Source organism: Vigna unguiculata, chromosome 3 (assembly GCF_037176805.1).
Source record: "Vigna unguiculata cultivar grain cowpea cultivar isolate G323 ecotype 2 chromosome 3, ASM3717680v1, whole genome shotgun sequence".
Taxonomy (NCBI): domain Eukaryota; kingdom Viridiplantae; phylum Streptophyta; class Magnoliopsida; order Fabales; family Fabaceae; genus Vigna; species Vigna unguiculata.
Window position 1 is genome coordinate 53,120,248 of NC_140794.1, and position 60,710 is coordinate 53,180,957.

General features: G+C 31.3%; 2 protein-coding genes across 7 annotated transcripts; one reads left to right on the forward strand and one right to left on the reverse strand.

Annotated features, from left to right (window-relative positions):
- Positions 1-2,991: 2,991 nt before the first annotated feature.
- On the forward strand, positions 2,992-43,225 carry LOC114178088 (tRNA/rRNA methyltransferase (SpoU) family protein). 5 transcript variants are annotated; one of them, XR_014993435.1, is made up of 35 exons: positions 2,992-3,227; positions 3,318-3,414; positions 3,619-3,713; positions 3,829-4,346; positions 4,424-4,640; positions 4,728-5,030; positions 5,954-6,101; positions 8,395-8,532; positions 8,754-8,835; positions 12,436-12,710; positions 12,819-12,932; positions 14,319-14,581; positions 14,816-15,058; positions 15,140-15,295; positions 22,106-22,243; positions 22,352-22,591; positions 22,866-22,993; positions 23,226-23,358; positions 24,703-24,864; positions 24,956-25,103; positions 25,208-25,308; positions 25,498-25,659; positions 27,177-27,224; positions 28,846-28,953; positions 29,432-29,506; positions 30,735-30,785; positions 32,200-32,343; positions 32,472-32,602; positions 33,034-33,121; positions 35,034-35,093; positions 35,177-35,417; positions 35,590-35,741; positions 35,841-35,911; positions 39,096-39,184; positions 40,434-40,574. XR_014993435.1 is itself a non-coding variant. In XM_028063788.2 (35 exons), the coding sequence occupies exons 1-35, from the start codon at positions 3,039-3,041 to the stop codon at positions 42,976-42,978; spliced, it is 5,541 nt and encodes a 1,846-aa protein (XP_027919589.1). In that variant the 5' UTR covers positions 2,994-3,038; the 3' UTR covers positions 42,979-43,225. The 5 variants fall into 5 exon arrangements, 3 of the variants coding, with proteins under 3 accessions (XP_027919589.1, XP_027919590.1, XP_027919591.1); XR_014993434.1 differs by having other exon boundaries at positions 39,096-39,180; positions 40,434-40,573; XM_028063788.2 differs by lacking the exon at positions 39,096-39,184 and adding an exon at positions 42,814-43,225 and having other exon boundaries at positions 2,994-3,227; positions 40,434-40,590.
- Positions 43,226-43,977: 752 nt separating this feature from the next.
- On the reverse strand, positions 43,978-45,500 carry LOC114179508 (uncharacterized). Of its 2 annotated transcripts, none has more exons than XM_028065867.2 (3): positions 45,364-45,500; positions 45,044-45,286; positions 43,978-44,574 (listed from the first exon to the last, which is right to left on the reverse strand). In XM_028065867.2, exons 1-3 carry the CDS (start codon positions 45,376-45,378, stop codon positions 44,398-44,400), a joined length of 435 nt encoding a protein of 144 aa, XP_027921668.1. In that variant the 5' UTR covers positions 45,379-45,500; the 3' UTR covers positions 43,978-44,397. The 2 variants fall into 2 exon arrangements, with proteins under 2 accessions (XP_027921668.1, XP_027921667.1); XM_028065866.2 differs by having other exon boundaries at positions 43,978-44,595.
- Between the last annotated feature and the right edge of the window lie 15,210 nt (positions 45,501-60,710).

Genomic DNA, 60,710 nt, shown 5'->3' on the forward strand with positions numbered 1-60,710 from the left:
CCTTGAAAATAAATTAATTAGTAGGAGTGATTTAATTCAGAATAATCATAATGAAATACAACCCTCTAAATCAAATGATAAACTGGTAGTCATTCACACTCCTTTGGTTCAAGAGCGTATTAAATAACTAGTTATTCAAGTTCCACAAATTGTTGGAGAAAGATCAAGTTTCTAAAGAACAAAATGAACAATAAGTTTCTCATGAAGGTAGTAAAGCAACACTAAAAAGATCTACAAAGATCAAAAGATCAAATAACATTTTTTAGTGATTATGAAGTGTATTTACAAGAAACATATTATAACATTGGAGCCGAAAATTATCTTGAATGGGAACAAATGAAGAATGTTTCATATGCTTCAGTTGTTGGAAGTCTGATGTATGCTCAATTTTGCACCATATTTCACATTTGACGGTTGGAGTTTTAGGAAGATATCAAAGTAATATAGGTGTTGACCACTAGAAAACTACAAAGAAGGTAATCAAGTCTTTTCAAGGATTAAAGGATTTCATTCTCATGCACAAACAAACTAATAGTTTGGAGGCGATAACCTACTTTTATTTCTATTTTGCTGGTTGCATTAACACCAGAAAATCAACATTTGATTATTTTTTTATGCTATCTAGTGGAGCTATATTTTGAAGCAGCAAAAACTAGACCTTGACTGCTACTCTAGTATCTAATATGGAGGTTGAGTTTGTTTCTTATTTTAAGGTTACCTCATATGATGTATAGTTTAAGAGTTTTATATGTGTTTAAAGTTGTGGATTCAATTGCTAGGTCATTTAAGTTATATTGTGATAACTTGCGTTATTTAATATAGAAGCGAAAGTCAAATAATCTCATTGACATTAAATATCTAGCTATAAGAAAACATGTTAAGTGGTCATTGAGCACATTAACACAAAATTAATGATTGTCGATCTTTTAACTAAAAGCACGCATTAAAGAAATTTAAGGATCACTTAGTGCAAATGAGAATTGGTTTCATGTTGTGACAATCATTATTTTTAATTTGATAAAACTCTTATTTAATTTTTTCTCATTTTGTTGTGCACATATTTATTTATTTTGAGAAATTTCGTTTGACCCAAAATAAACATATTGTTTATCATTTTAGTTAAAAGTCTTTGATGACATAGTTGATATATTGTGATACATGGGAGACAATACTCACTTTCGGATACCTGTCACCACGATCCTTGTATGTAGTTTAATGTTGGAAAATTTCCAAATATTTGATATGTGGAATAATATGAGATACTCACATGGTCAATTATTTCTATAGATGTGGTCCATTTGTTAGTCAATTTACAATTGTTGCATAATTTTTGATATTGTAATTCCATATAATTGGCAACAATTTATCATGACAATAATTCTCTGATGGTACTCTCTGTATATGGTCATCAAATCTACTTTCTTCTACGATATATAGTATACCATCAAAGTTCATATAATAGTGATTTAAAACAGGAAAAACACATTAAATAATTTCCACAGCAATAACCATGGCAAAAAGTTAGTCCTAATTCATTTTTCCACAATAATTTTATAAAGTAAAAGCATTAGTAATTATTAAGGATGGCAATTAAAATCTCCTATAATAATTATAGGATGAATTGAAGCTAATCTATAATTTATCCCGCATAATTCACATTCATAGATAAAGTTGGACAAATTGACTCTCACAAATCAATATGAAAAAAACTCTATAAATTAGTTGGTCTGAAAAAGAACAACTATATAATTATTTTTTTGTCTAAATAAGTGGAAACGCATGTGTTATCTTTATTTATTTCTATAGACAACTTTTTTTATTATAAATAGACATTTTAGTTTAAAAAAGTGATTAATTTTTAAACAATGATAAAATAAAAAACAATTTAATTAAAAATATCACGTAGAGGATAAATTTAGTAAGATAATTATTTTAATTTAAAAATTATTATTTAAAATTTAAAAAAAAAATGTATAAAAAAATATAAATTCGCATAGATGAAATTTGCGATTTTAGGTAAAAAATATATTATTATGTAATTATAATTTAAAATAATTAAATTCTTATTAAATTTGTTTACACTTTTATTTATTTTGAAAAGTTGCAGTGTTTTTTTTCTTATTTATGAAATGTTTTATTATAACGATTATTAATCAAATTGAATCTTTATTTATTTTTGTAAATTAGTTTATTTTTATTTATCAAATTAAACTTCTATTACATTGAGTAGTTTTTTTTTATCATTTTTATGATGTGTAATTTTTATATAACATCATCAAATGAAACATTAGTTATTTCAATTTATAAATGATTAGTTTTATTTAAACTATAAACAATTAAAAAAGTAAGTTAATAAACAGTAAAATAATATAATAATTAATTATTTATATAATACTGAAATAAATAATAGTATTAAAAATAAATAAAATATATTAATATACATTGAAAAATTACATACATTACAAAAAATAACTTTAATGAAGTAATTTATAGTTTATAAACTTGAAATTTCTAAAATGAACGACTTTAAAGTATTCATCAAATATTTGTATATTGATCACACTAATTTATAAGTTAGTAGTTAGTTTACAAATTTTATCGAACACATTCTCTCTCTATATATATTAACATCACTAATCATATATGCATGTTCACTTCTCACACATCCAATGACATGACAACAATATTAATTTACTAGTTTCATATTTATTGAAGGACCTTTTAATTTAGTTGACAGATAACAAATATGCCAACTTAATGTTTAATATATAATTTAGCAAAATTCCTTAAAAAAGAGAGAAAAAGACTAACCTACCAATGAAATAAATATTTAGGAGTCATTTCTTACTAATATGCTTATTACTCATATATTTCACCTTTTACTAAATGTTTATTGCTTTACTCCTTTTAATTTAATTTAATTTAATTTAATTTAATGAACTGTCAGGGCGCCAAAAATTGCAAACCATGACGTTTTTAGGGTTTAGCAACAGATAATTAGGGTTTTACCGCCCATCCCATTCAAGAAGAGTGTTACAATGTCTGAAGCAGAAGCAGAAGCAGAGACAGGTTCCATGGCTTCTGTGGTTGCTTCCCTATCAAAAAGCTTCTATCAGGTGCCTCCGCCTGCGGTTCCTCCAATGCTGGATTGCATTCTGGTGTCTACTGGGTTGTCTCCCCTGTCACTCTTCGCTTCCCTTCTCAATGATTTCCCTCGAACTCTTAAGGTACCACTAATTCTTCTCCTTTATTTAACCTCCATTTCTCTCACTTATTTTGTTGTTCACATTTTTGTTTTATTTGATGATTTTTAACAGGATGTTATCAACGAAGGTGATGATGATCTGGACGCTGATAAACGCCCCTATCTTGTGTCGCTGGTAGGCGCGTTTTGCCATCTCATGAAGAAAACAGGTGAGTTATCAATTAACCATTTTGTCTAATGCCTTCTTTTGTTTATTCTTTTTACCTCGAACGTTCAGATTATGTTTTCAAATTTTGTATGGCTTTTACTCTGTTTTTGGTCTGTAAGTCGTAAGTAGGATGCTGTACTGAATGAAGCATTTGCGGCTGTCACATTACCCTTCATATTCTTCTATCTAATATATTTCTTTACAGGGACTGGTTGTGAAGCTGTAGGATTGTTTGTGCAGAGATGTTTTCTTCCTTTAGCTAAGGTTTTAAGACCCTTGCAGCATGATTTACTTAATCAGGTATTATTAGAGAAGTAGGCAAACAATTTTGTTTTATTGGTAATCATTGGAGAACTTTTAACTAATTTTGTTTTACCTCTATCGTTGTTGGATGTGTGCATTATTTTGATGACAGATCACAGAATCGTTAATCGGTGTAGTTATTGAAACTTGCACGTGGGAAATTCTTGAAGAAAATTTGGTGCCAATTTTCTTAAAATCTGTTGGTCTTTCCATGGGTATGCTTCATAATGATGATTTGGACTTTTATGAATGGAGTACCGATTCATGTCACCAACACTTGAATGATGTCATGATTGATCCACCGATGGACAAGGAGCTGTTGCTGTCTCGGTCAAATAGTTTTGAATTGTCAACATCATGCAATGTTCTGTCTGTAATTCTGGAAGCTGCCCTTCAGTATATGCTAACAGATACAATCTCTAAATCAGTGGAAAGAAAAGGGTGCATTGCGGATAAATTTATTAAAGTTTTGATTTGGGAACTTTGCAATTTGATTGAACGGATGCTTTTACATAGTCCCGAGCACAGGTCTTGTGCAGTAGGCCTGCTTCTTCCTATCATTGTTAAAGCATTACCTGCCATTTACTCATTTGAAATCTCAATTCGTGGGCAGAGACATGAGTTTTCTCGGTAATGTTCATCTGATTTGTATGCATTTCTCATATGTTTATATATGTATCTTGTATATTGATATTATTGGTTTTCAGGGACTATTTCTTCATCAAAATATGGAGCTGCTGCAAAACACTGTTTTCAATTGGACCTTTAGAGAGAAGAGAGGCATATAATATTCTATCATTGTATTTCTCTTTTTCCTGGTCCATAGAAGAATGTGAACATGATGACCATGATACAGTCGTTATAACTGAAGAATTTGACATAAGAGCAGAAAAAGAGTTCTGGAAGGAAATAAAAATAGGGCTGGTACTCAAGCACTGTTTCATGATTTTCTGTGTGTTTACTTAACTTGTCATTGTTTGCTTACTTAGGAATGAAACTAAATCTGATCAGGTTGACAAAGAGAGTATAGTGAGGAAACAGAGCTTACATGTATTGAAGATGGCTCTCAATATACAAGGAGGAACCAATTCCGTGCCTAGCATTTCAAAAAAGAATACAAATGAAAAGCATCATGGTGTGACAAAGAGGGAAAAATGGGCTTACAAGGAAGCCACGTCACTTGGTGTTGGTAACCTTTTGATGATAGATGACCTGATTATTAACAACAAGCAGTATTGGGACGCATTTGTGCTTTTGTATGAAATGCTCGAAGAATATGGTACTCATTTAGTTGAAGCAGCCTGGAATCATCAGGTGTTTAATCATGTGTTCATTTTTTTTTTATCATGTTTATCTTTATTGAAATTATATAGATTAGGGTAGAGATGGGGTGAATGAGAGAACAAATTAATATGAAACAACAGAATATTGATATCTGGTGTGAAACAATTTCTTATAGCTTATAACACAGTTCACTTCTGTTTATACTAATACACAACTTCTAATCTTAATTGAATATCAAAATGAATCATGATGTATGGTGAAATATGAAAGAGATCATCCAATATACTACATTAGATGATATTTTAAAATTCAATCTTAACGATATAATGTGTTACATTATTTTTATTCTATCAAATATCAACATCCTACTATAAATGTGTGGTTTTGGATTGATGAAGATTGTGTGCGTGGGAGGGCGTAATGCTTTGATGTTTTGGAATAATTTGGATAATCGGAAATGAATGAGAGGAATAAATAGACAAGCTGTAATGCATCCTTACTAGATTTGTTGTTTGCCATTTTTGCATAATACTTGCAAAAGTTTTCTTAGTATTAAAAAATAGAGGTGAACATGCAAAAGTTGGGTTCCATTTTTTTTGGTTATTGATATACAATATGCATGTCATGCATTTGTTCCTCAGAGTCATGTTTTGTACATTAATTTATTAACAATTCTTTTTATATGGTTGTGGAGGCCCAAAAACCCTTGGTAGTTAAAGTGAATTTAGTATAGTTTGGAATAGAAATCTGTGAGGACATTGTTGTTTGCAAGGCATTATGTTCATCAAACAATCTTAGCACACATTTTTATTTGGTCTGTTTCCAAATGTATACTTTGTCGCACACCTTTTTGACCAAATGGTTCTCTTAGTGCATATCACTGATATTTTGGTTTCGGATTATAGTGCTTGTACAATCAATGGATGATATGCTAAATTAATTGTTTCATACAGGTGTCTTTGTTGCTTCAGTTCTCGGGATCATACCTCAATGTTGGAAGCAATTTCAGTAAAATTCAACATCAATTTGAGACGTATGGCGAGCCTTTTGATTGGCTATCTATTTTATGGGAACGAGGCCTTCATCATGACAATCCTCAAGGTTAGTGTGTTCATGATTATGTTCTAGTGTTGAATAAACTTATATTTTTAATTTTATTACTATTAGAAAACTTTGTGAGTATACTCTTAGTGGATGGATAACGGTATGAGTTTGTTCTCCGTTTATCTTTGGGCTTGACACAAGGAGAATGAATAGAAGAAGGAAGAAGACTAGACTTAGTAAATGGTGAAGCATTAGACTCAATAGATGGTGGAGTATTAATGGGACTTAATTTTGGGAGAATGAGGTTTTCTTGTTAAGAATGAATTAGCATGAGCTTTACCTTTGAGTTTAGGTTGAAAGCATTGTGTATTTTCATCAAGGGTGACATCATGAGATACAAGGAATCGTTTTGTTGGAGGTTGTTAAATTTGTATCCCTTTTAGGTAGGTTTGTCACTCACAAATATGCATTTAATAGCCTGAGGATCAAGTTTACCCTTATGATTAGAATGAACATGGAAAAATGATAAGCAACCATAAACTTAAGGTACAAGATGATTTGTTGTCCTAAAGTCCAATAAAAATTTGGAGGGTAGTTGAATGAGACTATTATTGTATAGTGTTTTAGATGATAGACGATTGACCAAATATGTACCGGAAGGACAACTTCTCTCCAATACTGTTTCGGAAGATTCTTTTTGAGAAGAGAGGCTCACGTTATTTATAAGATGCCTAATTTTTTTTTTCTGCCAACCTCATTTTTGTTGTGGGTGTTCACACAACAAGATTCATGAATTATCCCTTGTTAATTGGAGATGGAGGACAATGTTTTGTTGAAAAAGTCTTCGACATTAGTTGAACAAATTCTTTTAATGCCTGTCTCAAATTGGTTTTAATCATTTGGATGAAGTTTTGAAAACTTGGCTCACTTCACTTTTTTGTTTCAAGAGAAATACCCATGACACTCAAGTGCAGTCATCAATGAATATGACAAACCAATGAGCCCATATAAGTTGGGAATTCTAGAGGGTCCTCATGCGTTACTTTGTATTAATGCAAAGAGAACAATCATTTTTTAATTTCTAGAGGGAAAGTCAACAAGCCCGTGCTTTGCAAATTCAAAAGTATCACAAGAAGTATTTGTTTATAAACTTTTTGGAATAAATTAGGAAACATAATTTCTAGGGTACTGAATGATGGATAACCTAAATGAAAGTGGTATAACTGGATTTTTTCTATATTGGAGAGAGTTTTTTCTTATATCAAAGACAAAGGAATTTGACTCTTAGTACTGTGCATCCTATTTGGGTCCACTAGAAGGTAGAGTCCATTGTGTTCCTTAGGAAGTCCAATCGCCTTCTTCATTCCCTGATCCCGGAATTGGTAGGTTGTAGGATTAAAAAGCACCAAATAGTGTAAATCTGTTGTAAGCTTGTGACAAGAAATCAATTTGGCAGATAATTTGGTCACATGCAAAACGTCATTCATAATCAGAAATTAGTTTGGGTTTATCATAATATCTTCTTTTCCAGCAACTGTAATGAAAGTTCCATCTGCAAGTGAAATTCTTTTGTTGCTTGGACAGGGTCTATGAGATATAAACCCAGTACATGATTGAGTCGTTTGGTGTTTGGCTCCAACCAACTACCCATACACTTTCTTTAGAGGAATTTAATCCATTAAGTGCACAGGCGTAATGAATATTACCTGCGAATGTTAAGGTGCAATTACCTGAGTCTGTAGGTTTTGTTAATGTCTAGCAGCCCCCTTAATTTAAAATCTCCTCTGTGCTGAACTTTTGTGGGTTGAGTTTTTTGAGTATCATACATTTTTGAGGTTTGAAGTATGACAATGAGGACCCGGAAGGAATACATGGAAGAAAGGATGGGTTGTGGTGTTGCAGCAATGCAGGATGCACAAATGAATACAACAAAAGAAAGAAAGGGGGTGTGGTTTTGCTGCAATGCAGGTTGCAATGATGGGTTGTGCTAATACCATGTCATCAGAACTGTTGATGATATTATTCATTGAGGAGAAATTGCACGTAAATTGAACATCCCTACAATTCACGTTCAATGATCCCGTGCAATAAGTATAAATTATACTGTCAGCCCATTAATCCTTGTAATTATCCTCCTAATTATAAATGTAGCTAAATCTCCTAATTATGTTATTAAAACTGTACAAGGAAATATTGATTGCAACATAAATTAAGGGATTCTGACAATTAATACGACATTAAAGTCAGGATACAACTCTCACTAGCTAATTCTATACTGTTTTATGTATTAAATTAGTTATTCTTTTTTGATTACCATTTTTTATTTTATGTTGTTTTTTAATAAATGCAGTGAGGTGCCTGATCATGCAGTCTTTTCTTGACATCAATTGGGAGAATTATGGGAAATACATAAAATCAGTGCCTGAAAATTTTGTTCTTGGTCCATTTATGCAAGGGCTAAATGACCCAATACACCACAAAGAGTTTGGTTAGTGCTTTACTCCTTGGGACCTTTTCAAATGGTTCCTTTTTATTCTTTTTTGAATCTATGTTAAGCTTTTTCTTTTTGAACTACTTAGGCAACTATTTAATTTCTCTTAAAATAATTACTTTATTCAAATCCGTGTTCCATTTGTTGCTTGATAAAGTGAGTCCCCATAATCTTTATCGAAATATTATATTCTGCTTGTTTGGCTTTGGATTTTTTAGGTGTAAAAGGAGTTTATATGTCAAGGGTGATTGAAGGTGCAGCCAAATTTCTCCGCCATTATGTTAGTTTTCTAGCTCCAAGGTATGCTTAGAAATTGTGTAAGTGGACTGTATGTGTGTCTGGGTGTGAAATGATTCATATGAAAGAAATGTTTTAAAAATTACGAGAATTTGGAATCCTTTTGTTTTTACTACGAAACTTTAGCACTGAAAAAAGGTTGCTTATAGCTGGCCTGAGGCAGGTTAGAGAGAAAAAAAAAACGTGGGTTCAATAGAACAATGTAATTGCTTTGGTTCAAACTTGAGAATCCTGTAAATTTCTTGAGTAGAAATTTTCAGGAATCTTAGAAAAAAACCCTGTTCCATAGTTGGAGAAGTTGAAGCAATTTATGGAAAAGTTTAGTTATGCTCCACTTGAATATACTGATTCCTGCTAAAGTTGCAGAATCAAAGCAGCTTATTTTATACTCTTTACACCCCAGACCTTCATGCCAATCAGCAAAGAGACTTCCAGGTTAGGTGGATATATCCTGCAGTCTCTAAAACAACTCATAAATTGTACTCCATGCTTGTAAACTATCAGTTTTAATTTATTTTATATGACAGGTATCCATCTCTCTAAGAGCTACACATTATGTTTGTATGAGTTGACTGGACGTGAATGGTTTTGTTTTAGCTGTTCTTTATGTAAAAGAGTATTTGAGGAATAATACTGGAGGTCTGGAATAGGTGAAAAAGAGTCAACATGTATTATCCATTTGAATTAAAAGTTCTCATTGATGATGTAGTTTTGGAAGAAGCAGAGAATATGACCCATCATCATTGAATATATATACACTTAGGTGTAAATATTTATTAATTGCAGTTGATCATTTTACATGATGTGTTTGTCCTTGTAACCTTGCTTCCTTTACTAAGGAGCTCTTCTTATTGTCATGCAGAGAGGGATTACAAAATCTTACTGTATTAATAGCTTTGTTTGTTTGAAGTTTTATTTTCTCCCCTTATTATGGAAGATATCAGTGGAAAGCGCATCAGAATACTGAAAGAAAAATAATGTTTTCATGTCAGAAAAATCTATCTCTTGGTTTGTATCAATAGGATATGCTCATAGATAAGTAGCCTTGCTATTGCAGGTGTTAGAGAGACCTGGACTTTGGCCTAGTTTCATCGCTCTAACAATTGATGTTCTGACTAAATCCTCATCTCCCTTCTTTTATTTCTAATTAGATAAGTGACACGTAACTTTTTACCAAATAGACTTGGCTTCCAGTTCCTGTTGTTCCTCCTTAGTACAAGTCTGCTAGGTGATAACAAAAATCTTGCCTTCCACCAATTTTCCGGTCCTTTTTTTAGTACCTTATGTTCTTTACTTTATATTTGAGTATAACATCAATGCCAATACATGTACTTCTTTTGGTTTGTTGCATTTTGATTGTTTGAATTGACTGAAATAATGATTTTGGATATCCTCGTGTTTGTACTGATTGCTTTGGGTTATACCTTAGTTCTATTGTAATCATTGCCTTTTCAATTGCTTTTAAATTATGAAACCTCCCTTGCATATTTTGATTGGGGGAACGCAGCTCAAGTATTACAGTTCTGTTATGGTATTCACTTCAGCATAATTTTAAGGAGATGCATTAGGACTTTGATTATGTGTATGTGTCCTTTATTTATTTTAATCTAGGGCTATATTTGTTTGGGAAAAAAATTATTTGGATTTTAGGTCTATAGTTGTTTGTGAATGCTATGCTTTTGTAATCATATTGACCTAATCCCTATGATGATAAGATGAATGCACACTGCTTGCCTAACTAAGTGGAATAGTCTTTCTATTTTAAGGTTTTGTAAGTGAAAATATTGTTACTGAATTCTGTTGCATTTTGGTTGAGTGCAAAGTCATAGTATTTGACCCAAGTTCCTTACTTTACATGCACAGGACATGGGTGTTTTAGGGGGTTGCTTTATCATACATGTAAAGGTACCGAATAGAATATATTGAGCTGATGCGTGTGTATACATATTTATGAATAAAATATGAAAACATTGTAGTGTTTTGACGATTGTGGTTTCAAAAATTTCAATTCTAATTGTGCTAGCATTGGAATTAGTTTAGCATTACAAATTCTAGGTTTGTGCTGTTAAAAGGTTTAGAATTTAGTTCCAATTTGTTCAAAATCATATTGATTTGATAGAATGTGAATTGTTGAGATGAGAACAAATGGGAAATTTTCAGATTGCAGTGTAATTGAACAAGTAGGAATTGTAATTAAAATAATTATAGAGCAAACAGGAACAATGAAAACGATAGAAAAATAAAAAAAAAGTGTGCTTTCATCTATATAGATATGAAAGTGTTGTGATTCTAATTCTCAAAAGCCTTTTCAATATAAAAAGTTAGAACAGACATACTTGAATTTGGATGAGGTAAAAATCTGCTATTTACATGGTCACTGATATATATAAGAAATAGGGAAGAGTACATTATGAGGAAACGTTCTATTCTATAACAGTCAACCCTTAGGCTAGGTACATACACTAAAAAATAACCCTATGAAAGCTGTACAATACAATAGATATCATATTTTTAACATTCTCCCTCAAGTTGGAGCATATAAATTATATGCACAAAGCTTAGAACATATAAATTAAATTCTAGGTCTTATCAAGGACTTGGTGTGAATGTCTGGAGGTTGGTCGTTGGAGTTGATAAATCCAATACAGAGTTCCTTGGACAACAACTTCCTTTCCAATGGTCATGTTATCCTTGACCAAGAAATCATAACTTCACAAAGGCGGACCAAGATAAGTAGTTATTCTAGTTGAGTTTTTGCTATGGTAATAGTAGAAAAGGAAGGAGCAGAAATAGTCAATGTCATTCCAGAGATAGACCCACAACTAGATTTGAGGAGAGAGGGAAGAAAACCCTAAGCTATGTGCAGAGAGCCTTGACCAACTATCTAACTTATCAAACTAGGAAGAGAAAGCAGAAACACGTCCACAAGATGTTGACAAGATGAATGGTGGTGGTTTGTGTGATTATGACATCAGGAAGACAACGTGTTGTGAAGCTTTTTATCATGCGACTACGAGTCTTGTCTGATTGGTAAAAGGGGTCTTTATACCAACTTGGTTTTAGATGTGATAAAAAATTAGTGAGTTACATGCTCAACTGATGTATATGCACACATGCATATATATATATATATATATATATATAAATATGAAAACGAGAAGAGTGCTTTACAAAGAAAAGTTATATTGTATGACACTCAACCCTTTGGTTAGGTACATACACCCAAAAAGCAGTTTTGTGAAAGCTGTACAACACTACAATAACAATCAAAATTTTTTCAAAGTCATAGTATGGTTGCAAGAGCCCTAATCTAGCAGTTGATGATTTTGTATTAAAACTCTGCATTGTCCTTATTTTTTGCTGGTTTTTACATTTGATATGCTTTAGGAGGACTTTGATGATTCTTTTTTTCTTTCTTTTCTCCATACCTTCACAAATTCATCTTGTATAGATGATGACATGCATACACGATTGCTTGTCTGTCTATAGTTTAGTGGTTACTTTTATCCATACTGCTATTACTTACCTCTTTGTTAATGTAAATATGTGATGCAATGCAATGCTTTGGCTTTACTTTTCTTATTATCTAAAAGTTTATTGCAGGAAACGTATTGAATTTTTGTACAATTTGGCTTCTACTGCTAAACATCAATCTTTTGGACGAGCTGGACTTATGGGCCTTGCTGACTGCATTGCTTCAGTTGCTTCTGGCATTGGAATACTTAATCATGTCAGCACAGAATCATTTAAAGGAACATTTTCTGTTGAGTTTGTTTCTGAAATAGAAAATCAATACGGTAAAAAAGAATTACTGGATATCTTTAGATATGTTGTTGAGAGCAGCAAACAACATTTCAATCCCAGTTACCGTCTTCAAGGTTTTTAATTTACTTTGCTTGAATTATGTGATTTATATTATTCATTTGGTAACCATAAATTTTAGGGGGCACAATGTAGGTCAACTTATGTCTTGATGATGTTTACAGTTTGTGGCAAAATTCTGGAGGCTGCTGTTTGTGTGGTGTGCGCATTTGATATTCCACTTGAAATTCTTTTGCTTTTCATTTCAGCATTGCCAAAGGAATTTACGGATTATGGTGGTAAGAGAAATATATTATGTCAATGGCTTTCTACACTCTGTAGTCATGAAAGTATTTGAAAGCTGAGGAAAGAAAATACCAAACACTCCATTTTCCCTTCAGTTGTTTGCTTAATGAGAAATCAAATACTATCATCATTGTTTTCAAAGCAAGATTTGAATTTTGAATAGCAAGATCTATTTTCTGAAGTGAGTGAATTAAATCTTATCCCAAACTGTAAGCTAAATGAAATAATTAAATCACAAAATCTATTTATGCAAAGAAATATTTAACATAGTTTTTTAAAACATGTTAATTTTTTTGGGTCATATACATATAACTTGTTGTATAATCAATGGCTGAATATAAACATAACCAACAATATGTGAAGCACCCTTGGGAGAAATAGAATGTTTTTATTGCTAAAAATACATCAGACATATATACAAGATTGGAGGACTAATATATGAAATACATTAACAATACAAATGTAATCAGATTCCTAAGGTTCAGGGATATAATTGGATGCCTATGATTCAGGGATGTTTCTGTTATACAATTTAATATAATCTCCTAAATATGGAAGGATAAAATGTGATTGTTAACATTATGAGGCAACACTTGCCCAAACTTTGTTACTGAAAGCCTTTTGTGATGCTTATTGGGCATCTATTATTGATGGTAGGTATTCTACTTCAGGAGCAGCCATCTTTCTGAGTTCCAATTTAATATCTTGGTGGCCCCACAAGCCAGCAAGTTATTCGCTGTTCTAGCATAAAGGCTGAGTACAGTAGTTTTGCTAAAACATCTACGGAACTAACGTGGCTTTCTATTTTGCTCACTGAATTGCAGGTTTCATTTTAGTACTCCTGTTCTCAGTGAGTTTTGGGAGGGTTGTTAGAGGGAATAGCTAGTTATATTTTATAGTAGGTTACAGTTGTTAGCTTTTACTGTTACAGCTGTTATCTATATATATGTCAGCTAATACTGACAATAGCTTTTTGTTCTAAGCGGTTGCCTATAAATAATCTTGTATGGTTTTTATTTCATATGAGTGGAAATAATAAACAGTTCAATTTGTTAACAAAGTTTCTATCATTCGTTTTCTTCAGGATTGGATATAAACTAAATAAAATCCTTTTTTATTTTGTTCTTGCTTTCTTATATACACATCACAATTTGTTGGTTTGGACTTAAGAGTGTTACTTGTTACAGTATTTGTTGGAATTATGATCTGAGTATATGGTCTAAAAATATGAATTAAGATTAAGTTTTCATCACATTTGGATGTTCAATAACAAAAACCTCCATGCTTGTCTTTCCAAACCATATTTTGTTCATGAATTTGAAAAAAATGTATGATTTTTAGTTCATTAAATTTTGACTACTCTTCCCGTTCCTCCCCAGGTCAGTTAAGGGTGGCTGTGCAAAGATGGCTTTCTGGTTGTGGTTACAAGGATAGGTGTGCCAATTGCTGTAATAATGAGATAAAGCTGTGGAAGAGTCTTTATGACTTCCCACAGAGGTTTGTCAGCAATAATCTTCCATTTGATGTTTCTCTTACTTATGATGATGAGGACTTGAGTGCATGGGAGTCTGAAGCAAATAGATGGGCAAAAATGCTTTTCCTTTCTACTGAGCAGGGCCATCTCCTGGAACCTATTTTAGTGGTTTGCCTTTGCCTTTGTCCTTTTTAATTTCTACAATGTTTATTAAATCTTGGGGGAAATTAATCATTTATAGGAAAAAAAAATCATCAGTGTCTTGGGTTATATATTTGTTTTGTTATAAGAGTGCAATAAGATCGTTTTATGACCTGCCATTGATACTGCTCGTGGCAGGGGTATCCCTGTACCAATTTTATGTTTTAAAATCTAACAGGGAAATGGCAACTGTTATTGCAGTTTATTCGACACAACGGTACTAATATCTTGAAACAAAACCATGATACAAGGTACATAGTAGTCAAATTCATGATTCTTGTCTTGAGCTTAGTTATGGAGCTCCGCAGAGCAAAGGAAAGAGCAGTTGAATATAGTGCCAAAGCCAGAGCAAATGTAGGGAACGCCTTTGCTGGTGTAGTTGATGATCTGGGTTTCATTGATGACATCTCTGAGAAGCTTTCTGATGAATTTGTATATTTATTGGTACCATATTTTATACCCTTTTATATTATGATGTGTTTATCCATCTATTTTTTATATTCTTAAATGTTTATTGGAATGCAGGATGATCTGGTTCCGTTTGCCAAACAATCTTGTTCTGTTTTCTGGTCTGGTGTTGTTACAGAGGACACTGCACTTCCTGGTGCCGTGAAAGGAAAACTTGGAGGCCCTAGTCAACGAAGGTTGTCAGTTTCTGCTACCACTGTTGTGTTGCAGGCAGTAAGTACATTCTCCAACTTTTTTATGGTTGACTGTTTATTTCATTATGAATTGGATACTAGATAATTATTCATTGAAGGTGGTACCCTTGTAACTTAAAATTTAAATCTAAACTAAACTGTAGGTATCACAGCGGCTTTGATGTTTCTTTCCTTCTAGCTAGCTTCAACATTTTACTTTAATGGAATTCCTTGAATAAATTGGGTACTCGTTTACGAAGTAATTTTCACTGATAGAGCCTGTAAATTGTGAGGAACCAACATTGTAAAAGCTAAAATGATTTATACATATACTTGGAAGGTAATGCTTATGCTTTTCACTTAATTCAATAAAAGATACAAAACAGCTCCACTTGTAGAGGAAAAAGGGAGCAAAAAAATTGGGCGTCATAATAGGAAATCTCTATGAAAAAGAAAATAATGAATTTGTGAATTCTCAGTTAAGAAAGAGATAAAATAATTTCCTAATTACAAAAATAATCTATTTCTACCTCATTACTTATAATAAAAACCGAATTTTACAATACATGGAGATACAAAAGATAATTCGTGCATACTTTCAACACTCCCCTGAAGCTGGCATTGAATATGTTGTTCTTGAACAGCTTGTCAATCATGTTATGAAAGTGTTTCTTACCTAACCACTTAGTGATAATGTCTGCCACCTAACATGTATAGTTCTATCATGTAATACCGGGTTGTGTACTATAGAGATTGCTTTCTGATTATGACATTATAATCTTACTGAATATGTTGTACATGAACAGCTTGTCAATCATGTTATGAAAGTGTTTCTAGCTAACCACTTGGTGAGAATGTCTGCCACCTGACATTATAAGCTTACTGGTGCTGAGTTTTGAATCTTCAGCTCTTGTAGCAACTTACTAATCCCCAATACTTAGCAATCCCTTGTGACATTGATCTATATTCTGCTTCCGCTCTACTCAGTCACTGCACTTTTTGTTTTTTACTTCTCCTAGTGATTAAATTTCTTCCAATAGAAGTACAGTGACCCAATATAGACTTTCTATCTCACTGCTGCCTGCCCAATCTGCATCTTTATTGGATCCCACCAGTATGATCCCAGTTTTCCATATAGTAAACCTTTCATGGAGTTGCTTAGAATTCTATCTACCTCTTCAAAGTGCTTACTTTTAATTGAGCACATGAATTGACGTGCCACAAAAACTACAAATCCAATATCTTGGTGAGTATGGGAGTGATAGATTAGTCTTCCAACTAGTCTTTGATACCTTTTTCTGGTCATTACTTCAGCTTTATATGGATCAAGCTTTATATTTTGCTCAAGGGGTGTAAGTCTTGGCTACCTTACAACCCAATAAGCCAACTCCCTTAAGCAAAATCTAGTATATATACTTCCTATGACTTGAGAAAAAGACAAAAGAAAAAAGAATGTGCAAGCTTAATTCTCGTCATACATATTTATAATAACATTAAAGGCTTAGATACAATGAATGAGAGGAAAGAGAAAAAAATAAGAAAGGTCACATCTAGAAACTAGGTTCAACGCAAAACACATAGCAACTTTTCAATAAAGTCTATTTAAAATGACTTGTTCCTACACTCCTCCTGAAGTTGGAGTGAACAAATTGTATGTGCTAAGCTAGAAACAAATCAATTGAATTTGAGGTCCTCTCAAGGATTTTGTTAGGGCATCTGCAAGTTGATTATTGGATTTGACAAACTTCTATTTCTTTGGAAAACAACTTTTCTCGAATAAAATGATAGTTGGTTTCTATATGTATGATCCTATCATGGGATACTAGATTGGAAACAATGCAAAGATCAACTTGGTTATCCTAGTACATCTTCATTTGTTGAGCCTCAAGAATCTAATTCTTGTAGGAATTGTTTTACCCGAGTCCAGATTCTCTACTGGGTTTTTGTGTTGTTCTCTGCTAAGTATTAAAAAATACACTATATTCTTACTTTAAAAATCTTTTTAATATATTTTAGAATTTCAAAATCAGTGACTATTAGTGTATTTTGAATGCACAACAAAGAAACAATATAGGAAATCCAGTAGAGAATCCAAATTCGTTTTACCCATACAAGCTCACAAGTGAGAGACATCATTGTCTGATACTCAGTTTCAACAATGGATTGAACAACTACATTTCATTTCTTGCTTTTCCAAGAGAGAATATTTCCTCTTATGAAAGCACAATATCCAGTTGTAGAACATCGATCCATAGGAGAACTTGCCCAATAAACATCACAATATCAAGGGATATGGGTATTCCCTTTGTCTTCAAAAAGTAGAGCTTATTTTGGAGCCTTCTTAAAGTATCTTAGAAAATGGATGTCAACATTCTAACGATCAATACAAAGATTTTGCATGAACTTACATACAATACCAACTAATACTGTCAAATATGGTCTAGTAATGGTAAGATAGATAAGTTTTCCAACTAGTCTTCTATATCTTTCACGATCAGAAAAAACTTCTCCTTGTTCTGCAAGTAATTTCTGTTTTGGATCCATAGGACAATCAACTGGGTTACAATCAATCATCTGTATCTCTTTCAGGATGTGTAGAGCTTATTTCCTTTGAGCTATTGCAAAGTATTTGAGACTTCCAAGATCCTTGGTCTATATGATTGCATAGTTGTTCCCCTAATTGAGATGTTCAAGCAGCATCATTCCTTGTAATGATTATATCATCAACATACACTATTAAGTACATTTTCCAGGGGAGGTATGTCAATAAAATACATAATGGTCATCCTCACTTCGTTTCAGCCTAATGGTTTGAACAATGTGGTTGAAATTTCCAAACCAAGTACATGGAGATAGCTTAAAACCATAGAGAGAGCAATATAGTTTACAAACTAGGCTAGACTCCTTGTTAGTAACAAACCTAGGGGGTTGGTCCATGTAGAACTCTACCTTAAGATAGGCATGCGGAAAAACATTCTTAATATCTAATGGACGAAGAGGCAAGTGCTGAATGATTTCCATTGTAAGAAAAAGTTGGACAACAATCATTTTGGCCATTGTAGAGAAAGTATAACTTTAGTCGAGTCCATATATATTAGCATATCCTTTTGCTATCAATCAAGTTGAGATGATCAATTTCACCATTAGTCCAACTTTTATGGAATAGACCCGTGACAATTAATTGCCTTTTTTTTTCTTATGAATGGAAGAACTAACTGCCATATGCCATTATGTTCAAAGGCCTGCATTTCAACAATCATGGTTTGTCGTTGTCTAGGATGATTAAACACCTTTTTCTTATTTTTAGAATTGGTAATATAATAAACAAAGGAGATAAAAGAATAGAAAGGAAATAAACGATGATAGTTAAGAAAATTGTAAATAGGACGAGGGTTACATGTAGAATGAGTACGTTTACGAATCACAATAGGTCAAATAGAATCCTCTTATCAGAAGCCATAGTATGAAATGATGATGAGGGACTTGATGAAGAGGACTCATCATGTGGTATTGGACTAGTCATTTGTGTTTGTAGTGATGGCCTAGGTGAAATGGGATGATGAGAGGGATTTGAATTATTGGGAGAAGTTGGAAGTGTTTGGAATCAGATACTTAAAGGGATCAACTAAAGGCATAGCCAAGATTTTATGAAAATAATTAACATCTTGTGTGGAGGAAGAGAACAAAAGAGTTTCCTAAAAAAAGGTGACACTTTTAGATGTGTAATATTTTTTAGTGTTAGGGGAATAACATCAATACCCATTTTGAAGATGTGAATATCTTAAAAAGATACATTTGATAGCTCGAATTGAAAGTTTGTTCAAACCTGGAGACACATCATGTACAAAACACATATAACCAAAGACTTTAGGAGAAATGGAAAACAAAGGTTTTTTTGGAACCATAATGAAATATGGAACTTTATTGTCCTAAGAAGATGATGACATTCTATTAATAAGATAATCGTCACCAAAAATGACGTCACCCTAATTATGGACTTGTAGATTGACACCAAGCAATAAGGTACAAGTGATTTCAACTAAGTGTCTATTCTTTCTTTTTGCTATACCATTTTGTTGAGGTGTATGAGAACAAATCTTGATTACTTGTCCAAATTGGTTTTTAGTTTCATTATGGAAAGACCAGGTTTTCATAAAGTTATATCGGAATCTATAACGGGTTATGGCGGAAATATGACAATGTTTCCAACAAGTGTCATTTCTATGAAATGTTCTTGAAGTATCATGATCATTGCTGGAAAATAGGTATATTATTTGTAAAATAATTATAGTGAAAGTAGAAAAGTAGAAAAAAATGAAAAAAAAAATTGGCAATGGCCATTGACGGCGGTGGTGGCCAGCGATGGGAACTGATGACGGTTGACGGTGACAGCAGGTGTGGGTGGTGGCTGGCGGCAGTAACTGCAGGGGTGAATGAATAATGTGCTTTGGACTTTTGGGTCAAATGAAAGTAAAGAAATTTTAGGGTAAATAAATTTTACTGCTGTATGGTTGCAGTAACGTAGTGAAATAATATAATAGGGTAAAAATGAAAGTGAATTTGGTAAGAAATTGCAGAGTTTGAATTTTAATGGGTCGGGCTCAATTTATTAAACACTAGTATAATATTCAACTTATCTTCTTCCTCCTCCCACATTGCCTCCACCGTCATTCTTCTGCTGCCATTCTTCACCATTCTTCCCTTCTCTTCACCGCCACCTGCCATGCCGAAAGCGGCCGCCATGAAAAAACCGATTCGCCTCCGCCTTGTTGTGGCGGAAGGCTGGGAAACCGTTACCGGTTTCCGCCATGGCGCCTCCATTGCCGAAATTTAATAACACCGGGAAAGACTCAGATATTCAAAAGTTGAGACCTATCTTTCATTAAGTAAACCCAAGTATAGCGAGAATATTGATTTAAAAGTGACAAAACAAAGAAACCCAAAGAATTTGATTTGACTTGGACCCTAACTTTCAAAATGAATTATTGAAAAGAGAGTTGCATGTTGTTTCAATTTTTGGAAAAGATGACTGAACATGTTTTTCTACTTAACATGACTCACATTCTAAGACTAGAGTTTGCTATGTTCATGAATCATCCTTTTTAATTTTGATAAATGTGGATGACCCAAGCCCCAAGCGATCATGCAAACGCTTATGAGATGGGGATGCTAAACAAGACATTGACGGTCTGGTACGGTCTAGTACCAAGATAGTAGAGTCCTCTTGATTCATGTCCTTCACCAATCAATTGACCTATACTGCACTCTTGTATAACAAAACAATTTGGTTAATTACCCTAAGGAAATTAGGTTAAAAGGACAAACATGCTTTATGTTGAAGGAGGGAGAAACGGAGACTTGACCAACTCCTTGAGAAGTAACTTTAGATCCATTGACTAAAGCAATAGCATGAAGAATATTTGGTTGAGAAATTTAAGAAAATACGAAAGCATCACCAAAAATGTTATTAGAAGCACTTAACTCACTTACCCATGGACTTTGACACTAAGGTTTGAGATATGCACGTTTTTGACTAAATAGAATGGGTGAATGACTCTGCTTAACTTTAGACTTGTGATATTCGTAATATTCTTCCTTAGTAAATTGTGTGGTCCATCCTTGTTAAATTGAAGGATGCTTGCTGTCTTGTTAGAGAAACCATGTAAGGAGAAAAAATCATTTTGAGTGTAGCAAATTCTTCTGCAAGAGGAGCATTGAGGACTTTTGCACCTGCTTTGAGTAAAGGAAGGCATAAAAGAACAATCATTCAATAATCTAAATTAGAGCAAACTGAAGGGTCCAAACTAACACCCAAATGAACATGCCAACACACTCATAACAATTACTTATCTAACACCACCACTCAAAAACCAATAACTACAAGCAACCAACAACTTGAATTTCTCTGAAAATACAATGAGTAATAGTAGTGATAAAAAACAACACTTCTACATACCACAATAAATGCTAACTATAAAAAACAACAGTGGTGGAGCCCATAAGACAAAGGAGAGATAAATTGTGAGGAGCCCTTGACGTCACGTCACACCAAATAGTTCTGAAATGAAGAACCAGGGTGGGAAACGGGCTTAGAAGGTTTTTGGCAAGTCTGATGGTGGTGGTCCTAAAGGATTCTGACCACGGGAAAGTGGTGCAGGAGACACATGCACCTAGGTCAGTTTAGAAGAAGACTGAGTGGTGACTCGTCTAACAAAGTTTGAAAATGTGACCACAAGGATTGGGATAGTGCTCCTTGAGGTGCATCGAACCTTGACTTCGGTGGTCGAAACTGCAGCGACAGATGGTGGTTGAACAACATTTTCTTTGTTTGACATATAGTGACAAGCAGAGCATGATTGACCCACTACAATACCAATTTGAGAAAAATACTGAGAGAATAGAGAATGAATATGAGAGCTTAATTCTCCTCTCATAGTCACATTTGAAATGACATTGAAAGTTCAGACAATGACTGAGAGAAAAGAATAATAAAGGTCACATTTAGAAACTAGCTAGCAATTTCTTAACGCTTTCGTTGATAAAGATTGGTTCCTTTGACTGAACAAACTCAATTTTCCAAGAAAATTCTTTAATGGACTGAGTTTTTTAACTTCAAAGGGTAACTTTGCTTTAACTTCCATATTGGGATTATCTTTAGAACTTGCATGGTCTGTTACTGTAATTTTGTTCTTTCCTTTATAGAATACTGTCATTGATGCTGACAAAGTATGTATTACAGTAGTGTGGTAACCATGTGCTCTATCATTATCAATTCATGAACTTTTCTACTAATCAGTAATCATTACTTTTTTTACAATCTTGTCTGATTTTTCCGTGTTTAACCAAACAGATTATGTCAGTAAAGGCTATATCATTAATCTTCATGTGGTGTAACCAAATCAAAAGAGATGCTTCACAAAATTCTGCATTCGCTTTTATGTGGCAATTCTTCTGGAGGTCTACTAGGTGTTCAACTTCTTGCTCAGAGGTAGCTTGCTCATATTAAATGAATTATCTGTTATAAAATTTATAATTTTCTGATTCTGTCACTTTTGAAGTGTGATGATATACTTATTGCTTTGTATGTCTTTTGCAGATGGGAGCAGAAATTTCTCTTGCAGCATATGAAGCATTGGTTTCTATTCTCAGGGTTTTTGCTTCAACGTTCTTTCCTCGTTCTCTTTATGTGGTTGAGGAAAGTGAGCAAATGTTTTCAGAGGCAGAAGGAAGGCCTCGGTTAGATTTTATGTGTCTATCTTTCATTCAAAATATTAATAATCTCCTAGGGTCAGGAGTTTTGGCTAGAACTCGAAGGGCTGTTTTGTTGGATATAAAGGTTCCATTCTTTCTCCTTTGCCGTATGGCACATATTTTTGTTTCCATATTGTCTGATTTTTGGATTTTAAAATTGGAGTATGATATTTTATATTCATTTCATCATTTGTAATTCTAATTTAAATTTTCTGAATTCATAATGTGTCCTGGCATATTAACTAACTGTTCCATTTAATGATTAAAGCCTTAACAGTTAATGCACTTATTTATTTTCACTAGTTATAAGATGGTAAGCTATACAGTAGAAGATTTTAACTGATTTATTAATGATTCAGTGGGCCTGCCTGGAATCCTTGTTGTCAATTCCTTCCTATGCTCTCAAGAATGGGTTTAATTTGGAGGAAAACCACGCGCTGTTCTCAGATGACACTCTAAAATTCATTTTTGGTGACCTTGTCGAGAGGTAAGTAGCAGTAAGGTCTATACGCCATTGTGCATGTGTGGAAGTGTGTTGTGATTTTTGTGTGATTTGTGTTGTTGCAGATATGCTTATTTATGAATTAGATCCCAAACTTGGTGAATATCATTAATTTTTGTGTATATCCTGGGTGATTTGCATATGTTGACTATATATTGTTTTTTCTCTGTGTATTTGTACTTATTTATGGAGCTTATCTTACTCAGTCATTTTGCAGTCTTGAAAATGCTGGAGAAAGTTGTGTGTTGCCCATGCTGAGATCAGTCAGAATGTTATTTGAGCTGGTTGCTAAAGTGACGTCAAAATCAATTGTTTCCCATGGTCACTTAATCGACACCCAGGTTTACATTGTAGCTTGTTGTTTAGTTTGCATGCAATTAACTTTTGCCTTAATTGAATGAATGAATTAGTGGTAATCTTGTTGCGATGTGGCAAACTAGGTCTGGTTTTAAAATGGGCAGTCAGCATCATGCCCTGGTATAAAGCATTTATTGCTAGCTATTATGATAGTTTTGAAGATCTTGATAAGCTAGCCTTGATTACTGGTTCTGTTAATTTAACAGTACGATAAGTGTCAGATTTCATGTTAAAATCAATTGACATTGGTGGAATTAGCCATACTCTAATAATTGAGGCATGCTATGTGGGATTCCCCATCACTACCCCTCCATATGTTAGGTTTCATCTCAAAACTGATTGCCATTAAGCAAAGTTGTCGAACAGATATATAAGCTGCACTTTAAGAATCGAGTTAGCTGGTGTAAGTCTTCCCAACAATAGCATATGGCCATCTGAGATGCTAGTCAGAAGTAAAAATTTCCCTAGAGTTGTCAAGACCTAATGGAGCATATGTGCGATTACTTTCTATTGGAATATTGTAATCAGAGTGCTGTTATCATTGATAGGATCCAAAATTATGGAGGCATTTGGTGCCTGGGTGTGCTGGATGCTTGATAAACATTCTCATGGTTGGTATATAAATCAGACTACCACTAACATGTCTAAGCACTCAGGGAACCTATCCATGAAAGCTAGTTGTTGGAGGTGGAGTTGGGGGAGGAGAACAAAGTACTTAAATACTCCAATGAACATCCCATATTGCTTGGTGTGAGACTTAGGAACCCATAATATCCAAGCCCTCATCATACAACTGCTTCTGAGAGCCTACACTTTGGCACCTCACGCATTATGTCACTTGAGATTCTTTTTGATATGCTGACAATTAGATGCTACCAATCGATAAACATTGGAAAGCCCACCCTAAAAGCTAACTAAGGGAGATAACCATACACTTGAATAATTCCCTGAACATACCATTGTATTCGATATGGGATTTAGGGATCTCATAATACATAATTTTCTGTAACTTGGCATGTGATGCCCAATGTGTGTGGGCCTGTGAAATGTGTCTTTGTAAAATGTTCCAATTGCCAAGTGAAACAAGATAATACCGCTAGTTGGCTTGGCAATAAAGGCATATTAACAATTGGCATATTGAACATGTGAATCCTACATACCAATGCATCTTATGCCCAGTAAAGGTGCTCACTTCTGCTTACTTTTGTTTGCATCACTTCAAATGGTTTAATGTTCTATAATTAGGATGATGGATATTTGTATTTTGTTGAATACTTATCCTGTCTTAACCCCACTAACGGTGCTCACTGATCTAACGAATTGCTGTCATTGATTAGATGATGTGGAATTTGGTTCGTTCCTCTTGGATATTGCATATAAGTTGCAATAAGCGAAGAGTAGCATCAATTGCTGCTCTGTTGTCATCTATTCTGCATCCTTTGGTATTTAATGATGAGAGCATGCACGAAACAGACAATGCACCTGGACCCCTGAAGTGGGTATGTGTTCTCTTGTACAATTTCCTGTTTGTGTATTATCTCTGCTAAATTCTTGCAAATAGTGACTAATTTTTTATTGTCATGCATTCAGTTTATTGAAAATCTTCTGAAGGAGGGCACAAAGAGTCCTCGTACAATTCGTCTTGCAGCTTTGCACTTAACAGGATTATGGCTCTTAAATCCTAGGACTATAAAGTTTTATCTGAAAGAACTCAAGTTGCTATCTCTCTATGGATCAGGTACGAAAAACATGTTAGTTTGCTGTATAAGCATGTGATTACTTGACTCTGTCTATTGTTTTATTTTGAAAATTATCTTATGAATTTGAGATTATCTCTTTCAGTTGCATTTGATGAGGATTTTGAAGCTGAACTTGCTGACAACAGTGATGCTAGACTAGAAGTCTCTATTCTGGCCAGTAGTCCTGATCCTGAGCTGACTGAAGTGAGCTACTGAACATTTAAAAGATTTGTCTAATTTAGTTATCTGTTTCTTTACCTGAATTTGTTAAAGAATTTAATACATTTTATCTTAACTATCATATGCTGATTACCATTAATTGCAATTGTATATTTTAAGAAAAAAAGTGTTGAACCTTATGACTTTGTAATAATTGGGCACTTCTATTGTCAGGCATTTATTAATACAGAGTTGTATGCGCGTGTATCAGTTGCTGTTCTGTTTTACAAGTTGGCAGACTTGGCCAGGATGGTGGGATCCCCAAATGAAGATGCAGACTGTATTGCAGCACAAGCATCTGGCAAATCATTTCTGTTAGAGCTTCTTGATTCTGTGGTAGTAGATTACTATTATTATCAACTAATGCTAAGAAATAAATTCCATGCTAAATTGGAAGTAGCTTTTTCTACTATATTATTTCAGACAGACATGTTATGTATGCTATATTTGGGTTTCGGCTATTATGAAGTTTTATTCTTGCTGATACTGTACAAGTCATTTTTTCACTGCCAGTTCTGAGTTGATATCTTGCCTCAAGTTTTGAAAGATCCTTTGAGTTATTTTGATTTATAAGTTGATTGAAATCATTTCTTTCTCATACTGTCTAGAAGTTCTGAATATGTGTGAAAAGAAATATGAAGTTAGCATCATTATTGCATGCGATAAACTTACTGAGTTGAGAAAGGAACATTCCCAACTACTAAGGACATAAGTTTTTGTTATCATCCAGTTACATTTGCATATAGTACTCAAGTCACACATAAGAAGTATGGAATTTTGGTGTGGGTTGAGTTGCCTATAAGGTTTTGGCTCTCCAATCACAGTGCCTAGCTTTTGTGGTATATTTCTCTCACAGCTTTATCAATTGGACTTTCACCATCATTTTCTTTGACTGCAAACAAGTGGCTAGTGGTGATGCATGCTGGCATTACTAGTTAAAGGCCCTGTGCATAAGGGTTTGTGGAGTGTATTGAGTCTAGTGGAGAACACCCAAGTCTCACATTGATTAGATGTAATGCCAAAATAAAGTATATAAGCAAGATTATTTTGGTTCTGTCTCTAAACAATTTGGGACTTGGGTTATTTCACATAGACTCAGCACACTCCACAAACTCGTTTCCCATGCTTGTTTGCAGCCAAAGAGACATGATGGTGAAAGGGCAATGGATAAAACTAGTTTTTCGGGTTGAATTAGACTTGTTAGATCTTATTAGAGTCTATTCTATATCTGTTATTGGGCCAGCCACCATTTTATCCAGACAACTAGGGCAATAGTGTTGGACATGAGGGAATGTATTGTGAAAACGTCAAGTCTCACATTAATTAGAGATACTACAAAATAAAATATGCAAATGGAGGAAACCCTCACCTGTTGTAGCTTTCAGGGTTGGGTTAAGCATACCCAAATTCTAAGAAAGTTTCAAATTAACAGTTCAGGATTTTTGTTGGGAATTATTAGGCCTTGAGAATTCTGACTGCAGTGCTATATTTTGTGGTATGTTTGTACCTTTTTTCTCCTTAGGTATTTGTCAATTTTGAGCAAATAATGGTGACTTAAAATGTTGTAAGCTCAATTTTGATAACAAATGATTATTACATTATAACATTGACTGATGCTATATTGAGAGGATATGGTTTCAAATTAGGAATATGAGCATAATATTAGCAAATTAACTGATATGCCTGCTGCTATATCATTCAAATTTTGGAGTGTAGTTTCTTTCAAATGATTTTCTTTGCAATGCCCTGTTTGATTCCGTTCAAGCCCCTTTTAGTGCACAGTTTTAACATATTACAGAGTTCAGAAGGTTATTTTACAATGCTTATGTTATTTATAACATCTGTTGATATAGGTGAATGATAAAGATCTTGCAAAGGAGTTATACAAAAAGTATAGTGCTGTAAGTATTCATTGTTTTGCTTGATGAATTGGAAATGGCTAGAGCAGCCTGCCTGATTTCTGTTTGAAATTATTTTTGGAATGAGAGTTGTTATATTTGCCATGTCTTTTATGAAAGTGGGGAAAAAATGAAAAATACAAAGTCAAGTTTTGTGTGATAAGAATTATTGACTGTTTTATCATGGTGTCGGGGGATCCTGATGTCATACCTGAATACTTTCACAATGGTAAATGATTACAAAGAAAACTATTTTAAAACATAATGAACTGAAGTGAAGAACATAAGAGCAGAACATGATCCTGCATCAGCTTAATGTCGAGAGTCAAAAAACAGTTTTGTACTACTACTTATTATGGCCATCTTCTATTATGATGCCCAGACTCCCCTTCAGAATGGTGTGACAGTGTGTTAGTCTCTGCTTGGTCACCAACACAAACAGCTCTTACTGTGTTTCAATTAATTTTCTTTTTCCTCCTTTAACCTGACTTGGGCACACAGGCCAAATGAATGACGATATCTACTCTTCTATTATGATGTTCAGACTCCCTCCAGAATGGTGTGACAATGTGTTAGTTTTGCTTGGTCACCAACTCAAACAGCCCTTACTGTGTTTCAATTCAATTATTTTTTTTTTTCCTGCTTTGACCTGACTTGGGTAAAGGCCAAATGAATGATGACACCTACTCTTGGCTAGACACTTCTAAAAGACTCATCATAGTTGTTTGCTAAAATAGTGTACTTACATATATTTAAAATTATTTGAAAAATTATTTGAAAATTCAAATTAGCTAGGATAGTTTGAAGCACAAGATCTTGTTTTCATCTCGAGTCTCAACCATGTTTTTAGAAGATGAATATATAAATCATATTCTCATTTTAGATTTTTGTCATGTCGATCACAGATGCACACAATTGATGTCTTGGTGTCTGCATTTTGTGTGGGGTCTGTACTTATTCCTTGTTTTATAGATCATCGTTGTCATCTTTATGAGTAACCAAGTTCAAACAATTATTCATTCCTTGTATTCTTTTTGGTATCAAGTTGTGGAGGTCTATCCACTAATAAAAGTACGGCATCATCACACCCTGGAATACTAATATTGGGCTTAAAAATGCAATTGCCTCTTAATTTTGGTGCACCAAATCCAAAACTCTCCTCTATTCATCTAGAATGTTGCATTGCATAGACTCACACGCTATGATTATTGAACTAAAAGAGAACTTTGATTCAGTATGACTCTACCTAAAAATGAAATTTTCAGCGATGAGTAATTTATTTGGCATCAGTGTAGTATCATAACATAACATATTTTCTCGAAATTTACTTCCTTTCAAGATACTTTTCATGTTACTTGTTAACTTTGACTTTAAACCCATATTGCCAAGGCACTATCTCTCAGTGATTACTACCAAGTTGATGCTAGAAACGTTTACCTTTTGCTTCTGTGTAACTGAATTTATACTGGTCAGGCTTATGTTCTTGAGAATGTGTCTAAATATTTTCTGCTTTCAAGTGTTTGAATATGGCATGATATGGGAGTTTTTTTTATTCTTACTAGAATATTTGCTCTTAGCATCAATCAGTTATTCAATGACTCATCTTATTACATTGCTTTTACAGATTCACAGACGCAAAATACGTGCCTGGCAAATAATATGTGTATTGTCACCATTTGTTGAGGAAGATATAGTTGGGAAAGTTGTAGAATACTTATCCGTATCACTAAATGTAAGTTGACTTTGCATGTCATCATTCTTTAATATTTACTTGCTATTGGAATTTTTAAAATGTTATTTATTTGATCGTATTGGAAACTTGTCTTTGTGATCTCCTGTATGCCTATGCATGTTATTACATTTTTTTTATTTAATTTTATTGAAATGTTTTATTAGATGTATTTTTATTTATAGCATCATTTCTTTCATTGAAATTTAAGACAATTACCATGTTTTTCTTCCTCATTTTTCTGCGTGGTCCATCCTTAGCTTCTGTATTTGTGTGCTTAATTGTGTTTGCTTTGTATTTTCTTTTTTTATTTTTAAATAGAAGTCACTTCTGGCTAAAAGGAAAATTGCTACGGACATATCAATTACCGCATATTATCAATTTTGAATTTAATACAGCCCTACTGATTTTCTTACAGTTATTTACATGTGTTGCACTCGGCAATGCTACACATGACACTATATTTTTCGTTTTCTTGCAGCGAAATAACTTACCTGCTGTTCGTCAATACTTAGAGACATTTGCAATTAACATATACTTGAAGTTTCCATATCTTGTAAGACTTTCGTTTTCCGCTCTATTGTCTTGCCATTTGTTCTTTGTATCATGTCTGTATTCATTTGCAATTAGTTTAGTTATTGGAATAAAGATAGGAGTCATGCCCAGGAGAGAAATCCTTCTAAAAGTGGGGTTAAGCATAAAGGGTCTTAGGATAGATGAATATATGTTGTGAATAGCAGATTATTAGGATTAAAAAATATTCTCAATATCTCCATAGTAATTAGGAAATAGTATCTTCAGAAACTTGTTATTTATTTTAGCATATTTTTCTTTCCTTTTTTAAAGGTTTTGGTTATTGCAAACAAAGATGATGAAGATGTAATTTGTGATTGAATATCAATAAAATATTTCTTTCTCTCTCTTCCTTTTTCATGTAAATATAAACATAAAATGAAAGATTTTCTGCTTTTGCTTTACCAGAGTTTCTTGCTTCTTCTTCTTAACAACATATTTTCTGCTTGTACTCAGTCACAAAAGCGCTTAGTTGTAGGATTGACAAAACATGTCCAATTTATGGGTTGAACTACCCAGCTCTCCTATTTTGTGAGTTGGGTTGGGTTTTATAATCCATTAACCTTCTTAACTCGTCCTGTTTGACCCACTTCAAATATATGTTGAAATCCATGGTTTTTTATTTTTATTTTTTAACTTTTATATCTAAATTTAAAAAATGAACTTTCTTACTATTTTATGATTTTGATTTAATTATTTCCAATTAAGTTTGTCTAGAAGTGCATCTTTGTTATTTCTTGTAATTTTTTGGTTGGTCAACTGGCTAACCCACCTTAAAATGGGGTGGGATGACTTGACTAACTTTCTTCCAGGTCAGGCAGGTTAATATCAAGATGAATCCCTTTTCGCTAATCCTACCTTGTAGTTTACACTTGTGGTCAAAACCTCGGAAAAAAGGGGCCTTCCTATGGTCAATTATCATAAAAGTGAAAAAAGAAAAGTGAAATTGTAGTTGTGTAAATGAAATCAGTTTTAGTATTTATTTTTTGTTCATTTTGTGTGGGGAATGAGAACAAGTGGCTACTCTTTCAGTTTCCCCGTGTTCGGATTAATCCTTAAAGTTGACAGAGAACTGACTGCGTTCTATGTTTTTTTTTTTGTAAATCTGTTCATTCACTTTTGGGTGTGTAACTTAATCTGTAAAGTTTGTAATCTGTTACTATGTGTTGAAATTATATTTTCTTCCAATTTTCATGATGTGTAATTGCCAGGTTAAAGAGCGATTGGTCCCTATATTACGGGACTATGACATGAGGCAGCAGGTAAATTTTGTTTTGATCTCTATTTTACTGTCATATTTTTGTTATTGCTACAGATATTATTTGATAGAGAAATCTTGAACCAAATATCATCTATTATTAGGTTTTACTTATGTACCTTATTGTTGTATCTCTTCATTATTTGTGGAAGTTGGACTTTAAATCCAACTGAACTTTATAAGATTGACATGTATTGTGAGATTTTCACCTACTTATACTATAATTTGGTCATATCTCTAGATAGTGTACGATTTCCAACACCCCTCTCACACGGAATGCTGAAGATCTTAAATGTGAGACTATATATTTGTGGGTGGTTTGATAACTAGTGACATGATTAGTCCAACAAACCTTTGTTAGGATGAACTTTAATACCATCCTAGAAAGTATAGTTTAAGCCTAAAACAACCTTAAAAAACTAACTTGTAGGGTTAGGTTTGCACCCACTTATATATTATAATGTGGTCCTATTTCTAGTTGATGAATGATCTCCATCCAACAATTATAAATTAGAGTATTCATGTGTGTACAAATCACACAATTACAGGCAATGCTCTCTACTTACTGAACTGTGCAAATTTATCTTGTACCAACAAACAGCAACGACGCCTTAATTGATGCCTAAGCTTCAGTAATGTCTGAATTGATGGATAGACTCCATTAATGTCTCATTTAATGCATTAACTCTTGAGTGCCGTTTGTGTGTTTCCTGTTCTATTTTCCTGGCAAAATTGTAATCATAATTAGGGTGAGACTTGGTGCAAAAGTAAGATTGTCCTGTGATCTCATGGGGCTGAGTTCGAATGTTAGAAATAGTCCCACTTGCAGGGTAAGGCTGCACTAACCTAGCCTGTACTACTTGTCGGCCTCTTGCACTGGGCCACACTTATGTAATCACTGACCGTTTTAAGTATTTTCAAAAAAATTAGATGTTAAAATAATATTGTTTAAAGTATATGGGATTAGATGGATAAGTATAGTTCAGCAAATCACCCACCCTTAGCCAAAGTCACACATTAATCGTTGTATGCTAACCCCTTCTCGTTTTCAACATAAACTACTTTCAGTTTATCACATATTTTCCTTATTTTCTCTTGGTCTGAAACCATGTTTATTAATGCACACAGCATAAATACTTATCCTGTGATACCATGTTAAAATGTAGAGAGAAAAAATAATCAGAACAAGAGAAAGATAAGTGAAAACTGAATTTTGTTATATCTGAAAGGCTAGTTACTGCAGAATACAATATGCTCTTATATAGAGCATAATAAATTGTTGATGTTATAGTGACAACTGTACAGTACTAACTACACAATACCGGAAAGCTAAATACACTTTAGCTACTTATAGTTACTGAAACCTGACACTGCTTTATGCTAACTGAAATGTTGTAATTTTATTCTTATATGTGCAGGCACTATCTTCATATGTATTCATAGCAGCTAATGTCATTCTCAATTCATCTGAAGATGTTCAATCTAGTCATTTGGCTGAATTGTTTCCACCTCTAGTTCCATTGCTAACATCACATCATCACAGCTTACGTGGTTTTGCGCAGGTTATTACATATATAAATATATATATATATATATATATATATATATATATATATTAGTGTTGATCTCTCTTTTACACACACATATCACTAATATAAACGTGTCATAATATCTGTGATTGTTGTTGCAGTTACTTGTATATCAAATTCTTCATAAATTGTTTCCATCGTTGAATTATGGACCTTCTGAGATGGCACCATTAGAGAAGAGGTGCTTTGCAGATTTGAAGACATACCTTGCAGGAAATTCTGATTGTGCACGGTATTATTTTTACTTTTTTTTCCCTGTTATATATGTGTTTATTTTTCTTTGGTGTGTATATAGATTTCCAATATTATAACATCTGTAAAACAGTCAGAGTGTTAAGTCATTTTTTACATTGCTCTTCAAGTATATTATGTTTTATCCTTAATTTTGCAACTCTAGTATGTGACGAAATTACTAGTATACAATTGATTTTTAATGTCTTGGATTTTTAAATTATAAAATCTGGTCAGTATCATTTTCCATCAGTTAATATTCTCTTTTCCTTCTAATATAGACCAGGAAGTCTATATTTTGTATTTGATTTCTCGCAGCATTGAGAGAATACCTAACTGTTAAAAGTTTTGTGCTACTCTCTAACAGACTAAACTCATTTCTTTGCACTGCTTTCTGTTGCACTAAACTCATTAATTTACATAATTTTTCAGCTTACGAACATCAATGGAAGGATATCTTGATGCTTATGACCCGAAGAGTTCTGTTACACCTGCTGGAATTTTCATTAATCGAGTTGAGGTGAGAATTGGTTTTGGTGATTAATATGTATTTGGACATTTATACAAATGCTACCCTTGAATATCTTAATTAAGGTAGTTAATATTTGACTGTTTTAGTTTTGGATCAGTCAAGCTCATGGAAGGGTGTGGTCCAGTTGCTCAGGCAATCTTGAGCCCACCCACCCCACAATGTTTTGACTTTAATAAAATTTCTCCTTGAGCCATAGTGAAATTTTATCTGTGTACTGGATATTACAACTAGTTCTTTACTCACCAGATCAACATATTTCCACTTTAAAACATGTTATATATTTTATGGTGGATATATTGTTGGATATTGGTCCTCCTGGTGAACATTAATATTAAATTCCCCTCGGTTTTAAATAGAACTTCTTAGCATGGATACTGACACTGGACATAGACACTTTGACACATGTAATCTCTAAAATGTAGAACATGGGGTAACATGAATCTGTGACTTTAGATAATTATGAGTTATTTAAATTAACTATTCAAAATCATCTATGTTGTTAGTTGGATTTTAAATGCAGTACTGGAAGTTGTTGTTTGGATATTAAATTACTAGAAGTTGTTAGAAGATTCTAGAGATCCCTTGTAATTATTACTTTAGGGTTTGAGTTCTCTATATATAGAAGTGGATGTCCTGTTTCAAAATTGAATAAAAATCTTCTTTCTTTATTATTAATTCTTTCTAGTATCTATAAACAGGGTTAGTCAGTTATAATAATCTAAACATATTGTCAGTCACCTAATACAAAAATGAATCTAATCTATCTAACATCTAAAAAGTGAAAAGAGGATATTATTCATTTAAGACATTTCATCCCCTTGACCATCACATTGAAAAAGACATTTAGTCGAGATTCTTTTAAAGACAAATTAACAACTTAAAGAAATTTCACATTATATGAAGATATAATAGGAGATTAAAAAAAATCCCAATAATACATATATAATCTAAATATTTGTGATCATACAAGATTTATTCCTTAAATCTATAATCACAATAGAAACTTATGCAATAAGTTTATAGATTTTTAGAAAATAATTGTATTTGTCCTTATTAACATTGTCCGACACACAAAATGTCTTTTGAATTGAACAATTCACCGATATGTGTTGTATGACTGCTGGTGTCCAATATGTATCAGTCATAGGGACACACCATTTGAGAGGTGTGTCCGAGAGCAGCCTGAAAATGTTAGAGTTCTTTTTAGTAAAAATCCTTCTTTTCTTTTTCATTTTTAATATTGGTTCCTACCATGTCATTGTCCACTGCCATTATTTAGTTCTGAAACCATGACACCGGGTGTATTGATGAAATTACCTTATTGAAGAGGAAGAATGGAAACTGTGGTTGAAATATGATTTACTGAAAAGAATTCCCATTGGTAGTCCTGGTTTCCACTAGGCATATGCAATACTGTTGATATAGCACTTTAGATGGTAGATGTGTGGAATGGGCTTGCTCCAGTACAGAAAAATGGATAGCAATGCATTTTCATGTGTAGCCTACCCGAGGACCCATCATTGACTTGGGAATATTTTCCGATAACTCATTTGACTAACACAAAATTCTACCCGAGGATCCATCATTTCTAATGTGTCTAGATAAAATATTCTTTCTAGTAAGAATAAGCTATTTTTATTAGAATATAATCAGCAGTTACAGATATCTAGGAAATCAATCATTACATAATCTCGTAAATTAGGGTGATTGATTACATATTATTATGTGCCTTTATTGTAATTGATTCTATTCAATAGTATAAATACATATTGTGTGCTCTACATTATACACACAATACCTTCAGAACATATACAATTCTATATTTTCAATATGGATTAGCTTATATTTCTAATTTTATGATAGATTTGTTTATTATCTCTCTCTTTTTTGGTGTGAGAAGGAGGATGATTTTGAATGTGTTCCAACATCTCTCATGGAGCAGGTGCTCAAATTTTTAAATGTAAGTGCTTTGCCATACTTGTCTAAAAGAGAGAGGTTATAGTTTTTGTTTCATCTTTATACGTTTTTCCTCTGTCGTTATAGGATGCTAGAGAAGACCTACGATGTTCGATGGCAAAGGATGTAGTGACGATCAGGAATGAGGCTCTCAATTTCAGTGGGTATACGAATAGCACGGAAAATTTATCTGGTTTCACTGAAGGAACGGTTCCTGTAGATATTTCTTCAGATTTCCAGAAAAAGGTTACTTTTGCCAAACATGACAAGGGGGACAATGCAGCTGGTGTCCTTTATGGAAATGATGAAACCTACAAAAAAATGTCTGGTATGTTTGAATTTTTCAGTAAATTATAATGGAATAGAAAGGAACCGATGATTTAACACTTTGTTTTTATGGAAAATTATGACTTTGTATTGTGTTGTCTGAGTTACACATGTTTTTATGTGATTCATAGTTTTGTTTTTACCATTATCTAATTTCAAGATCGCCATGACAGAGATAGAAAGGGATGATCTCCTTCTCGACCAATTGTTGCAGTCAAGAAGATCATCTCTAGAGCAACAAAAAGCTAGTCGACAGAATTTTATTCTTGTTGCATCTTTGCTTGACCGCATACCCAATCTTGCTGGTTTGGCTCGTACATGTGAAGTAAATTGTTCTGCTGTCTTATCTACACTTTTTTTTTTCATTTTCTATTTTTGGAGAAAAAAGCTGTATTTTCTGTAATCCTTTTCCTGTATAAAGCAGGTTTTTAGAGCATCAGGTCTGGCCATTGCAGATACAAAAGTGATGAACGACAAACAATTCCAACTAATCAGGTTGTGATGATAATAGATTTTTTTTTTTAGCTTTATAGTTGTAACAAACATTGAACGGATTATCCTAATGACATACAAAATCTATAGATTATGTTAGTTCATCATGGATGTAATTGCAGCATAAACACTTGATGGAAATATGTTACTTCATGATCTTACTAAATTTATGCCTCCTTCTATGACCCCTGCCAAGGAATTGTAGAGTACTCAGACAATTTTCATGTTACTGGCTTGGTATGGTTTACTTACAAAATTTAGGAACAAAATTTAGTATTTCCTTCTGCCCCCACTATGATTGTTGTCTGGTCCTCTTTGCTTCACATTCATGATTTCAATGATCATTTGTCTATTTGGGTCATCCAAGTGATCATCATGATTAATGACCAGAGTAGTCAGACCTTTTTCATGTTATTAGCATTGCATGGCTTTCCTGGGGAGTACTCTCAAGTTCAGGAACAAAATTGATGAAAATCTCTTTTTGGCCCCACTATGACTGATTTGTCTGGAAAAATAACAAATTTCTTGGTTATGACCAATTCTCTTGCAATATAAGCATTGAGGATGTCCAGTGCTACCACTACGTCCTTCTTGTATGTTCCGACCTCCTCCTCCTCTTCCACGAGAGATTGCAATTGTGGAAGTTTCAATAACTTTAGTTTGATTGTCTTCTTTCATAAGGTTAAGCATATGAAGCAATCTAGTAATCAAACCATCCAGATCATCAGCTAGAATTTGATTACGAACATGATCAAAATCTGAAATGTAGGCTTCTCAAAATCAAGACCATATAATTACTATCACTAGGAATCTACCACTAGGAATCTCTTAATGAATCTACCACTACAACCTTTGCCTTTGCCATATGTGAGACCATATCATGGTTGGTCTGTTTGAGAGAAGTTACTGAGTTACATCAAAGAGATGTTGGATATCATTAATGAAATTTTCTTTTGCATTCTTCCAACATGAGAAACATTTTCTGAAGGATACGAGCATCTGGAAAACATCAGGCTGAACTGATTGCCACAAAACAACACATAGTTGGAAACCTTTTGCCATTGAGATATGTAAGCGTTCGGAGTATAGTTGAGTTCAATTTCTAAGTGGTCACAGTATCCTTGGCCAAGGAACCATAATTCTACATAAGTAGACCAAGACAAAGAATTCTTCCAATTGAATCATTTACTTTTAGTGCTTGGAGCAATCGAAAAGACATGAACAAAGCCTATTGAAGCCATATTCAAGAGCAAGAATAGTGACCAAACCTTAGAAGAGAAGAGAAACCCTAAAATTGTGAGAGAAAGCATGTATCCAAACAGAAAGGTACGGAACAGTGAAATGAAGGGAGAAACAGAGATAGAAGAGGCTGATGAGTTAGATGTAGTAGTCGTCACGTGGAAGGACATGTGCCACAAATTTGTTCCATGTAGATCAATGCTTGGATGATCAGTTGGTTGCATGACCACTGGGGTTGGATCACCCTCCTTGAGGTATACATAACCCTAACTTCTTTTAACAAAACGACTACAAACAACAGCATTGACGACTACTGACGATGGTTGAGAACAACGATGATAATGGCAGTTTTGCTGGAGACAATTAAGAAGACAACGAGTATCTTACCAAATTTAACAAATAAGACGGATAAAGCACAATGTAATCAACCTACTCTATTGTGCTTTTATTCATGTGTATGTATGTGTGTGTGTAGAATAGGAAAAGAGGCAAGGCACTTATTGAATAATATTACATTTCAACATCCTTATGCACTTGCACCGATCCCATTTCATTTTTGTTCTCAACCTGTTGTAAACCAGAAAACCAAAATACAGATGCAATAACAAACACCAAAAAAAGATGATATGCGGAACTTCTTTGAATTAATGGATGAAAACAGAAAATAATGCAAAAGAGGACAGGCCCTCTTATGCCCCAGAGCTAAGCTCCTTTGCAGGAAGCAAACGCGTCTCTATACCAGAAAAATCATACAAAATCACCATGTCCCCCCAAAACTTGGCTGATCATGCCTTCTATAGTCTATAGTCTCTCTCTCCGTAACAAACGCCCTTCCTTTTCCTACTTCCTTCTTTCTTTCTTTTTTCTGACAAACAATTCATACTATGGGCTGACTTTGTGCTTCTTGGATCAAGTGCTCCTTTGGCCCATTATTTGTTTCTCGGTTCCCATCACAACCCATCTACAACCTTGTGGGTTTATTACTGTTATACTTATTCTATATTGCCACCACCTAACACCAACAAGACGACAAATTCTCCTTTGGTACTGTCTCCTTCACCTCATCCCTTCGGTCTCACCTCCTAAGATTGAAATTCCCATTTATCTTTGTTTAGTTATTTGTTCTACTTGTCGTCCTTCTTTTCATTATACTTCTTTCTCTTATCACCATATTTCTCCTACTGTTCTTGTCTTAGTTCCTAGTCCTTTGTATCTGTTCCTGAGAATGCAGGTGAAACCTTTGCCTATCAATGATGGAAACAAGCTATGATAAGTGACATGTGTGCATTATAAATGAGTGAGACTTCGTACTCCATTCCTCTACCACTAGGAAAAGTGTGAAAAAAAATTGTAGGAAGTAACCAATAATTACAGAATTACTTTTCTTGATCTCAAAAAAAAAAGAAAAAAACAAAATGCGTTGGTATTAAAGGAAAAACGAAATCCTAATGAAAGGAAATAAATCTCCGAACAAAAAGACTAAATCTAGAGATAATCTACCAAATAAATTCCTAATTGTAACCCCTTAATTTTAGGAATTTCTTACAAACAACTCTATTTATTATTGAATCAATTTATATTTGTTGTACAGTAAATCTCCAATATTTATACCATATTTCAACACCCCCTCTCAAGCTAAGGAATACATGTCCTCCATTCCCACATTATAAATCCTTTGTTCACCACATCAACCACCTGTTGCTTGGATATAATGCATAACATGCAGACTAAACCTTTTTCTAATTTTTCCTTAATGAAGTGTCTATCTATTTCTGAATGTTTTCTTTTGTCATGCTGAATGGGATTATGTGCAATGTCTATTGTTGACTTATTACCATAATAGAGCTTCATGGGCCACTCACTCCAAATTAATCAAGTCATCAGATAATTTTTAGCCATAGTAACTTACATAGCCCTTGTGCCATGGACCTGAATTCTGTTTCAGCAGATGATATTGCCATCACATTCAATTGCTGATTTTCTATCAACAAGAGAACTTGCATAATCTGCATCAACGAAGGCAAACAAGTGTAGTAAGTCAGTTCCTCAACTCTCCATGTAAAGAACATTGGATTGTAGTAATTCACATTGTTCGGTACATCAAAAAGGAGATTCAAAAAATGGTCTTTTGTATTATGACAAAGAACACACTTGAGTTGTAGGGTGTTTTTGATGCAAATGGATGGACTCCCCCATTGGTAGAAGTTCCACCTCTGTTTTTTTTTTTTTTTTAATTTTTTGGAGATAACCGCCCCTATTTGAAAGGAAGAAGTAAAAATTTGTAGCCAAGTCTAGTGATCGAGCTACGGCTATAGCTAGTTAGGAGCTCACTTGGCTCAAATAGTTGCTTGAGGAACTAGAGTTTGGGGAGTTTACACAGTTATCATATGTGATAATTAGGTAGGTAGTCATGCACATTGTTTGATACCCAGTGTTCCAAGGGTGAAGCATGTGTGATTGTCTCTTTGCAAGAGAGGAAGTGATATCCGGAGAAACATTTGCCAGCTTTGTCAATTTCCATGATCAACTAGCATATGTATTCACCAAGTCACCATGGGGTCTCAGATTAACTACGTATCTAACAGGCTTGGTGCATATAATAATCTATATGCTCCACAGGAATGTTAAAATCTTATTGATACCAAAGAATTCTATAGATAGTAATTGATGATATTGGGATTAATTAAACTATTTTGCACTTGTGTTCACTCGACTTGAAACTGAGCAAATTTGATAAGGTCTATATATCATACGAAATTCATCATATAATTCTTGCTTCTAAACATATAGTCAGTTCTTAGACTCAAAATGTTATATCAACTCTGGATAAATAATATCTTTTTATCTCTTGAAAAACCCTCATCAACTAGAGATAAAACCAAATTATAGTGTATAAAAACCTGATCTTACAAGTCAGTTTTGTAAGATTATGTTAGACTTCAATTCCACTTTCTTAAGAGTATGAAAACATTGTAATATATCATAGAATTTGTGCTTGGGACTTAACCTAACCTCATAAAATCAGCAGCAACCTAATGATTGCTTAGAGGGTCTTACTAATGCAAATTCAAACGTGCATGCACACTCAAATTTAAATTTAAATTTGAAAGTAATAAAAATGTAAGCATAAGTGAAAATTCATTTTCAGACTTAAATTCAAATGAACTGATAATTCACACACACACACACACACATGTGTGTGTGTGTGTGTCTCATGTTATAGAGCAATTTAATTCATTGCACTCTTATTTTCTCAATCTTTCCAAAATTTGTTTGTTCTTTGCAGTGTGACAGCTGAGAAGTGGGTTCCTATAATAGAGGTCCCAGTAGATAGCATAAAGGTTTACTTGCAGAAAAAAAAGAGAGAAGGATTTTCCATCTTAGGTTTGGAACAAACTGCAAACAGTGTACCCCTTGATCAGTATATATTTCCAAAAAAAATGGTAAGTATTCCGATCTTCAAGTTCTTTAACTATTTTTTGCATGGCGACATCGCATCAGCAGGAGTATATACTCTGCTGTTTGGACTTATCTTCCTTGCGTAATGTTTACATTTACCATATACAGTAGTGCATTTTCAGGAAATGTAGTTATTGAATTTTACCTTCTAATAGAGAGTCAATGAAACACATGATCATGATTAAACCAATTGACTGGTTTGCATTTGCATTCTCTGCTTGGTTTGAATTGCATTCTGAATTGCTTTTTGGTGCATGCAAATTTCTCTTTCTGCAAGTAACTTGTGTAGTTGCGCTCTATTAATGTCTATATTTAGGAGACTAGGCAGCTGTTCATTTTATATTTATTGTACAATAATCATTAATCCTCAATTTTATGAATTAACTTTATTAGATCTTTTATATTATATTTTTAAGATAAATTGCTCTTCTAATCATATTATCAAGAGAAAACCTTTTTAGGGATATTATCTGTCGATAATCCATTGAAATATTCTGAATCCTACTGTAATAAATTGTTTATATACATTGACATCTCAATCTCATTTAGGTGAAACAAATTATCCTATAATCATGTGCAAGGAATGCAATAAGTCTATATAATCATGTATTCATCGTGTATGGGATGAGAAAGGTTATGCTAGAGCATGTGGTTTCTGAACCCTCTGAAATAACCCTAGAATTTTGCTATTCATTCTTAATCATTATTCCTTTGCCTGTATGTCTATTGTCTTTTTATCATGTATAGGTTTTTTGCGGTGTTCAATACTTTGGTCTATATGTCCCATTGTCACCAATAAAAAAGCCTGGCTAACCTCGTTTGAAAGATTGTCAAATTAATGTTGATCAGTAAAACTTTGACTAATGCCTGTCAGGAAATAAACTCAACCAATGTTGGTAGGAAAAAACACTTTTGTTGGTGTTGACCGGAAGACTATCCAACTGAAAAGTAACTACAGTTGACTTTAATCGGAAACAATTGTGTTTAACTGGAAAACATTGTTGATATTGATGAAAACTCTAACTCAGTTGAAAATAACCACAAATGACTTTTGCCTGAATAAACCCCTTCCAATCCAAAAAGTGATGTTGAGCCACCAATGCTCCTATGTTGACCAAGTTGACAATATCTCAATCTCAGTCGAGTTGATAATGTTTAGATTTAAACACATTATTTGGGATTTATGGACTTCTAATGGATAAAGACCAGTTTAGAAGATCTGTAATTTGAGTGCGATAAACCTATGGGACTACTGATATAACAAGTCAGCAGTGGTACTCGTGTTGAAGTATACATACACTTCACGAAAGCTTGATAATGAGACATTTTTTCATTGTGTCGAATGGAAATCAGCATGCAGATGTACGGTTGAAATGATGGAATAGTGTTACTTTCAGATGTTGTTAAGTTGGCAATGAATCATATCTTATCAATTTGAGAGTTAGAATCTCGGATGATTGGCCTGAATAGAATATTTTTGGAATCGCTGATCCATATCTTTAGAAATAAAAGTTTATACAGGAGTTTAGGGATTTCTTTTTAGATCTTTTATTCTATTTAAAGAGGTAGAAGTGGTGGCATAATTGGTGTGAAGATTTCATAATGTAGAAGTGGTGGAATGAAATTGTGACTTTCTGAGGTAAACTAGTCTCAGAAAAAAATATTGGGGGTGGCAAATGATTTTTCCGCACTAAATATCAGAACGAATTTATATTGGCATAAAGTTCAAGATCAATTATTGTCATATTGAATCACCACTCTTAATATTGAATGAAGGTGAAATAGCTAGCATAATCCTTTATAGTTGTGCAAAGATGTGCCAGTGGCACCAAATTAGAACTCCATCAATATGTATTTAATGGGTCCTCTCATACCAGATTTTGCTTTCAAATTGGTCCTTAATGATATCAAATTAGTAGTTGAAGGACAAAACTAATGGAATTATTGTTGAATGACCAATGTGATGTGGTCTGAAATTAATATTGACCTTTCTTTTTTCAATTTTTGTTCCTGGTGGGTGAGAAGCTTATGGAGGCTATATATGAGTTACTGTTTAGTCAAATTTTACTTAGCGAGGAGGACAAACAAATAATTCTGTGCTAACTGATTTGCTATTTTTCTCTTTTCCTATATTTAGGATACGTTTTATTTCTCATTTCTAACATCATGTGTCCATTCTTGAATATATTATTTGTTTGTTTTTTTAGGTCCTGGTTCTCGGCCGAGAGAAAGAAGGTATACCTGTGGATGTAATTCATATTTTGGATGCTTGCATAGAAATTCCACAATTTGGTGTTGTTAGATCTCTTAATGTTCATGTCAGTGGTGCAATTGCTCTCTGGGAGTATACTCGACAGCAGAGATCTCAATAGCCCGTGACTGCGAGACTAATTTTGGAAGCCAATTAGATGTACTTGTAAAGTAAGTTAAACTATAGGAAATTGCTTTTGTTGTAAACTAATGTGTTTTTGTTTTGTTACTCTAGAAACGTGCAAGAGTTGAATATAGGAGAGGTTTTTCGAGGTTAGGGTTTTCTCTTTTAAATATTTGTTGTATTCTATACTTGAAGAGTGGTCAAGCGCCAGAAAATGGACTATCAATGCAAGTGGTTTTGAGGCATTTTTTTTATCCTTTAGATTTTGTAATTGTAAAGTATTTCATATATGTGAGCATAAGATAAAAGTTAAGGGATATAAATTTGTATCGATGAAATCACCGACAATAGAGAAAAGTCTGGATGAAAGAGGTGATTCCACTGTTCTGACTTTCCGTGCTCATACCAGAAAAGAATGTGGAAAGTCTGATTTAAAGGTGACAAACAATAATGATACTCATGTTTTATGATAATTTTCAAAGGCTTTGTCCTAGTCAATTATGTTGCAACATAACTATTGTCGTTTTTTTTTCTTTTTTTAGTTTATTTTTTGTAAAAATTTACCTTTATCCTTAATTACATTTTAAAATTAAAAAAAATCCAGAATAATATAATCAAGAGATAATTATTTAATATTCTTATTTTGCTGTTAATTATGTGTTAAAATTAAAAAATAAAAGTAAATTATCTAACATGAAATGTAAATTATCGTTATTGATATTTTATTTTAAAATCTCTTCTTGGTAGGTATAATAATCAAATAAAATATCACTTTTATCTTCATTTTTATTAACTTTTTCACCTATTTCTTCCATTTAAATAATCTCTTTTAACTTTTTTTTTATCTAAATAAGTTTCCTTTTCAGTTATTTTTAACCTTTTTTCTCAATAATTTACTTTATTTCTTTCCTTTAAACCAAAGTTAAAGGAATCTCAGAACGTTACCTGGATTAGCCATGTTACTAAACGTTACCTGGAAAGAATGGGGCACTGTACGTGAAGATAAAAGATCTAAATTGAATATTTGAAAATCCTTGTACACCATACTGAAAAATCAGTGATTGCAATCCTTGAAAAGAAATTGCATTTTGTACAACAAAAATGTTCTAGGAAAAGATAAATAAGAGAATAAAAATATGAAATAAGACCAGTGATGTACAGTAACCTTAGGACCCATACGCATTAGCAGCAATAACTGAGGCCATTTCAGTGATTAGTGTGAGAAGTTTAATCTAATCAAACCATATCAATTCTTACTTGAATCGAGATCGGTGACATTATACCTTGAGAGATGTGAACCACCACGATAAAATTGACCCTGAAGCTAACTTGCGACTTGTTGATAGCACATTCCGAATGAAACTTCTCCCTCTCCATACCAGAGAATGAAACATGCATCATTTAATAATCCATAGAGTCAGGACCTATAACAGCAGATCATTCTCATTCCATTTCCTGAAAAATCTGCACCCATATGTTTCTTCTTATTCTCCTTTTTCTTGCCTTTTGACCATGACCTTAGAAACCTCGGAATCAGTAGTTTCCAACTGCAGCTGCCAAACCATGTTGCCTTTTTCATGTTCGAAGGGGCTATCTGCAACACAAGGAAACGGCCCTGTAATGTAATAGTAAATTCAGAAACATCCTATATGCAAAAATGGATAAAAAATCATAACCACAAACAGGCACTTTATAATTAAAAGTAATTTATTGCATTAAGACTGTCGTCAAACTGATATTGTAGCTTTCAATTATTTTTCATTGATTAATAACTCAAATTGGTTTGTAGCTTTCAATTTATTTTAATCAATCGTCTCAAAAACCTCTCTTAAAGACGCTAATTAAAAATTAAAGAAAGGAATCCATTTTCGTTGAAAATCATACAGGAATACATTTTTCTAAATTTCTAACATCAGAAATTACAGTAAGTTATACAGTAGTTCTATCCCCGTAAATCTGAAAACATGAATAATCTGACAAGGTTGATGATGATGATGATGATGGTATGTAACCTGTTCATAAATTTCAGAAGATGATGATGCAGTATATATAGAATGTGTAACCTGTGTTGGTGGCTGAAGATTATTGTTGGCAACCCACTTGGAGAATGAAGGTGCTGATAATGCTCCTTTTGCAGACTGACGTAGCAGATGAGAATAGCTAAGCAACCCTGCTCTTCTTCCACATCCCATACTGATAGGGCCATGAAGCTGATGCTGATGCTGAATTGAAGATGATCCCTTCTTCCTAGGTTTCTTCTCAACATATACCCTCACTACCACCTTTTTATCACTGCACAAACTTACCTATAAATCATATCACATATCAAACTCATAAATCACACACCACAAAGCCACTCACACAACATCAACAACTCATTTACCTGTTTCGTTGCCATTTTACGATAATAGAGGAAGCCAAGGCTTTATGAGAATTTATATAACCATATATATATATATATATATATGCATGATGCAGGCCTAGGAGAAGGAGATGTTACTGATTGATAGCAATTTATGCAGAATTTTATAACTATATGTGTTTCTTTGGATGGAACGAAATTCCACTTGACGTAATTATCAATTTATTTATCGTGATCTTCTATGATGGGGCCCAGTTATGGTGCGGCGACCACATCAGCTTAAACCTGGGATTTTATGGGCAGCTTGTTCTTTGCTTTGTTTTCCCTCAACAACATTCATTTGATCGTTACATTCACCCACCCCACACTTTTTTTTTATCGATACATGTTCATTAATTGTTAGTGGAGGAAGTCGAAAACATTATATTTCTCACTTTATCTTTCTCATCCTTCAATTCGACCTTATACCTTCTAAATGTTTGAGGCAGATCAATTAATTTTTTAAGAAGTTATTTAAAAAATGTTCAAGTGAGTAATTGAACTCCTAAATCATGAATAGGATGGTAACGGAATGCGACGAGAATGAGTTCCCTTATCCAATATTTATTCTTAAAGAAAAAAATTGTCTTTATTCTCATATCCAAATCCAGTATCACTTTTTGTCTCATTTTCATTCTTAGGGATGAATATATATTTCTATGTATACATATCCATTTTCTTAATGTTTCAGTATTAATTAGTTAATTTTTATAAAATAATAAAAAATTATGATAAATAAAACATAATATTATTAAATATTTAATATTAAAAAGATTATTGTTTCTTCGATATCAAATATTTAGAAATAAATTATATTATAATTATATAAATTTCAAATTAGAATACCAAATAAAATTGAATGAAAACTAAAATATTTATTAAATTTGTAAACATTAATGAAACCTAGTTGATTAAATTCAAAATTATTTAAAAAAATATAAAAGAAAAATAAATTCAAATTAAAAATTATTTTAAATGTTAATTTACTTCAATTTTTTAAATTATAATGAAATCTCTTTTTATATATTAATAAAAATTATATTACATCACTTGATCAAAATAATACAAAGAACAAAGGTTAAATTAATAATAATAAATTTTTAACATAGATCTTTAACCTTTTGATCTTCAATATATGTTGCATGAAGATAAAAAAAGATTTATGACGATTATATTAAATTATTATATTATAGTAAATTAAATTTATTTATAAAATTATAGTGATAAAATGATACATATGATGATGAGTTAGAAAAAAAATTATATAAAAAATATAAAAATAGTATTTTATCTTATAAAATAATATTAAAAAAACTATCAAATGTGTGTCTTATAAATAATTTGAGAGACCATTGAATAAAATCACATAAAGAAAAACAAATATATAATGATAAGATGAAAAATACCTAAGAGATCTAATAAAACTTTTTAAATATCAATTTAATGAACGATTGATATATAACAAAATTGGTTTTAACGAAACAAAAAAGTTATTCAAATGAAACAAAAATTAATAATAAAAGAATAAATAAGATAAATTTTTTATATCACCTAATAAATGAAAAGTTTATACTATGAAATACTTAAATTGATAGTGTTAAACATTCTCATGTAAATATATATATATATATATATATATATATATATATACTAAAAATATTAAAAAAGAATAAAAATATTTAATTGACATACATAATTTGAACATAATTACATAAAAGTTGAGATAAGACGAGAAAATATATTGAAGATAAAAATGAATTTAAGGACAAACTAAATAATAAGAAGAAATAAAAAATTGAAAGTATATATATATATATATATATATTATATAATTCTCCATGTAAACATATTTCTTCTATTTATCATATATCTCACATTTATCATATTTTCATAAATCCTAAAAAGTTTCTAACACCCCTAATATTTCATATTGTAATTATATGACTCATAATATTCATATTGTAATTAGATGACTTTTAAATTTTCATAAGTCTGCATCTCAATTAAGTTCGTATCAAATTTTTCATATCAAAATGTGAACTTAAGTGAAAGTTTACTGAACTTAATAGACAATGAGTATTTTAATAATTTAAACGAAGGACAAAGAGATGATGAGGACGAATATTATAGTGAGTATGGGGATAGGGACGGGACAAATATGTACATTTTCATTCCTATACTCATACCCATATCCAATTGAAAATATCGGGTATTCTCCATACCCATACTCATACTCAATCAATGTAAAAATTTTCCATCAAAATGAAAACGAGTTCAAACAATACTCATGGGACGAGTTTACTAAATACAATAGTATAATATTTATAGAAATTTTTATCTTAAGTAAAATCACATTAATAATTATTAGATTAAAATTCATTTAATATTATAGTTATCTATGAATTAATTTTTGTACACTTCTATACGTAGTAATTATTTCCATATCCGAACAAATAATACTGCCTCGGCGAGTATTTCATGGTGAGGGTCCTGGTCCCTTCTTTATTGTTGCATTTATGGTTACTTTAAGTGGATTTTAATGACGGTGCACAGTGATGGATGGTGGTGCATATGTTGTGTTCACTCCGAGAGAGATTAGAGAAGCATAATTTTTTATTTAGGTGTTCACTTCTAGCAATTTGAGAAAGAGAGAATGGAAGAAATAGGGGATTGTCTTATTTTCTGATCTCTCTTTATGTGGAATGATTTAAAGGTGATTTGAGAAAAAATACTACTATGCTCTAGATTTATTTTTCCTTCTTTTAATTCACGTTAATACTCCAAATTTTTAAATAGTTTATAAAAAAAATTGAAGAAGTAAATATATTGATTTTATTATTATTTTATTAAATTTTTTTTAAATTTCTTTATTTAAATATTTTTTATAAAATAAATTAACTCATCTAAATATAATTTTAGATTACTTTTAACATCAAGGACAATTTGATAATCTTATTTTCATTTCAATTAAACTTAATTTTTAATTTATCACATTAATCAAATCAATCAAAAAATTTTGCAAACTTTACAGTAAACATTCGCTTAAGTCCACATTTTGATCTTGAAAGTTTAATGCAGATTTAATTGGGTTGCGGATTTATGAAATTTTAAGAGTCATAATACAATTTAAAATATTATGAGTCATATAATTATAATATGGAATATTATGCATGTTGGGAATTTATAGGGATTGTGAAAAGATGAGAGATATGATAGATATAAACAATATGTTACTGGACGAACTTATTATTTTATTTTATTTTATTCATATACTTTCTCTATATATAACAACTTTTTATTTTATTCATATACTCTTTCTCTATATATAACAAAATATAAAATATAAGTAATTGGTTTGCATGAAGTAGGAGTTGGCCCAACGCGATGTTATTTTCAAATCATTAGATAGTATTATCTATCTTAATGTTAATGAATGAGTTGACCAACGCGATGTCATCTTCAAATCATTAGATAATGTTATCTATCTTAATGTCAAAGAATGCACCCTTAACTTTTTATGTTTCATTATGTTTTAATTTTTAACAACATTAAAATATAATTATTTTATTATTTATTTTTTTTGTCAAATAAATTATCAATTACAAAATGAATAATACTTATGAATATTTTTATCTTCTAAATAAAGTAAAAGTGTAATAATAATTATTAAAATTAAAATTATGATTCATTTAATATTACAATTATTTATAAACTTTTACAAAATTCAATATTTATTAACTTATCTTAAATACTGTCCTTAACGCACCAGTTAGCGTAATGGATAACATGACCTATTTTTGAAACATGCAAGTGCTAACATTTTACATTACGTGAATTCCCAATGACAAAGTTGTATTCCCAACAATCCAATTTGAAGTTATATGAGAAATTGTTCCGATTGGATCCTGAAAAAATCTTCCGTGCTCATTAATCAACGGTCATCAATCGAGAACCTCCAATCTGGAAGATGTGAATAGCAATTCTGGATTCTGTTTTCAAAATGTGTAGTGATTTTTTTGATTTTGAAAATAATTTTCTAAAATATATATAAAAAAAAGAAAAGGTTCTATAGTACCTATTTCAAAATGCACAAACAGTTTTCCTAGTAGATTAACAAAAGTTGAGGAATATTGGACTTAATATCAGATGAGGTGGACATGTTTTTAGGTATGAATGTTAGTGATGGAGTTTATCTGTGTCAAATACGACCCATCCAAAAATGAAATAATACAAAGGGATTATAATGATACCTTCACAGAATGAGGTAAAGTATATTTTTTATAATTATTTCATACATTTGAAAAAAGAATAGTATTTAATTATGTTGTAATCTAATTTTAAAAGTCTTTGCTACCCAAAATGACTTATTTATAGGAGTTCAAGGGATTTACTTTATGTTTGGCTTTGTTATTGTGATATGAAGTCAGATACATTAAATAGCAAATGATAAATAAATATGTATTGTAAAGTTGTGAAAAAGAGGATAAGTATAGAAGATACTAGTCTTTGCAAACAATAAGTAGTGAATTTAGGAGATGTGATTGTACATTTATACCGTGAAGAAAGGAACATGTGTATAATATAAAGTGTGATATTGAAGAACCAAAAGAGGTCTTAAAATTGAAATGTCACATCTAAAGAAATTTATTTGAGTGTAACATGCATATTCATTGTCTTAAATCCAATTATAGTTCAAAGGCATATATTTTTGGAAACACCTTAAATTAGTTAAATCATTAAATATAGTATTGTTGATCGATAGTATATGCCACACTAAAAGGTATAGGTTGTAGGATGAATTCTTTGTTGAATTAATCTTATTGGAATCTAAACATGAAAACAAATGTGTTTGTGCTCTTGAAAGACATGGAAGATTCTATTTTAGAGTTGTTTCACTCCGTGAAGTTTTGGTCACCGATAAAGATGCAACGTTAATAATGCAATTGTAATTGTGTTTCTTGGGGAACCTTCTATGTTACCTTTACATACACAAAAATGTCAATGTCAAAGCAAAGTGTAAGGTCGGTGAAATACTTAGAGGTGTCGGAGCAAGTGAAGGATGTGCGCGGAAAGACAACAGGGTGTACTTTGAAAGTACTCATATTATTAAAGAATGTATTTTGGCAAATGTAGATCTTTACACGTGTCCAATTCGATATATATCAAAAACATAGAAAATCACTTAAATGGCCTAGTTTTACTCCCGATGCATCTCATATGTTGACCTTAACTGGACTCGTGATAAATTGGAAACAAAATTATTGGAAATGCAATAAGTAAAACTCCTCTTAGTATAAGTCATGTAAAGGAAGAAGGAAGAATCTGTACAAAATATGTACGACTACGCACAAAATGTTTGGTGAAAATAATTCAAAGAGAGATTGTTTACTGATTTATTAGAATCTTGTTCAATACATAGAGTACAATGTTCCATTATAAAAAGAAAAAAGTAAAACATGATAAAACAGAATATTTGATAATAATAAAAAAGAATCAAATATATGATATTTTTATCAATATAATTAAAAGTAGAAGATATATAATATCTTTATCACCTCCTCTCAAGGTGAGCATGAAAATTGTAAAGTCTCAACTTGGAAGTAACAATCTGGAAAGCAGAAGGATGTAATGACTTAGTAAATATATCAGCAGATTGACTTGTAGAAGGAACATGGAGAAGATGGATAAGGCCATCAACAAGCTTTTGTCAAATAATGTGACAATCAAGTTTTATATGTTTGGTTCTTCCATGAAAAGTGGGATTCTTAGCAATGTGAATAACATAATTATTGTCACAAAAGGGCAGTGTAGGAAGTGGGAACAGAAAAATACAAATCCTGAAGAAGGTATTGAATCCATTATAGTTCACATGTCATGGATTTCAATGCACGATACTCAGCCTTAGAAGAAGACCGTGAAACAGTGGTTTGTTTCTTAGACTTCCAAACAACTAAAGAGGTGCCTAAGAAAACACAATATCTAGAAACAAAGCTTCAGGTAGTGGCACATGTTGCCCAATCAGAACAGAAAATGCCTGAATTTTAAGAGATGTGTTGGATTTGTACAAAACGTCATAGCCTAGCCATGAGCATGTTTTAAGTACCGAATGATCTGTAAAGCTTGTTGCATATGTGGTCACACAGAGAAGAAACAAACTAGTTGAGTTGTTGGACAGCAAAACTAATATCAGACTTGGTGTTAGTCAAGTAAAGTAATCATCCAATTAGATGCCGAAGGAAAATGGATCTAGTAGAAGAGCTCCCTCATCGGCATGAAGTTTGATAGAAGGATGAGATGGCGTTGGTGCAGGTTTACATCCAAGGATCCCTGCCTCTGAAATAAGATCCAAACAATATTTCATTTAGTTCAAAACTAATCCATCAAGAGAACCAGTAACTTCAAGGCCCAAAAAAATTATTTGAGAGGGTCAACTCAAGATCTTTAATATGAAATCTAGAATGAAAATGAGTTTTTATAGTATTAATTTCAGTAATGTTATTATCAGTGAGAACCACATCATCGACATAAACCAATAAATCAGTAATAACAAAGGTAGATTTCTTGAGACAAAGTAGTCAGTAGAGCTTTGTATGTAGCCAAGAAGAAATAACTCTAAAGTTAATTTTTTATTCTAATTATGACTGGCTTGTTTTAAACTATATAGAGACTTGTTAAGCTTACAAACAAGATTTGCCGGAGGAAGAGAAATACCATGTGGAGACTTCACATAGATCTTTTCATGTAACTCTCCATTGGGAGAAGTGTTGTCAACATCCAACTGATGAATAAACCAATCACTAGCAATGGTCAAGGCTAAAAGGATGTGTATAGTAGTAAGTTTGACAACAAGGGAGAAGGTTTCAAAATAATCAAGCTCCTCGGTTTGAGTAAAACCCTTAGTCATCAATTGTGCTTTAAAACTATCAATTGTGCCATTTGGTTTATGTTTGAGTTTGTAAACCCAGTGGCAACCAATTGGCTTGATGCTAGAAGGAGAGGGAACTAAAGTCCAAGTTTGGTTTATGTCAAGAGCATGTAAATCAGCATCCATAGCTTATTTCCAGCAATCATGTTGAACAACTTTTTTGAAGGAGAAAGGTTTCGTTTGGGCAAAAATATCATGACAAAAGGCAGTATGGTCAAGAGAACAATTATCATAAGAAATAAAAAAAATGCATTGGATAAGGTGTGGAAAAAGTAGAGCATGAAGTGGAAGCAACACCAATATAATATTGATCTAAGTATCGAGGTCTATTTTTCACTCTGTGAGAAGTTCTAAGACCAGGATCAATAACTTCAACATTATTAGAAACAAGACTAGTAGTAGGGTCCGTAGTAAGGTCATTGGCATGTGAAACAGGTAAAGCTGAAAAATCATACATGCTAATATCACAGGAATGAGAATCATCTATGATGCACCGATACTTAAACTTGGGTCACGTATCCGTGTTTGACATGTATCGTGTCCGATACTTTACCGATACTTATCAATGAAGTATCTAATTTATAAAGTCGTAGTACAATACAATAAAATCTTTGAATAATGACCAATTTTAGTGAAAAAGTAATTATTCACTATATAGTGACCAAATTGAGAACTAAAATGGTTCAAAACAATTATAATTGGTCTCTAAATTGATAATTAAAATAGTTTCAATTATGAATTGGTTTCTAAATTGGTCACTAACATTAGCTATCAGGTTTTGACTACCAAAATAATTAATCTCTAATTAGGAAATTTGGATTTACACAATAACAATCATATATTTATTTGTTTGTAAGAATTATTGTACACTTTTTCAATATTCATATATCACGTATCTATCACGTATCCTATTATTTTGAAAAAAAATGTATCAACGTATCAGATACTATCATATCCGATACATGTATCATATATGTGCATCATAGAGAATCATAAATAGGAGCAATAGAGTTATCAGATGACAAAGAGAATGAGTAAGAAAAAATATTTTCATGAAACATAACATTCCTAGTCACAAAAATAGACTTGGCGTGAAGACTATATAAAACATATCCTTTTGTTCCAGATTTATAACCAAGAAAAACACATTTTAAGTTTCGGAAATCCAATTTAGTTCGTCCAGTAGTGGCAGAACTAGCATAAGGCAGACAACTAAAAACTTTTAGATTAGAAAAATCGGGTTTAGTAGAATAGACCAATTTATAGGGAATTATTGAGAAAAGGAGTGTGTTTAAAAATAACAACTTTATAAATTGAATTATAAAATTTTAAATAAATATATTTATTTTAAATTGTTTTAAAATTTTATATTTAAATTTATAAAGTTTTTATTTTTAATATAACTCTAACATTTATCTATAAATTTTATATATATATATATATATATATATATATATATATATATATTTAAATAAATTTTAATGCAAAATATACATTTAAATAAACTTAATTTTGTAAATTTTATATTTAAATTTATAAAGCTTTTATTTTTAAAACAACTCTAACATTTATCTATAAATTATAGATATATAAATATTTAAAAAAAATTTAAATAAATATTAATGCAAAATATACATTTAAATAAACTTAATTTTGTTAAAAATACCAATTATAATAAAAATATCATTGTAAAATTTATATAAAAAACAAATTTGGTACTGGGATGAAATTAATTCAGTTTTGAAAAAATTTGGACCAAATTGAGACAAAATAACAGGGACTATATTGAGACTTTTCACATCCAATAGAGACATGTGGCACAAAGTCAGCTTGGCACGTGTCAATTTTTATTTTTTAAAAAATTATGAAAAAAAATTAAAATTAAAAAAAAAAAAAAAACACTTGCTGACACGTGGTACATAGTTAACCATGTTAGTATACTACTAAGGAAAAAATGATTTAACCAAAATTTTAATAATATCTTTGTCTTTTCTTGAAGGAATGTCAAAATAATAAACAATGTATAGTGGTTTTTAGGAATCTAATATGTTTATAACCATATAATTGTTCTTTGATGTTCCTATTTACTTGTATAAAATAGAATTATCCTTTAATTATCACATGTTAAAAAAAATTGAAATTAACCTCTTTCTGAAATGTTAGTTTAATTTAGCCCTCCAACTTTAAAAACGCGTGAATTTAGTCATTTTAACTCAATTTTGTTCAGTTTATGTGATGTTTCAAATACATTTCATGATAATATTTGATTTGTTTACACTGTTTGCACATTTTTGCTTCAATATTAGTTGAGAAACGTGTCTGAAACGTAAAATAAACTTAATAAATTCATGCATTTTTTAAGTTGAAAGACTAAATTGGACAAAAATTTTGAAGAATAACTAATTCCAATTTTCATTTACATAACCGTATATAAATTATAGTTTAATAGTATTTTTGTCCTTATATTTGTAGTTGTTGATGAGATTAAGGGACTATTATGGTCTTCAGTTTCAGGAAGGATATTGACGTCATACTAAAAAAAATACGAGAAGGTGAATGATAAGTCATGGGTATGATCATCACAGGTTACCCTACTAAGATCAAATTTGAGATTCATATAACTCAAAACTTCACAAAACTCTCACAAAGAGAAAACTCAATATTTGGATAGAATTCTAACATATCAATTGAGGTCCTCCTAACTAGTGTCCTTAGAACACTAGTTAAGGATAATTAATATTGAATTTTACAAAAGTGCATAGTTAATATTAAATGAATCTTGACCTAATTATTATAAATGCAATTTTACTTTATTTAGAGGACAAAAATGTCCATAAGTGATACATCGTTATAATTAAAAATATATTTAAAGCACATCTATAAAAATTTAAAAAATAATTAAATAATAAAATAACTATATTTTAATATTGCTAAAATTTAAAATATAATTAAACATAAAAAATGAAAAATAATTTGAAGTAGTGGCAAAAGATATTATGAAGAAAGAGAACATTTTTTCACATGAAAGTGCAATATTTTCATCACAAAAAATTTTCAAAAAGACTATAAATTTCAAAGAATTGTTTTTTTTTTTTTGAAAAATTGAACACAATACCTTTCAAACGTTTCAAGATCCTTTCATTCTAGTAGAGGCCATAGAAAGTCTGAGATGTTTATTTTATATTAAAGATATTGTTCAGAAATTATAAAGAATACTTTTATCTTTAAATTAATTATTTTAATTTTCAAATGTAAAAATGATAAAATCAAATATCATTAATTATATCTTAATCAGTTACCGCCGATTAACATTCTCCTATCAATTATATTACAAGTATTTCCTTCTATAACATGAATTCCAACACGATTGTCTACATTCCAAATTAATTTTTAATAATTAATATTTAATACTCATTAATGCCGCATTATATGAATCATTATTTTATATATTTAATTAAAAAAATTACAAAGAAAATTCAAAACTCCCTTCAAATATCAGTAAGGATTTACTACTTTTATTTATATTTTACTTCCAATATTTTTTAAAAGATTTAAATGTGATTTTTTTAATTGATTTGCATTAACATCATTCTTCCCATTTCGTTCTTGAAATTGAAAAATAAAGACGTAAAAATAATGGTGACGGTATTAACAAATGTCAATTCATCATTTCTAAATAACGTGACGTTAATATAAGGGAAGAGATGTAAAATATTTAAAAATAAATAAATAACCACATTAAATAAAAAATATTGAATGAGTGTTACAAATATAAGACTAAAAATGCTATTAAACATAAATTGAAAAGAATATTTTTTCATGAAAAATGTTATTTTGTGATATGCATGCAAAAGACGTGAATCTTATTATTATTTTTTAAATATATAAAAAATAGAAAGTCTAGAAATATTTGGATAAGCATTTTTTTTTTTAGAATTTTAGCTCCAAAAATTATTTTATTAAATTAACATCATATATATATATATATAATATACTTTTAGATAAAGATCATTGAATATTATACAAAAGTGAAAGTTGCTTCCACCAACAGTGCTTCTTTTTTATTAAATTACTCACATTAAATTCTGGAAATATTAAACCATAAGAAATATATATTTATTGTTTGGCTCAAAGTAAATATTGATGATGTAGATAGGAGTTGTTTTGATTTGCCTTCATGTATTAATATATTAATATGTGAGTAATTTTTCAACTTTTTTGAGATGCAAACTTTTATTTATACTGAATTTACGAGGACAATTTATATTTTAGAGCATGTTTAGAGTAATTTTTCTTATGTCATGTGATTTAGATAACGAGTGATTCCTTAAAGTCTATAAGAGTGATGTTATGAGATAGAACTTTATAAGGCTTAACATGACTTTGGTAAGGTGAAAGCTGCTTCTATCAACATTGCCTTTTTTTATTAAATGTAGTCAAATATTAAATCATAAAAACTATAAATATTTTATACATATTTAATGTTTGAAATAATATAAAAATAAAAGTGTTGAGTGTTAAAAAAGACTAAATAAAAGTAGTAGTATTATATATATTATAAGGCTATTTTAAGGAGAGAAATAATCAGAGATTGGAGCCTTGGAAGGTGGTATTCAGCCTCGGGAGGAGGTGTGGACCCTCACAAAATACTCTTCAGTTGGATTAAGTTTTAAGAAAATGATTTTTGACTACTAAATTTTGATAACTTTCTTTTACAATCTTAGGTGTTATCTTTTGAATGGTTTTTCATTTGTCTTTTTCTCATTTTTAATATTTCAAAACCACTTAGAAGATGATACCTCATGTTATAAAAGAAAATTGTTAAAATTTAATAGTCAAAATTCATTGTCATAAGTTTTAATCAAAGGTTGCACCTTTAGTTGATTCATAGTTAACAGAAGGGACAAGATAATCATGCAATCATAATTGGATACTGATATTTTAACTTATTTTTCTATTTATTTTTAACTCATTATTTCAATCACTTTTAATTTATCACATCATATCACAAAAAAATTAAAATAATTAATCTAAGAGTGATAAGTTAAAAGTAAATAAAAAAATGGGTTAAAATATCATTATCCAATTGATAATAAGCAGAAAGACATATAGGATGCACCTTTGCGATAAAGGAATTTGTGCATCATCAGTATGCTACCCAATATATGTTAAAAGGTCTTGTTAACAGTGCCCTAAAGACACTGGTTAAGATAATTAATATGCATTGAATTCTATAAGAAATACATAGATAAGTGTAATATTAAATTAAATCTGACCTAATCACCATTAATGTAATTTTATTTTATTTAAAAGACAAAAATGTCCATAATTGTTATATATGTGTTTCATATTTTATTTAATATTTATCGATAAAAATTAAAAATAATAAAATAACTATGTTTAATGTTGTTAAAAATTAAATATAAATTAAATTAACAGTACAACCATAAAAAATAGTGTTAAACATCTACAAAATTTATAAAAAACAAATGAAAATAAAATATTTTAGTAAAAATTTCAAAACTTTCAAAGTCATTCTTATGTATATCAATAGGTTATTGTCTAAAATTTTAAAAAGATATTTTTATCTTTATAAAATTTGTTATATATATTTATTAATTAATATATTTAATTATTTTAATTTTTAATATAAAAATAAAGAAATCGATAAAATTAATTATTCTTAAGTGATCATTCTCCTCCATTAAATGCTAATATGCTCCCCCAACATGTTCCGCACACTCTTCAATGTTTTTAAACTTCTCTCTTAGTTTATTCATAATGCATTCAATCACCTCAATATTATGTATAGAACAATTTACCCTTATGATTCGTAGGTCCAATTTCACAAATCTTGATTGGACAAGGATAAAACAACTCTTTCTCAGTTGGGCTAACATCCATAAATATATAATTACTCTTTAATATAATGTAATTAAATTTTTTCTCATGCATTGACACGTAATGAACATTCTTTTTTTGACAATCTTTACAAATATTCTTTTAAACATGTTATTTTGAGGGAGTATAATATTCAAAGGGAAGGAAAAGTAAGGCATAGAAGGTGAACACCAGTGGCGGAACTTGCTCGATTTTATGAGGATGCCAAAATATACTTAAAATTTATATATTTAATTATGGATCCGTAAGATTATTTAACTTAATAATAATTGAATCAATACTAAAATTTTTAGTTATATTTTGTTTTTAATGTAAATAATCATATCGTCAGCAAAAAAAATCATCTTCCATATTATTTTGCAGTCTTATTTTGATAATTTTCATTGTAGAAAATTATCTTTTTGATATAGTTGTAGAAACAAGAAGAGTTAAAATAAGACGAGACAGATTAAAAAATCAATGAAATAGATATAATTGACTTCCTATTTTTGTCAAAGATTGATTTTTTCTATTTTCTTCCTCACAGTAGCTTCCATTTTATCACTTTTAAATAATTAATTTATTCTTTTATTTCTTCATCAATATACTTATGTTTTAAAAAAAATACTAAAAGATAATTTATCATAATCTAAATAAAAATTGTGATATGTAATTAATAAAAGAAAAATATATGATAATCAAGTCACAATTAAAAACCAGTTATTAAAAAACACTTAGTGCATTGCTTTTTCTTGATATTTATAAAAATGAATATACCAAATGCTCGTGAGATAAAAAATAATATTAATTATTAAACTAATATTTCACTATCAATTGAGAAAAAAAGAATTACTTTTCTCTTCAATAATAGAAGAAAGCATACAAAAATGAGAGCACAAAATAATGAATTTGTGTTCAACTTTCTTTTTTTCTTCATAAACAAAAGAAAACAAAATAAGTAAAAGTCTAAAGTGGATACAATATGTGAGAAACTCAAAAAACAGTGAGAGACAAAATAAAAAATATCTTAATAAATTTATTTATTTTTTATTAAATTTAATTTTATGTTTTATTATTTATTAACATTAAATGTTATATTTTATAAAATAAATAAAAAGATACCTATTTTAATATTTATCAATTCCTAATATATATTTTTATTATTTAAAAAATTCCAAAACATTAAATTTCTTATACATAATTTAAAAAATTAAAAACAAAAAAAAAATCATATAATATAAATCAAAAAAAATCAAAAACGTTGGGGGGGCCACGGCTCCCCCCCTCCCTTCCTAGGTCCGCCACTGGTGAACACCCTCTTCTTTGTTAGGTGATGTAAAGGAATGACAAGCATAAAATAGAGGGGATATTAAAAAATTTCATCCTACTAATGTCTAAGAAATTAGAGGGTAATGGATAACAAATTATCACTTTATCTTCATTATATTTATTTTTTATCTCTCCTAACCTCCAATAAAATTTTGATTTCAAATATTTGTTAATCATTTAATGAAATGGTAAAAAAAATGATTTTAATTTATTCTAGTCTTTCAATTTTGATATGTTTTTTTCATGCCATGTGAAAATATTATTATTTTTTAAATGTTTAGATAATTTAATTTATTAATATTTACCAATTTTAATTTTGTAACAAATAAATATATGTAATTTTATTTTTAATTTATTATTCATTTTTTTATAAATATTTTTTTATTATTTTAGACAATCAATAGAAATTAAATAAATTATTCTAAATGATTTATATAACATTTTATATTATTTTTAAGATATTTTGATAATCTCATTTTTTATTTATTAAAAAAAAATTCAATATGTCAAATCAATCACAATTTTTCACGAATTTCACTCTCTAATCCACTCTAAAACCACGCCCTAATTTTTTAAAAAGAACAACATCAACTTCACCCTCTAATCTTTGTACAACCACTCTTCGTCTCCTTCTAATCTTCTTCTAGAAACACATAGCCTTAATGTTTATATATAATGGTTTATATATGATGGAGAACGGTTAAATACTACAGTAGCTGTAATTATATAAATATGTTTGTAGTTTCAGTTTATACACTTATTTACTAGTAAAACAACATACAATAATATTATAATAATATTATGAGTAAATCTAATTCCACAAACACCTCATTAGTTTATCCTTTTCTTAATTTATGTTAATATCCCAAATTTATAAATAGTTTATAAAAAAAATTGAAAAAGTAAATATATTGTATTTTATTTATTTTTTATTCAATTTTGTTTTTAATTTGTTTATTTAAATATTTTTAATAAAATAAATCTAACTTATTTAAATATAATTTTAGATTATTTTTAACATCAAGGACAATTTTGTAATTTTGTTTTTCTTTCACTTGAACTTAATTTTTAATTTATCACCTCAATCAAAACATATTTTCACAAACTTTACTTTTAAATTCACTCACTTTCAACTCCAAATTTCTTAAAAAGAACAACACAAACTTCACCATCTAATCCACTCAAATACATCCTT

Coding starts and splice junctions, on each gene's coding strand:
- LOC114178088 (XM_028063788.2), top strand. CDS start 3,039: ATGTCTGAAGCAGAAGCAGAAGCAGAGACAGGTTCCATGGCTTCTGTG. Junction 3,714..3,828: donor AGCATGATTTACTTAATCAG/GTATTATTAGAG, acceptor TTTTGATGACAG/ATCACAGAATCGTTAATCGG. Junction 8,836..12,435: donor GTTAGTTTTCTAGCTCCAAG/GTATGCTTAGAA, acceptor AGTTTATTGCAG/GAAACGTATTGAATTTTTGT.
- LOC114179508 (XM_028065866.2), bottom strand. Junction 44,596..45,043: donor ATCTTCAGCCACCAACACAG/GTTACACATTCT, acceptor ATTACATTACAG/GGCCGTTTCCTTGTGTTGCA.